Genomic DNA, 72,089 nt, shown 5'->3' with positions numbered 1-72,089 from the left:
TCACTGAACACATGCAAATATAAGCTTACGTATGATTTAAAGTTCTTCTCCATAAAGGGCAACTGGTTAAGGATGTCAATTGGCATCATTCGATCTTTCTGGACGGTGGTGGGATTTTTTCCCGAAATATGATCGTGCCCATGATGGTCGGGACTGAGCCCACCGTCGCTGAAGCTAGCTAGGGCTGCGAGATTCCGATGTCTGTCCCAGTTGTTTGTGCATCATCATCAAACAATGGACATTTGGAATACAACATTGGAGTACGGTCCAAACAAACATTGGAATTGGTACAATTGTTACGGAACTAATAGAACCAATGTTTTGTTCTGTTTTTTTTTTTTTTTGTTTATTTCGTCCAATACTGAACAAACCATCAAACATACCCTCAGGGAACAGTGAAGGACAGATGCAACGAGAAAAAAAATGGCGCATGGAGACTGCGTTAATCAAACAGCGCTTAAAGAGTACAGCCACATACAAATTGGCACTGCCAGCAAGAACTGTAGAGTCCCAAACGGGTCACACATGGCTCGGCTTAGGGTTGACCTAACTCTAACTCTAGATCAGATTTTCAATAAGTGTATCCGGTTTCAGTTCCAGATCCAACTCAGAATACATGGTAGAATCCCAGATCCAGATATGACCTCCTCTGGTACTAGATCCGCAGAAAGTGGGTCAAGTATATATATGGGATTTCATGTGAAATGGATAAAACATGTTGATTCCAACCCTCTTATGAACCTATGTATTTATCCAATTTTGATCCAGATCCGATTAAACCAACATAGTTCTTCTTAATGGGATCCATTTATAAAACTGACATTTAACTTTATGGACCATATATGCTTGAAATACCTTCGATCAAGTCAGATATCTGATCTAGATCAGATCAACTTGCAGGATTGTTGGGAACACTAATAGGTGTAGGATTTAGGATTTAGGCCGCTATCCAGAAGAACCGGAACCTTAAGGTTTTAATATGATTCTTCATTTGAACCAGATCTAAAACAGTTTGTCAGTTCTGAATAGTACATATACCTAAATCCAGATTGGTTCCCGAATAAATCTAGTACGGTGTATCTGGACCCAGCTGGTAAGAATCGGTTCAAATCCATATCCACTTGAAACCAGAACCGGTGTCATCTCAGGCATGACCCGACCCATTTTTTTACGGGTCTGCCCCGTATCGCGAGAACAGGTGCACTTTCCCTATTTGCCGACAGCTGCTGACTCAACTGTCCGAGACATGTCCACGCATCTGCGTTCGCCTGGCTGGCAGTAAGGGACAAAAAGGGCTTCGAACGAATCGCTATCTGCTGCGATCCCACATGACATCACTTTAGCTCAAAGTGATGTGTCCTGGTTCGCTTCGACTCGAAACCACTGGGACAGAATCGGTTTGGTTTTATCTCGGCCTATTGCATCTTGTTGGCTCAGTTCTTCTCAACCTTAGAGATCACACACTCAAGGGGAGCCCTCTCTGACTTAGCAAGGCCAGTCCAACTTAGGATGAGGCTGGACTAGGTTTATAAATGTCTTGACCGAGTCGAGCAAGTCTTTCGCAGTCGGCACCCCGAGTCTTTGATTACTACAATCTCACCATCAAAAGCTCGACGTAACTCCGGTATGTAGCGGAGACAAAAGCTTGACAAAGATTATCGATCTGATCCAACATTATTTGGGTAGGACTTTGAACATAGTAAGGTACGAGTCAAGTCGAATCGATCCGGAGTCGACGCATACCGAGTCAGCAAACGGTGCAATATATTTGTCTGGTTTCGAATTTTAATGCTCAAATATTCCATTTTCATTGCTTTCTAACAAGTTGGTGGTTGTTGAACAGTTGCATGGGAGACAGCTACAGTTGTAAACAGGATGGTTGAGACGAGATCGCCACATTTTTTAAACTATTTAGTTGTGTGCCCTAAAATTATATTCTCATTCTGTCCAAACATGGCATGTGATAATAAGATGCCTTGGGCTTTGGATGTCCAAAGCATAAATTTTTGCAACTTCCAAGCTTGAAAAAAAAGATTGGGAAAGGATTTTCCCAATTCCATTATTTTCAACCTTTTGTGTTGGAAATACAATATGACACATGAAAAACTAGCGGTGTGTATTTGTGGCACATAATCTTGTCTGCCAAATAATCAGAGGACACCGTATTGGATCTATTCTTGAAAATAGTTAAGCACACATTGGATCTATTTGACCATTATCATGACCTACTCGGTACCGGACATACTTTATCTATGGTGATTTGATGTTAAGATATGACTTTCGCGATGATGAGACAAACCGAAAAATAAAAAATCCAGATTTTGTGAGAATGTATACCCTTTTCGGAAATAGATAATAATATATGCCTAAACGCCGAGGCATTTGGCAAAGAATATGCCTAGAACTTTGGCAGAATTTGAGATAGCATACCAAAGTGTTCTCTCTTTTGAACTAAGTATATTTTATGTTATTTTTCCAAACCAAATGTACCATGATTCATGATTCAGAGGGTGTTGCCTGTGCACCACCGGAACATGCACTGTAGCTACAGTACATATTCCGGGGTCTCCATTGAACGCCGCATGGTGCTCAATGGGATGTACGGGACACTGCGTTACATGAGCCTGCAGGATGTATGGCTCTTCCGTACACCCCTACTGAGCGCTGGGGACCAAGGAACAAACACTGTAGCTACAATGCGTGTTCTTGAGAGAACATATAACCTGCCCGCAGAGAGAATCTAGGCTGGCCTTGCTGTAGCACACTTTGAGAGAGAGAGAGAGAGAATCAACATTATCACTCATGAAGATCAACAAAATATTGAACCCATGAACCTAACAAAATGTAAGGGGACTTAGAGTATGAGGTGTAAAAGCAGGGTGATGATAAGTCACCCTGCAGATTCAGAAAACAAAAAGTAACATATAACAAAAAACAGCCCAAAGAGGATGTTGAACGTCCGTTGCGTCAGAAAAAAAAGTTTAATATATTGTAAGAATGAAAAATATTTAAATACTCAGATGGTCAAATCCAGGGGCGTAGCTAGGATTCATGTGAGGGGGGGGGGGGGGGGGCAAACAGGGGTGTAGCAAAAAAAAAATTATTTGTGTGATAGTCGGGGGTTCGGGGGCAGCGCCCCCCGAAATTTTTTTTTTTGAGATAAAATAAAAATGGCTACAATTATTAATAAAAATCTATTTCATATGGACAAATCAAACTATTTGCTGCATTCAGGGATGGGCTAAAAAATGGATAAAAATCTATTTCATATGGAATCAGGGCAGGGCTAGGACTGGGCTTTTAAAAAAAAAAAAATTAACTGTTTGGGGAGGCAGGACTGGGCTACAGCCCAGTCCTGGCCCCCCTAGCTACGCCCCTGGTCAAATCGTCCATTACCCTCTCCTGTTTAGGGATGGCAGTAGACCGGGGCAGGGGCGGGAGACAAGTCCTGCCCTCCATCCCTGCCTTCATGTCTTCCATCCCCGGTCCAAACGGGGCGAGGTGGAGCGGGGCCCCCATTTCTCCTCGGTCCACTGTCATCCATAAGGAAGGATCCAGGGCGGGCAGGGATTGGCAACGAGAACGGGGTGGGGCGGAAAAAAACATAACTCCATCCCCGCATGAGTTTTGATTTTAACCTCCATTCCTGCCTCCATCCCTGTTTCATGTCCTCCATTCCCTATTCAAAACGAGACGAGGTAGGGCGGCCTCGTTTTCCCCCGGTCCACTTCCATCCCTACCCCTGTTCCCTCCATCGTCTACACTTGAAAGTGAAAAAAGAGCTACTTTTGCAACTACCACAAGTCCTTTATTCTTCTTTATTAATTCTGGAGTTCGTGGGAGAGCGGAACAAGTTAGCATCATGGATGATCATGTAGATCTAGACCATGTCGATCAGGCATGGACAGGAATTGTGACTCGATCGATAAGAGTTAATGATTTTTTGAAAAATAGAAGAGGAAGACAGATTGTTTTATTGTTTGTTCGATTAAAAATATCTTTTGGTATTTAATATATATTAAAAGAATAAAAATTATTAAGATTTTTATCAAAAACAATAATGTACATGTCCTTTTTTCGTGTCACTTACTAGACACAGCTGGTAAACCAACCGAACAGTGCATGTTCAAGCTCGGCTCTTTGACTCGGGACTCAGCTCGTGCTCATGTTTAGCGGAGCTGAGTTCGCTTGTCCTTGAATGAGACAATCCCAACTTGAGCTGGCTCCTGAAAAAAGATTTCATGTTATTTATACATGAAATATATATGTTTCTTAAAATAAAATATTTTATATATTACAGTTAATAGTTCTTATTTTATGGATATATTTTTCATGCATCCTTTTCGTTTTGAGCATTATTTTTTTATATTATACTTAAAATATATATTATACATAAATATATATATTTTAATTATACAACCTCTCCCAAGCTGAACACCATATGGTTCGGGTTTAATCTCATTTAAACTAAATGAGCTGCTCATGGCTTGGCTAGTCTGCAATAAGAACCGATCACAAACAAGTTTGTAACAAGCTGAGCTGAACTGAGTTACGAGCTGCTCGATTCGTTTACCGGCCAAAAAAAGTGTCCCTGTCACATAGGTTCTATGTGATGAATGACAAATGATGGGATCAAACACCATATATATTTATTGTGGATCATTTCAGACTTTCTGTGAACATGAGTAGCATTAGCAGGTTTGCGTTGGTCTTGCTATAACAACCACCGCCACTATCATTACTATCAATATAATTGCTATCACCACCACCATCAACATCATTGCCACCACCTCCATTCACATCACCATTACCACCATCCATCACTACTGTCTATGCAGTGTGCACCACCCAGTTGAACCAAACCTCATATTTAACTCGTACCCAGACACCTTATCTCACTTCTCTCAGCAATTTCACCTCCCATCCACTTTTCATATATAGAAGATTCCGTCTCTCAAAGCTTAGCCTAGCCTGCGCTATGGTGACTACTCTAGGCCACGCCCAAAATTACTCTTCCAACTAGTTATATCGGCAGAATCAGTGATGATGGTAGAGAAGTGGTGGTGGTGGTGGTGGTGGCGGTGGAATGAAAAAAAAACAAGTAGTTTTAAACGTCTAACTGAAATAGCTTATTTTCAGGCGAAAGAGTAAAAATTGTCTAAAAAATTTTACCAAGTCAAATTTTAGTTATATGCAGAATTTCGCAAATGTTCTGGTCATTTTGCAGCCATGCCAGTCATTTGATATTTAAATTATGTTAAGTGTTACAGATGATAGTAGGGATGGCAGTGGACCTGGTCTCCGCCCCATCTCACCCTGTTTGGACTGGGGATGGAGAACATGAAACGGGTATAGAGGTTAAAATCAAAACCTATGCCGGAATGAGGCAGGGATGAACTTATGCTTTTTCCCGCCCCACTCCCGACCCGTCTCCAATGTCCGCCTTGCCCCGCCCCGCTCCGTCCAGTGTCATTCCCGATTCTTCTTTAGGGATGGCAGTGGACCGATAGGGATGGGGCCCCACGCCGCCTCACCCTGTTTAGACCCGGAATGGTCCTAATGGAGGACATGAAACAAGGATAGAGGTTAAAATCAAAACTCATGCAGAGATAGAGGGCAGGATTTTGAGATGGGTCAGGGTGGAGACTTTGTCCCCCATGCTCGCCCCCGCCCGGGTTCGCTGCCATTCCTAGATGACAGGACTTAAGTTAATAAGACCTCAAGCTACCTATAGTAATTTTGGGCATCGAATCGCATCAATGCTAAGAAAGGTCTTATTTTTTTTTCATGAAAGGCAAGCTGGGGTTAGGCAGACCCCTTCCAGTTATACAACTACATTATTGGGTTTTGAACCTGCAACGTCCCAACACAAGGTGCAGTAGCTGCTCCTACCAGACAAGCGGAGCTCCGTTAGTAAAATTGGAATAAACAAAAGGACGGCACAAATTTCCATCACATGGATAGCATATTCTATTGAAGGCATTTTTACGCAGCGACCTTGCGTATGAAGCGTCGCTGATAGCCACCCATCTCAACATTTCTTGAGATGTGGGCGACGCATGATGCAGCGGTGCTGCATTTTATGTGAACGCTATTATACTTAGGGGTGGCAATCGTGTCGGGTTGGCATACCTCAACCCGAACCCGACCCGTTTATTAAACGGGTCCGCTGTGGCAGGCCCGTTTAATAAACGGGTAACCCGACACGACCCGCCAACCCATTTAATAAATGGGTTGGGTTGGGTAAACAGGTTCACGGGTCAGGTTGGTGGGTCGGGTTGGCGGGTCGACGGGTCGGGTTGGCGGGTTGACCGGCCTGCCTAACCCGTTTATTAAACGGGTCAGCCGGGTTGGTGGGTTGGCATACCCCCAACCCAAACCCGCCCCGTTTAATAAACGGGTTAGGCGGGTCGACCCGTTTATTAAACGGGTTGGCTTAAGCCCAACCCGAACCCGCCTAAGAGGCAGGTTGGCGGGTTGACCTGCCCGCCTAACCTGTTTATTAAACGGGTCATCCGGGTTGGCATACCCCTAACACGAACCCGACCCGTTTAATAAACGGGTTAGATGGGTCGACCCGTTTATTAAACTGGTTTGTTTTTGCCCAACCCGAACCCGCCTAAGAGGCGGGTTGGCGGGTCGTGTCAGGTTTTGCCACCCCTACCTCTCAGGTTCATGGCCACTGGGAATATTTGTCTGCCTCTTATTTCAATGAGCGCATCGTGAAACGGAGACCCTAGTTTTGGTTGGGTCCGAAAGTAGGGTTTGGTTTAATTTGGGGAGGCCTAAGTGGAGGATTCGTACGACCAATGGGTGGCTGCAGGTAATTTAAGGGCTGAGGTGGATGGATGTAGGTGTGGGCTTGGTTTGCTCCATGGGTTGGTATTGGGTTTGGGTGGCCAAGATAACAAGTTTGGTAAGGATTCGATTGGATTGCCCCCGAATCTAGAATATATTGATTCGTCAGACCGAGAATGGATTGGGTTAGATACTGGATCGGGGTTTGATGAGGATATGTATGGGTCTCATCTTGACCCACTCTGGATTGAAGCGGGAGCTCCATCTAGGTCCGAGTAAGTCCATTTTGGGTATAGATCTGAAAATTTGGACAAAATTCCAAGGATGGGGCACAATCTAAAGGTAGTATCCCCTGGACCAGACTCGTAGAACCCATAACCGGAGTGTTGTGGGTTGGAACTGGCTCGGATCTGTCCCCGTAACACCCGGATTCAGGTAATTTGGGTGAGAACTGACTTGATTACTGGTTCTTGGACTGAACTGGTTCAGTCGCTCGACGGGTTCCCTACCCAACCCAACCCACACCAGGAAAACGTGTTAGGGTTTCCTGGTGCAGGTGATGCCGAGTAGGGCCACTCGCCAGGCTCACTGGTGCAACTAGGGCTCCGACCAGGGACATGCCCTCCGGCTAGCCGTTTCCGGCGGAAACCCACCGGGTGGTGGTTGGCCACCGGCGGGGGCGTCCCTGGCCTATGTAGCCACAGCGATAGCGGGTGGTGAATGTCGTTCCCGGCTGCTGTCTGGAACGACGACCACCACTGGCCTGATTCAAAGGGAGTTCAACCCCCTGCCAGTCGGCGCCCTTCGGCAGAGAAGTGTCGGATGGGTGGGAGGGAAAACTTCCAAGCCTTGTGGAAAGGGTTGAATCGATGGGTGCGAGGAAATGAAAAGGGGGTGTGATCAGGGCCCTCCTTCGCCGATTTCTGGCATGAGGGGAGTTGAACCTGACTGCGGTGCGATAGTGCTGTGTACTAGAGTATCCTCCCTGTTGCGCGTCGACTGCAGACCGATGTATGTAGATGCCACACCCTCAATTTCTTTTGGGTATTCGTCCTCCATCGAATATTTCTCAAATCTCCGCTCAGCACCCGATATCCATTGATCCAACTCCTTGAATCACTGAGTTTGAACGTCTTCCTGTCTTTGCAGTCATTGAACAATTAATGAGAGATCGTCGCTCATCCAGGAAACCTTCTCTTTCAATGACGTCAAGCCTTCTTGTGGTCGCTCTTTGCTTTCAAGCTAGATTTCTTCCGTATGTTCTTCCCGACATTGGCATTTGGTGAATCGAATACGATGGTCCCTCAAATAGAATCAAAGGGCTCCGATACCAATTGATATAAATAGAGAGAGCTTGATTTACGAAAAATTCTAACCACTACGATTATATCTAAAAAAAAGTTGAGAAATACAAGAAATCACTAGAAAATGCGATTATATCCGTTACAATGATTTAAATACTGAAATAGCCATATTAAATAATATGGATCTCAAATGATCCAATGAGTGATATGGGCCCTAATATATATCGCTCGGCTCTTGCATCATAGACTCTGCTGGGTTAGCTTGGCTCAAACTCAGAGCTGGCTATTGAAACCGGATCAGTTTGGGAGCATCGACCAGAGGCTGTGAGCTCTCCGAGATCCCCATGGCTGCTCCCTGCTAGGCTTGCTCACTTTTATTCTAATCTCATCTCTATGATTAGAATACAAAGATAAAAGTAAATTTCCCTGTTTGGAAACTAGTAGCTGGGATGGGAAGTGGCATTTCAGTAAGTGGCAGCAGCTGCTGTCAATTGCATGCTTTAGTGTAAATACAATGCCACTTCCCATCCCAAATGCATTAACTCCCATCCCAGCTATCAGTTTTCAAACAGCACCAAGTGGTAGTTGACCAATTTTTGCGACATGCATTAACTCCTATCCCTGTTCCTAGATTCCAAACAGGCCCTAAAAGTCTTCACTGGGGAAGTTGGATTCAAGCCTTCCACGCCATTTTCTGATGATCTTGGCAATTGAAAACACTATCTAAATCAAGTTAGATACTTCCAACTCCAAGAGTAGTCATGTCAAATCACAAGGGCATTCATTTCATTTAAAGTGCAATATCATGTATGTACTGCAGCACAATGGCCTCCACATTTAATTATCTATCAGTTTTGTACTTGGTTGACTGTTGCATTTACTAAGATCACCAATCTTTATTAGGTTTGAGCATCAACCCAATTTATGACTTCCTTCCATGCATTAAAAAACAGATTTGGAATAAACAAAAGCGGGGTGGCTCAGATTTCATAATATGGAGAACATATTCTATTTCCCTCTTGTCTTCCTTTTCTACTTTTCTTGACTTCACTGCTTTGTTGCTTCCGAAATCAAACAGCGTAGAGCGTAAATGATTGACTTTGACAGTGTACTTGTTGCTGCTAGTGAGACTTTGTCTCTGCCTTGATTACCTTCCATTAGGGGTGGCAAACGGGTCGGGTTGGCGGGTCAGCATACCTCAACACGAACCCGACCCGTTTATTAGACGGGTGGGCTGTGGCAAACACGAACCCGACCCATTTATTAAACGGGTAACCCGACACGACCCGGTTAACCCATTTAATAAACGGGTTGGGTCGGGTAAACGGGTTGGTGGGTTGGCGGGCGGGTCGGGTAACCAGGTTGGTGGGGTCGGGTAAACGGGTTGACCCGCCCACCTAACCCGTTTATTAAACAAGTTAGCCGGGTTGGTATACCCCTAACACGAACCCGACCCGTTTAATAAACGGGTTAGGTGGGTCGACCCGTTTATGACACGAACCCGTTTTAAGCCAAACCCGAACCCGCCTAAGAGGTGGGTTGGCGGGTCGGGTCAGGTTTTTGCCACCCCTACCTTCCATCATCTTAGTATGTGTGCAAATTGTTGAGTTGATAACATAAAAAAAATTCTCTAAAAAAACTTCAGTGCAAATGTGCTGCATGTTACCAACATGGGGCGCCACGTGGTTGGTAGGAGCTGTCAGTGGACGTCTCTTTATGGTGGGACGTTGCAGGTTCAAACCCCAGTGGTACATTGAATAATAACTGGTGGGGGTCTTCCTAACCTCAGCTTGCCTTTCAAAAAAAAAATGTTCTGCATGTTGTGTATGTTTGCAGTTGCAGTAAATTTTCTTTTCAAACTTTGCTTGCATCTCATGTGACTCGAAATCACATGCCACTCCATATCATGTGATTTCACAGTGTGGACAATGTGATTTGGGATCTCATGAAGCCAGTAAAATGGCCCCAAATGTGATTTTGAATCTTACTGCATTATTTTCTCATGTTTGCTTTAAGAACTATTCGAAAAAAAAGTGTACCGTAACACCATTCCTTGTATTCCTGTTTGCTTCTTGGAATAAAAAACAGACAAATTAGAACTATAATTTTGTCCTGGCAGCATGTTCATCCTTCAAAATTTGACAAATGGGCATTCCTAACTATTATCTAAGAATTCTCTTTGCTCCTGTTTTTTCTTTTTTCTTTCTCTTTGGATACGAGTTGGTTTATTTATTTCATGTAAACCACCACGGGGTCGCCCACGTGGTCAGCCGGTTGGTTGTGAAGGCATTGAGATGAAGGCTTTGGATCAAACCCCGCTGGCACACAAGTGTATCTATAGCTTTTGAAGGTTGGTGGCGTGCGATCTGGGTCCATAAGAGATCCATCTGGATTCAATTTAGTTTAGGGTTATTTGAGTTTTTATTTAGATATAGATAGTTTTTGTCATGTAATAGATCCATCTCAGATCCAATTTAGAATTTGGGATTCATGTATTTTCTATAAATACTCATTATAGGGATTTTTTCAAGGTAGTTGATTAATTGAGATTTGTAGTATTTTTCTTTAATTTATGAATTATTTTATTGCTTAATTTCCATTCTTCATGTTTTTCTTCATTCCATAGTATAACTTGCATAGGAGTAGAAGTAAATTAGACTTTGTCTATAAATTCGGCGACAAGCATGGGCTCCACCGGGGTTTGCCTCATTGGGGACGAGTCCATTAAGTGGCCTGGTTCTCAACAAGGGTTCCTCATCATCAAAAAATAAAAATAAAGAACATACAAAAATCTTCTTCGATCAAGTGTTTGTTAGTTACTATCTCTCCTGGTTTTTTTCTTGGCCTATCCAACAAAATAAAAATCACTCTCTCCTCTACTAGCAGTTAGAAAATGTAAGCTTACGATGCAAAGGAGACCACCAACCTATAGCGGCACAATATAAGAAAGTGTCTCCAACGCATAGACGGTTGGGAGTTCACATTCCCATATTAGTTGATGGTAAAAGTGCAGACCTAAAGAACATTGGGTGGCCCAAGGTCCCAAGTGCAGCAAACCAAAAGAATCTTGTTTCCTCACGTAATTCCTCAACCGTTCTCATTTCCATGTGCATCTTTAGACATGAAGAATCCCATGTCACAAGCCTGGGAAATCAACACATTTCACGGACTATTATTTAATTCCAAGTCTACTTAAAATACATTAGGGCATGAAATACATGCACGCATGCATAAATGCAAATCAATCTCCAATCTATGCTCATTTGGGTCATCAATCGGGTCAGATTTGACCCGGATCAGACCTTACCCAGATCCATGTAGATAAGATTAGGCCTTTACCTGAGCTCGAAAGGTAAACGTCCTAGCACCATGTGCACCACATCCAGATCCAACTTCGACACCAGCTTGTATCATGAACCTTAAATTTATTCTTTTTTATCTGTTCTGTTTCTTAACATGCATGTGACAGTTGGGTCTGCAAGCAAACCTGTTTAAGGAATGGTCGGCAGCTCAGCCAGATCTCTGCACATGGTAGCAGCATCCACATGCAGCCATGATTTTTCCTTTTTCCTGTTAATCATTAGACAATATTTGATGAAGTTCACATAGTATTACAAACAATTGAAATAATGATAATATTGTGATATTGCAGAACTCTTGTACATTAAAGTAGCTTTGCTGTTTTAATGCACAAGAGTTCTTCCACAATATTATCATTCACGGATAGTCATGAACATCATGAAGAAAAGTATATCGTTTCTCATAACGGAGGAGGGCATAGAAATCAAAGAAAAGAAAGCAATAAAAAAGAAGCTCGCGAATTATTCAGGGATCTTTTTAAGGCAAGTGGGCCTCAGGATGGGTGGTTAGATAGCGGTGAAGGAGAAAAATTTTCTGAGATGGAGAATAACCTTTTGTTAAAAGAGGTGGAGAGGGAGGAGGTTCGAAAGGCTGTGTTTGAAATGGATTCGGACAGGGCACCGGTTCCCGACGGGTTTTCAGGTATGTTCTTTAAAAAAGTTTGGGATATTGTTGGCGAGGATTTCTGTTTAGCTATTATCAATTTTTTTAAATATAAAAGAGTTTTGAGGAGAATAAATGCTACAAATATAATTTTGATTCCGAAATCTGATAGTGCTAACAAAATGGCACAATTCAGGCCTATTAGTCTTTGTAATTTTGTGTATAAAGTTATTTTGAAGATTATATATAGTGAACAGGGTGAGAGGGATACTGAACAGGAAAATAAGTCGGAACCAACAAACTTTCTTAAAGGGGTGCTCCATCCAAGACAGATTCTTTTGGCTCATGAGATGGTGGATTCCATGACGGCTAGCAAGAAAAGAAGTGTGATGTTTAAAACAAACTTAGTGAAAGTGTATGATAGGATCGAATGGCACTTTTTGAAAACACCTTTAGATTCTTTGGTTTTGCAGAGGACTACAACAACAACAACAACTACTACTACTACACTTTCATCCCAAAACAATTGGGGTCGGCGATATGAACCAAAAAAGAAAATCATTCTGAGTCTTCCACATGAACCCTTCTCCTCCAATCATTTCTATCCAATGCCATGTCCTCGGTGAGGTTCAAAGCATTCATATCCTTTCCTATCATCTTCATCCATGTCTTCCTAGGCCTACCCCGACCTCTTTTAACTAATATATTTTCCCATTTCTCCATCTTTCTAATTGGAGCATCATTAGGTCTTCACCGAATATGTCCAAACCACCGTAAACGATTCTCTCTCATCTTATTTTCAATGGGTGCAACGCCTACCTTCTTACGTATCTCCTCGTTCCGAATCTTATCTTTTATTGTATTTCCACACATCCATCTAAGCATACGCATCTCAACTACACTCATTTTTTGAATATGATGTCTCTTGGCAGCCTAACATTCTGTACCATATAGTAAAGCGGGCCTAATAGTCACCCTATAAAACTTTTCCTTCAACCGCAATTGCATTCTACGATCGCACAACACTCCAGTTGCACTTTTCCATTTCATCCACCCAACCTTTATCCTATAATTTACATCTCCATCAATTTCTCCATACTTTTGAATGATAGATCCCAAATATTTGAAACAGTCATCCACCGGTATTTCTTGCTCACCAAGCTTCACTACATTCCCATCACTACTTCGTTGCTTACTAAACCGACATTCCATATATTTTGTCTTACTCTTACTCAACTTAAAACCTCTTGCTTCCAATGTCTGTCTCCATAATTCTAACTTAGCATTAACCCCGGCTTTAGACTCATCAATCAAAACATTATCATCAGCAAACAACATACACCACGACACATTTTCTTGAATTGATCTCGTAAGCTCATCCATCACTATAGCAAATAGGAAAGGGCTTAAAGTAGATCCTTGATGTAACCAAACTTTTATAGGAAAATTGGTTGTCACCCCTCCACAAGTGCGGACATTGGTTACTACTCCTTCATAAATATCTTTAATTATACTAATGTGCTTGAGAGAAACACCTTTCTTTATCATTGTCCACCAGAGAACGTCCCTAGGTACTCTATCGTATGCCTTCTCTAAATCAATAAAAACCATATGCAAATCTTTGTTCCTCTCTCTATTTCTCTCAATAAGTTGTCTAAGAAGATGTATTGCTTCCGTTAATTGATCTTTCAGGCATAAAACCAAATTGATTCTCCGATATCATGACAACCTTCCTCAACCTAGACTCAATCACCCTCTCTCAAAGTTTCATAATATGACTCATGAGTTTTATACCACGATAGTTTGTGCAATCTTGTATATCACTCTTATTCTTATATAGAGGCACCAAAGTACTCTTCCTCCACTTATTAGGCATCTTATTTGTCCGCCAAATCTTGTTAAAAAGATTTGTCAATCATTCTAAACCTTTCTCCCCCAAGCATTTTCAAGTTTCGATAGGTATACCATCTGGGCCAACTACCATCTGGGCCAACTGCCCTTCTGGATAGTTTTAATCATGCAATGCATCAAGACTGCTCTGTTCGAAGAACCTGGGGAGCTGTTTGAGAGTGGGCGAGGGATACCACAAGGGGACCCTATGTCGCCATATTTGTTCCTTCTGATCATGAAACAATTGACTCAAAGGTTGAAAAAAGAAGTAAATGATGGAAACATCATCCCCATTCAGGTGAAGAGTTTTAAATGAGATCACAACTTTATGCGGGTGATGCACTTTTTTTCTGCAGGATAAGAACTCATTATTGAAATTCCTTTCAGTGTTAGAGGAGTTTAGGAGGCACTCTAGGCTCTGAGTGAGTAAAGAAAAGTTGGCATTTGTCCCTTTCAATATTTTACAAGCACGAGCTGTGCCTTATTCATCAAACAAATAAGCTAATGGCAGTTGAAGAGCCTTCCAGCTCCATATATACCTAGGAGTTTCTCTTTTCACAGGGAAGCTAAAAAAAGGAATGTGCGCCCCTCTAGTAGATAAATTCAGAAAGAGACTGGAGGCCTGAAAAGGAAACTTGTTGGCAAGAGCAGCCAGGCTGACCTTGATTCGGTCTGTATTAGCTACATTCCCCAGTATTGGATGGGCTGCTTCAAGCTTCCAATGACAATAATTCATTTGATAGAGAAAATTGAGGGACTTCTTATGGTTTGATAACAGGCAGAGCAAACATGTGCATCTTCTCAACTGAGAGGCAGCAACAAAACCAGAATTGGAGGGCGGTCTAGGGCTTAAAAGAATGGGGAAAGTGAATTCAGCAGCCATAGCAAAACTTCCGTGGCGCCTCCTCCATAATTCTGGATATCCATGGGCTCAGCTAGTGCTATGCAAACACATAGCAAATGAATCAATGTGGGTTCCTAGGCCGGGAAAATTATCATCGTGTGGGTGGAAGGGAGTGAAATATGGTGTGAAATCCTTGAGTAAAGGATTAAATTGGGTAGTAAGGGATGGTTTAGCTACCGAGTGTTGGTTTTGACCCTTGGGCGAAATGATGAGTTGTGGAGCCTGATTCATTGTTTTTGCCCTTGCAGGAAGGGGGGTCCGGGGGCTCCCCCCTGGCAGGGGGTTATAGGGGGGCAGCCCCCCCCCCCCCCCGACCCGATTTGGTTAGGGTTAGGGTTGTCGCCATTGCCTTGTTTATATTCTCGTTTTTCTTTCCCCATCTTGTAACGGTTGGAAAAGAGTAATAAAATTTCTCTCTGGGCGACCGTGGTTTTTTACTTTCTCTCGGATTTGAGGAGAGGTTTTTCCACGTAAATCTGTGTTCTTCTTGTGTTTTGTTTAATAGTTTTTGTTCTTTGTTTTCTTTTTGGTTGTTTCTTGCTCGTGGTTTTCCTAACACAAAATTGGGTCCATTAATTCTTCACCTGGCCCAAGCACAACATAGGTGCTATATCCAACTCTGAGACACGTTAGGGTGAGGGATATGATAGATGTTGGCAGGGTTCCTATGATGAAGATCATTGACACACGAGTCCGGCTCCCATTGCTGATCCAGCAAGAGGTTGAAAAGTTAGAATGGGACCCGGGGGCTAAGGATCGGGTGTGTTGGACTAGAAAAAATGAGCTCTCAAAGCAATGTGTGGGAGTTAGTCAGGAAAAAGGGTGGCAGGATAAGTTTTACAAGCTAGTATGGGCGAGCTTTTGCCCCCTACATACATGCTTGACTGTTAAATTTGCAGTTGATGGTAAGTTGCTCGCACTTAATAGGTTAAAATCAATGGGATACCAGTTGGCGAGTAGATGTGTATTCTGCCAGCAGTCGGAAGAGAGAGATGCACACCTATTTTTCACTTGCAATTGGATAAGACAGATCTGGAACAGGATAACATCGATGTTTAGTAAGCACTGGCGACCGGCAAATTCGATAAGGAGTCTGCAGAGCTGGGCAAGTGTGAAATTCAGGAATAAGCAGGTCAGAAGATGCTGGCTAATCTCCTTTCATGTCACGGTGTGGGCGATATGGAAGGAACAGAATGCATTCATCTTTGAAAATAAAACCATCACTTGTTGAAGGCTAGGTGAGATTATTTTCAAGACAGTTCGAGAGCATGTAATGGTCGTTCTGAGGAATTCATCACTCAAGCTGGCAGTTAAATGGCGTTTCCTAAGTGATTGGGAACCACCACCACATGGATGGGTGAAACTCAATCTCTGAACGATGTATACTGATCTTTGGTGTGTGGGTTACACCCTCGGGTCAGGGTGAAGTTATTGTGACAGGGTAGGATAGAGTGGAGGGACAATTTCAGGAAGGAGAATGGTTAGTATGGACTCAAGTTTTGCAGAACCTACAACGAATAAGGAAAGTGATAATTGAATCTAACAGAGCGGACGTAGTTGCTCGCCTAATCAGAACATTGGAAGGAAGAGGTCGGTATTCCATTTTTTTGGAAAAGCTTGTAGATATTGTTTATTCATTTGATAGTATTAGACTCTCATACAAGAAGTGTAAAAAAAATGTGTAAAAAGCTAGCACAGTTAGCAAGAGGGGGAATGGTGACCGCCGCCCAGACTGGTGCCCATTTTTGTAAGTTAATTTTTTTCTTTCTGAATGAACTGGTAGGGGTCTGCCTAACACCAGCTTGCCTATAAAAAAAAAGTATCTTCGCTGCTAATGGTGACATCTGAATGAAGCAAGGTTAAAAAGCTTGAGCCCAAGCGCCTTAGACCAAGATAGTTTATCTTTCCTTTTCTTGTTAGAAGGCTAATTTTCATTATTTTGATATGGGTCTTTGTTGGCTTGTCAAAATTTCAATCTTTATTCTTTCCCTCATCAAGAACAAGATAGTAAAGTTGGAATTACTGTGTGCCAGCAATCTGATAGATGCCTGGCATCATCAGGAGGGGAGAGTGTAATTGACATAAACCACCCACATGCATGATCTACATGAGAAGATGACCACCATCCTGTTTGCAATGCAAATAGAATTGGATGCCCACCAGCATTTTGATGTTATGGAACTTGTACCAATTTGTAACTTTTATTACAACGAATCTTGTTCTTTCTACCATGCATGTTACATAGTTCAGAATCAGATGATTTCAGCAGCTTACTGTTTTTCATATTTTTGGTCTGCCTAGCATTCAACATTGATCTCAATTTAATGGTAGTTATACTTTTGGTGGGTCCCATAAAAATTTTGTTTCCAACACATCCTACACAGAACAAAGGTTCAGTATCAGTGGATGATATTAGCTCCTGTTTATGGTGTCCAGTGCCAGATATGCTAACACATGAAAAAGTGTGGCTCAAGAACTCTAAGAGAACTCCAAGCAAAATCCAGCATGGCCAAAAGTTCATTCCCTTCAAGACAAGGTCTGGGTTCCCATGTTTCAAAATGTTTCAGAACTAAAAGACAACATTATCCAGCCTGAGATTGTTGGCTTTTAATATCAATTCTCTGCGGAATGAATTGAGATCCTCTATTTGATTTTGCTAAAATCTTCAAAATTTCTTTCAAGTTACTATGCTCCAAAATAATTTGGTACCAATCAAGCACGGGCGTTATACTCTCATTCTGTTGGTTTCTGTAGGATGAATTCCTCTGGTAGATTTTACTAAATCAGTAATCCATGGGGGAAGGTAGTGACTTTTTCTATAATGAATCTATTAAAAGAAAACCGTTCTTTAAGTATTGTATGCAGGGAAAGGGTAATTTCAGAAGTTTCTCAACAAGCTGGGAACTAGAGAAAAGGGTATTCAGTATCAAATCCCTGCTTTTTGTCACTGTAGTAGCTTTAAAACCCCGGCACACCACAAGAGATATATTTTGAACCCAAGGAGAAGAAACAGTGAATGATAGTCCTGAGCCATCAGCGTCTGAATATTCTCCCAGCACTTGTTTGTATGATCTGCATACTTGATACACATGCCTTCCCATAGGTAACAGAGGATGAAACAGAGGTGACGTACACTTTGTTAGGCTGTCGGGGTCTGCGTGCAGATTCACCACCACTGTTCCATGATCAGGATGAAGCACGGTGCTCAGTGCTTTAAGAAATGGACCATCTGCATCCCACAGCTTCCGAGGGAAAATATCATCACCATCATAAGCATCAATGAAGACCAGGTCATAAAATGGCACAGACATTTCAGCTGCACTTTTTATCACAAAACTTTCAGCATCAGCTTCAAAGAGAAAGAGCCTTTCATGGAGACCACCCCATAAGACTTGATTGATTGAATCCACTTTTGTAAAGGATCCGGTGCTCGCATTCTTCGTTGAACATAATGGAAAACCCATTGCTTTGATGGAGGCCGTGATAACATCAGGATCTATCTCAACCACATGGATTATGGCACCTATGCAATAGAAACCCATGCTTGATAGTGAGCACGTGAACATAGTTCTAGTACACATACATACTATTTGCAGTAAAGTTTCCTATAAAAGACATGAGTGGAACATCTCCAGTTTGAGTCACTGATTAAATCATCAATGGACGTCAGAAATTTGATAAAATTAATGAACTTATTCAGACCAACTCAGCCATAGGCATTAAAATCCCCAGACTGAAACATGAGTTAGGCGACCCAAGTCACCCATAGACTTTGGTTTGATGCAGTCCAGTAATTAAGTGTTTCACAATTGATGAACTATAGTTATTGATATTATCATAACCACTTATAGCATGATCACAAACAAGTGCAAGACATACTTCTGAATAAGTGGATATATGAAACATAATCTCCAATATCTATTTGTTTCTAAAAAGCATCACAATTTAAGCCACTTCAAGCAATTGTAAATAGAAAAAGGAACCAACAAAGAGAACAGTAACAAAAAACATAGAGAGAACATCCACCATTTTATGCATCAGAAATGGTACATTAGTTGTAGACAAAAGGAGAATTTCTTTGTTATCATCATCAAGCCTTGACCACATTGGCTCGGCTTTATGAACATTGTTCTCTCATTCCTTCCACAATTGCAATACTTCAATTATCTGTAGCAGAAATTGTGTTTAATCCAGTAAAAAGATGAAAAAATACCAATAATGGTTGTGAGAGTAAGTAGGTGCAAGAAGTGATGAATGATGCAAGAGGTAAGAGTTTATAAGATGCCATAATGCATGAAATGCAAAGCATTTAGAAAGCATGTCTTGCATAGACCCACCTACTGAACTTTCGTAATTGGAAAGCCTAGTGTCATGAACGGATGGCATGGCTATATAGAGTAGACGCTTGGCCTCCATTGAGTCCATAGACTCACTCCTTTGGCAATCCATGAACCAACTGAAACAACAGACCCTGAAGAACCAAGAGATGTGATTCCATACCTTCCTGCCAGGCATTAACTCAACCAACTGACTTAAGACCGGAAGGCTTCTTTGGGCACCGGATCTTTCCTTGGTGAACCTTGATGGAATGAGTGACGAGAGCTATTCATCTAGAGCTTGCTGTGTATCAACACGACATGGATATTCCAAGCGGCGTCGATCCTGTTCGAAGATAGAAGAAGCTATTTGAACCTCTGCTATTTGTATAGTTGAAAAACCCGGAGATCCAACTCGGGAATCGCCCGAGTCGGATCGTATCACCATCCTACTGGGTCACCGATTCAACCAAATCCTGGTTTAATCAGGATCGGGTGTGAATCGGTCTGGAATCACCTGACTCGGTGACCGAGCAATTCAGTCCTGAATCGTTCGACTCAGGACTGAGACGATGTGATCCTATTCGGCACAAAGTCGTCGAGTCGGGTCGGTTTTTTGTATCAGCTCGTCCGCTGGTTCTTAACATTATCAAACCCCCTTTTTAAGGAGAAGGGCCTGGACCCCTCTATTCTCCTCAAACCCTAGCACCAGTAGCGGTGGCGACCACCATCTATCGGCAGCAACTGCCAGGTCTCTCTCTCTCTCTCTCTATCTTTCTCTCTCTCTCTGAAGCGAGGCCCTCTTTCGTAATCTCGTTTTTTCTTTTTGTCCACATTGTTGGGGGCTTCCCTGTATCACAGTGTGCATGATGCATACTATTGGGTCACTATTTTCTGTATCGTCTTTGTGTGTGTGTGTGTGTGCAGTGTGGGGCTGTGGACAACAAAATAAACCCCCACATTTAGAGGTTTTTTACCCTTTTTTTCATTAAGCATGCAGTGTGCACACTGCAAAGTGCACCTTCACCGCAACATAGTTTGTGGCTTGAGAATATGTAGTCTTGCACAATCAAGGATGTTTGCACAATTTTTTTTTTGTCTTTGTGTGCACATTGCATGCTATTATATTATGTGTGGCATTTTTTTTTTCTAATTCAAATTGACATGGTAGAATATGGGAGATGACCATGGAGTGCTCATTGACAAACAAAAGAAGAGAGTTATGTGTTCTTATTATGGAAAGGAGATGTCTAGTGGCATAAATAGATTAAAACAACACCTTGCGCATGTAAAATGAGAGGTTTTTCTATGTGCAAAAGTCCCAAAGGAAATTAAAGAAGCAATGTATGAAAATCTTTTGGGATACAAATCTGCAAAATTAGACATGAATAGAAGGATGCAAGAAATGGCTTCATTTGATTTGGATGATAGTGAAGATGACAATATAGATGCAATGAATGTCTCTAGATTGAAAAAAGGGAAACTTGTTGTAGAAACTCCAACTCCAAGAGCACCAAGACTTGATTCAAACACAAAAGAGAATACGCACAAGGGTTTAAAGATTGGAGGATCATTGGACAAGTTTGTAGTGAACAAAATGCCAAACTTTACCCCTCTCAAACAATTAAACCTGAAAATTGCAATGGATAAATAAGCAAGACAAAGAATGTGCACAGCAATTTCAAGTTTTTTTTATCATGTTGCAATCCCATTCAATTGTTTTGTTGTTTGCTGATGATATTGTTTTGATTGATGAGTCTAGAGCTGGGGTTAATGCTAAGTTAGAATTATGGAGACAGACATTGGAAGCTAGAGGTTTTAAGTTGAGTAAGAGTAAGACTGAATATATGGAATGTCGGTTTAGTAAGCAACGAAGTAGTGATGGGAGTGTAGTGAAGCTTGGTGAGCAAGAAATACCGGTGAATGATTATTTCAAATATTTGGGATCCATCATTCAAAAGTATGGAGAAATTGATGGAGATGTAAATCATAGGATAAAGGTTGGGTGGATGAAATGGAAAAGTACAACTGGAGTGTTGTGCGATCATAGAATGCCATTGCGGTTGAAGGGAAAGTTTTATAGGACGACTATTAGACCCGCTTTACTATATGGTACGGAATGTTGGGCTGCCAAGAGACATCATATTCAAAAAATGAGTGTAGTTGAGATGCGGATGCTTAGATGGATGTGTGGAAATACAATAAAAGATAAGATTCGGAACGAGGAGATACGTAAGAAGGTAGGTGTTGCACCCATTGAAAATAAGATGCGAAAGAATCGTTTACGGTGGTTTGGACATATTCGGCGAAGGCCTAATGATGCTCCAGTTAGAAGGTTGGAGAAATGGGAAAATATATTAGTTAAAAGAGGTCGGGGTAGGCCTAGGAAGACTTGGATGGAGATGATAGGAAAGGATATGAATGCTTTGAACCTCTCCGAGGACATGGCATTGGATAGGAATGATTGGAGGAAAATGATTCATGTGGAAGACCCAAAATGAATTTATTTTTTGGTTCATATCGCTGACCCCAATTGTTTTGGGATGAAGGCGTAGTTGTTGTTGTTTGTTGTTGTTGTTGCAATCCCATTCAATGCAGCCAGTTCTCCCTATTTTCATGAGATGTTAGGAGTTGTGGGTGAAGTCGGACCTAGTTTGAAACCTCCAAGCAGAAAGGAAATTGCAGAAAGGTTTTTGAATGATGAAATAAAAAAGATTGAAAGATATTTTAAAAGAGTTTAAAGAGTCATGGAGCTTAACTCGTTGCACAATCATGGCTGACGGTTAGAAGGATAATAGGAGCAGAACATTGATCAACTTGTTGATTTATTGCCCAAAAGGAGTATATTTTTTTAAATCCGTTGATGCATATGATATTGTTAAAGATGCAAACAATCTATTTAAGATGTTAGAGGAAGTGGTGCTTCATGTCGGAAACGAGAATGTTGTGCAGGGAATTATGTTTCATTGTTTCAACTTTCAAACCTTTTATGTTTGCATTTTTCAATTTTCAGTTTACTCTTTTCTGCTCCAATTCAATATATAACATAATAATTGTTATCTTTTAATCTTTTTTCTAAATTTTACTTCTATATGTTAATGGTTTCATTTTTCAACTTCTCCATTTCATATTTTTAGGTGGTCACTGATAATGCTGCAAATTTTGTAGCTGCTGGAAGAATGTTGGAAAAGGATTACAATTTATTTTGGATTCCTTGCACCGCCCATTGCTTGGATCTCATCGTTGAAGATATTGGAAAGATGAAAAGGGTGAAAAATTGCATAGAAAAGGCAATGAGAGTAACAAAATTTATATACAACCAAACGTTGTTGCTGCACATAATGAAGAATCATTTTACCAACAAAAGGGAGATTTTAAGACCTGTAGAAATAAGACTTGCAGCAAATTTTATTTTGCTTCAAAGCTTACTTGAACATAAAGCTGCCTTGAGAAAGATGTTTGTATATGATCAGTGGGTTAATTCTTGATTCTCAAAACTTGAAGGAAAGGCAGTTGAAGAGATCATCGTGAATACATGCTTTTGGAAGACAACAACTGGCCGAGTAAAAACTAAAGAACCTCTACTTCAAGTCTTGCGGTTGGTGGATAGTGATGATTAACCAAAAAATGGGGTATATATATGAGGCAATGGATAGGGCTAAAATGAAAATTAGAGATATTTATGGTGGAGATGAAAGGAGATATAAAGTTTATTGGGATTTGATTGACAAAAGATGGGGAGGACCAACTCCACCACCCTCTTCATGCTGAAGGATGTTTTTTAAATCCAGCATTTCAATATTCACCTGAATTCTAAAAGGTAAAAAACTAAAAATAACAATCTATCAAGTTACCAAACAAATGTTTTTATTTTTTATTAGCATTTCATTATTTCTATTAATATGCAGTTGATGATAGGATGACTTGATGTTTTTCTCAGCATCCTAAGATTCGACGTGGCTTGAAGCAATGCATCTTGAGCTTAGAGCTTGATAAAAAAAAGCAGTGGCTGCAACCCTTTAAGTACTTTTTGGGTTTTGTATATAACTTCAAAGTATATATTATATTGCAACATGAAGATATATTCAATTATTCATAAAACATGAATCTGAAAATTATTTATTGATTTAATAATTTCCTTTAGATAAAAGATTTTACATGTGCTAGCTCAAATTTTGGTCAACCTTTGGCAGTGAAGACAAAAACCAAGGACCACCAGGTGCATAGATATTGTGTTTGTAATTTTATATTGCTATTATTTTTTCAATTTCCACCAAGTATGTAAGATTGTAACTTGATGGTTATTCCATTGTTTCATAAAAGTATTAATTTATAGTTAATTATTCATTTTTCTCAGCAATATGATGGGAAGAACATGGGGGATGTACTCCGGAATTGCAAAACCCATCCTTAACCAAACTTGTTCATCCAGTGGATGTGAGCGCAATTGGAGCACATTTGACCAAGTGCATACAAAGAGGCGCAATAGATTGCAGAAAAATGATTGAATGATCTAGTTTATGTTCATTACAACTTGAGATTGCGGGAGAAGCAAGTCTTGAGTGTTGGAAACTCCAATCCTGTCACTGGACAATATTTTCTTGGACAATCCAATTGACTCTTGGATCAAACAAGATGAGGAAAATGGTGTGGCTGGTGAAGTGTGTTATTGGCTTATTTTATCAATTTAAGGATTTAACTCTACTATATTAATAATTTAATACATTACCCTTATGTTAGTTTATAATGAACATTTGATTTGAGTAGGACTATCTTTGAAAATTGAAACATTTCTTATGCTTTTCTTCTTTTACAAATGTAGGATGATGATTCTCAACAAAAGAACATGGACATGAAATTGGTAAGGTGCGAAGAAGAAAATAATGAAGATCAAGAAAATGAAGATGTTGGCTCATCAGCACAAGTGTATGCTACTAATGACAATGAGAATGAGGGCTTAGTTGAGATGATGGATTTGGTGTCTAGTGGAGTTGATGGAGAAGATGATTTGTACTCTTAAGTCCAGACATAGCGCCTTTTTTTTAGACTTTGAGTCTTTTGTTTGACAATTTGACATTTTGACTAGTTGACTTTGATTATTGATAGGATACAAAGGATAGGACCTAGGAGCTGGGACTTCGGAGTCTGTGATTGTGACAGGCTGATTTCATATGGTAGCCCATATGGGATTGTCAAACTTATCTAAATTCTGAACTTATAAAGTTGTGAAATGTGATTGTGAACTTTGATGATAAATTGTTACTTGTTTGTCCATTTTATAATTTTTATTAGTGCCAAAATATTACAAAATGATGCTTGCAAGTTTGCAACAGGTTGAAATTTGAAAATTGAAAATTTCAGGTATTCTTCTTTATTTCTTTATAGTTTATTTATTATTCTGCTATACATGCATTAATTGAATTTTACGATTTTCAATTTTTAATGCATAATGCTCTTAGAAATTATTAGAACTTACAAAGGTAGTTACTATTAGTTCACTTGTTCATTTTTTACTTGTTTTACAGTTATACTTCTACCTGTGCAACTTAATTATTCATTTCATTATTGCTCTTATGTGAAGCTATGGAGCTTATTTTACTTTTTATGCAGATATTTTGCAGTTTTTGTTTTTTGATGCTTTGATTTAGAGAATTTGCAGATTGGAGTTTGATTATTTGCATTTGCATTCTAGAAAACATAGTGTTATATTCAATATTTAAAGTATTATGTAAAAAAACACTTAAAAATTTTAGGTCCTAACCCGTCTAAGTTACCAAGCCGGCTCGCTGACCCACGAGTCAAGGGTCGGGCAATCCGAGTCTGAGTCACGAGTTTGCCAACTATGGCGATTTGAGTTATTTCAGTTGTTCGGTTCAAGAGTTAGGGACACAAAGATGTGAGAGATAAGCCATGCCGGCAGTTCAAAAAAGAAAGTTAGTCACGATGGCTCAACATGATGTGAGGGAAAGGAAGGAGAAAAGGGATGCTCAAACGGAACCAACCCCACGACCAACCTAGTCAGCCTGGCTCCTTTGCCTCGATGGGTAGACTGGCTTTAGCAAATCCAACGATGAACTGCATTGGATCAATGACCTGTTGTTTGCCTTCATGAGACCCAATCCCTTTGTTTGAACTATCGGACCTAGCAGTGACTAGCAATCATAGACATGGTGACCATTTTTGCCTATCTTCTTACTCGTGTCCCTTCCCATGTTTGTCCTATCCATCATACTCCTTCCCTTGCGGTGGATCGAAAGCAGCTTCGATGGGCCTATAGAGTGTTTATTCGCTAAAGCGAGAAAGTCTTTCATTTGCTAATGGAACTGGCAGAAGGGCCTATCCAATCATCCTTCCCTTGCCTCCACAGACCCCCATATGTATATATATATATATACACACACACACAGAAATTGGTAGCTGTGCAACCCTTAGGTGCGCAGCTACGGTTGAATGACGTTCGTCCATCATCACGCGTGGACGGCCAGCACGGGAAAATGCATTTTTGCGCATTTTCTGGCTTTAGCAGCGGTTCTAGAGCGCTGCTAAAGGTCCCAGTTCTGCTAGGACCTTTAGCGGCGGTCGAAACCGTCACTAACTTTCCCAGGGGACTTGCACGGCATTATAAAAAACTTTTTAGCAACGGTCCAGAACCGCGCTAAAGGCTTTTGCATGAAAAAATGATGCTTTTTAGCATTTTTTGCATGAAAAACACTGAGCATCAGCAACATTCCACACACAATTGCGCACCCATGAATTACTCTCTCTCTCTCTCTCTATATATATATATATATATATATATATATACACGGGTTAATCTAACATTAAACTAGTTGGGTTTAACATTAGATAGATTCAACCTTATAAAAATGACTAAAATATCCTTAAAAGAATGGTACTTTTGGAAATGCATGGCTACTTTTTGGGCATTACAAGTCTTTTGAACTTGAAGGGAATTGAAAAGTCATACACCTTTTCCAAGAAAACAACTTTATGAATCCATCAAATTTACTTTTGTGACCTCAAAAAGTAACCATACATTTTCAAAAGTGCCACTTTTTAAGGGTATTTAAGTCATTTTAATATGGTTGAATTCATTTGCTGTTAAACACAACTAGTTTAATGTTAGATTAACTCTATATATAGATAGAGAGAGAGAGAGAGAAAAAGTGATTGTCACAAGATTCATTTATTTACAATCTACCTTCCTCGTTGTTCATATTATACATATCTTAGATATAAACAAAGATATCTGCCTAAACAATATGTCTCTAGCACCAATTCACTCACAATTCTTCCATATGGACTATATGTTAAAGTTTTCGAAAAGATAGTCTAATAGATTGGCGTTTTCCAATGTTCCTAATTTAGGGACCCTTGATTACATGCCTTAAAATCCACCTGCATGCACACATAAGAAGCAACTGAAACATCCCTTGGCCAGAAAGCCGGGAATAATAATCATCCTAGTTGTCCTCATCCTTGGTGGCTAATAGGAACTATCATCATCAGCTAATCATAAGGATGACAATCAGTCAGCCACACTAAGTCAGTTTTTTAGCTAATTGTGACTAATCAGCTAAAATATTAAGTAATTTGTATTTATTCTTTGCATGCTAAAGTCATTTTCCGTATACTAACTGGACACCTTAAAATAAAAAGGTCATCATCACTCCTAGCATTGGTAAAAAAGAATGTTTACCCAATAAATTAGTTGATTAGAAAAAGATTAATTTATCATTATACTATACTTCATGTGTAATAGCACTATGGAAATGATTTAAAAGGGAAAACTTCAAAGAAATTTCTTAAGATCATCTCCCTGTTCTTAGGCACAAAGCTCTCAGTCATGAATAGTAATTTTATTGAAATTTTTTGCAGTAAATCATGATAAATCATGACTATTTATCAACAAAACCAACAAACAATTTTCAGGGGGAAATTGTGATAACCACCAAAGGTAGCCACAATAATAATCATGATATAACTGTTAAGATAAATGTATCCTTGGTATATGTATATATATACATCTTCCTACATATAGTATGTACATATATATTTATTTATATATAATATATATTTAGCTTAGTCAACCTAGGTTGACTAAGCCATTGGTCAGCCTAGGTTGACTATGTTCTAGTCGTTGGAGGAGGCTAGTCCAACGGCTAGAAGGGAATCTCCCTTCCCTTCTAACTCCTCTCCTTTTTGGCCTATATATGTAGGTGGGTGTGTGACTTTGTAAGTAAGAGAGTGCTGGGTAATTTTCTAGGTTTTGAGTGTTGTAGTGAGGCTTTTTTGTAATTTTTTATTTTTTTTGTATTATTTGAATTTCATATTTAATGAAATTGTTTATTTTTAAGTCTTGTGTTCTATGGATATTTTCATTATGAATGTGTGTTTAACTACATTGTATTCTTGGCTCATGAGACGCATTTTAGAGTGCATTGGGATCCATACCATTTCATGAGGCATTGAGGTCTTGAGAAAGATTTTTATTAATGGATATTATGGATTTAAGAATTTTGTATTCCGGTATGTATCTTTGGCTTTTCTATTTTCATATGTATGGTAAGTGTTTGTAAAAAGGGTATATGATAAAATTAAACATTTTTGAAATATGTGATATGTGTAGTGAAATATTATATTTTGCAAAATATGTGATTTCTTAAAATCTTGTGTGTTTCATGTTTTTGCAAAATACTAAAGTTCATGTTTGAATGTCTCTTAACGTATGTGTGGACTATCATTTGGATTTCTTTTTTGTGATAAGATCAAGCATAAAGATTAAAAAGATGTATTGTGTGATCATTTTTTAATATAGACGTGTTTTCTATGTTCTCATAAAGTCTTTTTCTTATCATGTGAATGTGTTATTTCATGTATGTTTGAGTGATATTGTTTTATTAAGTAAGACTATTTTCAAATGACTTGTGTTGAATTAAGGCATCTTTAGGTATACACCTCAAATAGTCTTTATTGAATAGCATAAGCATGACTTGTTATCATATACTCAAATTTGTTTTTTGTGCTTATCTTAGTGGTTTCTTTCTAGTGTATTGATATCTTATATCATGCATCTTAGAGATTATATTTTCATTGCATTATAAGAAAAATCTCTTGTTTAATGCGATCATATGTGGGTTCATAGTTATGTATGTTATTAAAATCTCTATGGCTTTTTTAGGACATTTTATCAATAATGCCAACATTTTTATGTTTATGCATAGCTCTTAGTTGGCTCTATGTATCTTGCCCACTATTGGTTTTGTATTTGTGAGACTGTGCAACTAGCGCTTTTGGAATCTCTATATGTTGCCTTTAAATGCCTCATATAGATTTAGATCTAAGGATTATATATATTATTTTTGTCTATTTAGTAAGATTTATTGGATTTGTTGTATGAGATGTGCCTTAGTGCACTTGTTTCTCGAGTAATAGACTTATGATCTTTTTAAAGATTTTCAAGCATCGTAATTTGTATGTTTATTTACTTAGTCAAATTTGTAAAAATTGTCAGACATCCTATGTTGCATTGCATGTGATTGCATCGATTGACATATTGACTGTGCATCTAATTGCACTAATTTTTATGATAAGGTTTTCATCTAACTTTATTGGATTTGATTTGAAACATGTTTTTTCAAATCAGTTATTTGCTATGTCACAGGGATTCGGCTAGGAGGGTGCCGCACCCGCGTCGACGCGACTCGACGCGGGTGCGGGTGCCGCACCGGGTGCGGGTGCCGCACCGGGTGCGGTCAACTCGATCCTGGGTGCGTTGACCGCACCCAGGATCATTAATGTCCATTTTTAAAAAAAAAATTGCCCAAATGGGCTTCGAATTTTTTTTAAAAAAACTTTATGCTAGTCTGTCAGCTGCTGACAGACTAGCATAAAGTAAGTTTTTCAGTTTTCACGCACAGCTGCTGACAGCAGCTGTCAGCACAGCTGCTGACAGCAGCTGTCAGCACAGCTGCAGCAGCTGCCTGTCAGCTGCTGACAGCAGCTGCCTGACAGCTGCAAAGTTTAAAAAAAAAACCCCGCCTATTCCCCAACCCCCTTTATATATATATATATATATATATATATATATATATATATTACTTATTACATTTTTGCCCCTGCCGCACCCCCGCACCCGGGTTTTTTGGAAGTGCCGAATCCCCGCACCCGCACCCGCGCCCGCACCCGCACCCATGTGACATAGGTTATTTGATATGAACCCACCTATTTGAAAATTGATTTCCATGAGTATTTATTGTCTGCTTATGGCATTGATTTTGTCTATCACAAAATTTTATATATGATGAATCATCTCTCTTGGCCTTATTGTTGGGTCAGGATTATCCGTTAAGGTGAGTTATGTGTGCACCTCATGCCATCCTATCAATCTAGATCCCCAAGGGTTATGAGTGACGTGTTGTCACTTGTCTTGGGTCATATTGATGGTTGATTGACCTCTAAACTCATTATTATTGGTATTTTGAATTAGCCATTGAGGTAAGTTATGTGTGCACCTCAAATAATCTAATCAATCTGCAATTATCAAAGTTTATGAGTCGCGTTGACACCTGTCTTGGATCTGATTGATAGTTGATTGGCCTCTGGATCCATATATGCTTTTGTTGATTAATAGATATTTGTTGAGGGGAGTTGTGTGCACCTCATTTTATGTCAGTTTAGATTGTCAACTTATAGTTTGGCTCTAATTGCCAGTTGTTTGGTCTTTGAATTTGAGTGTGTTGTATCACTCATTTGTTGTATGACCATTGTTATTATGAATGTTTGTAACTCTGGTTATCTGTGATGTCTATCCATTTTTTAAACCATGGTATTTCAAAAGATGATTAAATTTGATATTCTTATTGATAACATTAGTGTGTTTTCATTACAAACTTTCTTACCTTGAGTGTCTTCTTCTTGTTATGCCTCGTATCTAAGTGTCATTATATGTAGACAAGAGAAATTTGTTCACACCCTTGTGTGTGGTTTTAGCCCATTGGTGACATTGTGATTATACTCTTGTTCTAGTAGTTGATACACTTATGTTGAGTGTCATTATATATAGACAAGAGATGGTTATTTATACTTTGGTGTGTTTGTTTAGCCCATAAGTGGCATTGTGATTATACTCTTGTTTTAATAGTTGATACACTCATGTTGAGTGTCATTATATGTAGACAAGAGATGTTTATTCACACTTTTGCGTGTTTGTTTAGCTTATAAGTGGCATTGTGATAATACTCTTGTTCTAGTAGTTGATACACTCATTTTGAGTGTTATTATATATAGACAAAAAAAATTTTATTCACACTTTTGTATGTGCTTTTAACCCATACGTGACATTGAGATTATGCTCTTGTTGTAGTCACTGATACACTTGATTTTTGAAGATTGGAGGTCTAGTGAAGTTATTGCTTGTGACGATCAAACTAGTGTTTTAATTTTTGAAATTCATTCATTATGATGTATGAGATTTTTTAATCTCTTCATAATTTTTCCTACACTTATTTGCTCTTTTATGAGAAATGGTTCTTGAAATATTTTCATGCATTTTGCATTATGCTTTAGTTGCATAAGTTATTTCATAATTGATTGTCTTGCATAATTTGCATAAGTTTATGTTTTTTTAGCATATATTCAATAAATAATATATTTTTTACTTTTTTGTGGTGTCCTTCGTTGGCTCTTTGTATTGTATATTAGTGATGTACTTGTATTTTGCCTTCATGCCTTTGTATTGTCCACGCTTGGACTTGTATGTGCTTTTGCACTTTGTTTTAATTCTTCTGCATATTTAATTACATGCTTTTTTAGGCATTTCATTAGTGAAATCTCTTATGTATATGCCCATAGTGGCTATTATGTGCATATGATTGCTCTTGAAATTGTCCTCACCTTGTATTATTTTTTGGTAAAACTGGTGCTTGTGCACTCCTATTGTATTTGAGTGGGTCGTCATTAGAATCTGGGTTTGAATTTTCACTTGTTTCTAAGCATATGCTCTTGAAAGATTGTTTATTATTATCTCTTAAAATTGGTCCATGAGTGACTTTCTTTGTTGCATGACTAATATTGCTTCTAAAAAATGTAATTAATCTTTGTTAAATAATAAAAATCATTTTTTGTACCTTTCATTGTGTAAAAATGTGTTGAGATTTGAACTCTTTTGTGAATTATTTCTTCATAGTATAATGATTATTTGAAAAATTCATATTTCAAGTCTATTATGTATTAATATGATAAATATATGCGTGTACCAAAATGATGCAAGCTTTTCAGGAATGTTTGGAGTCATTAAATATTTATAAATCTATCTTTGGAAAATTTTTGTGTTCTCTTGAGAATTAAGAATTTTTTAAAGTCGAGTGTCTTATTGACTATCATGTTTTGCTTTAAATGATTTTGAAAAAATTAAATTGACTTACTTGTGTGCTCGGCCATCCTCTCGCCATAAGTTATATAAGTATAATTATTTCTTGCTAGACTACTCATGTTATATCTACTTTAAGGTTCTTTAAGCATTGATGCTATTGAAGATCCTCTCTGAGATTATGGAGCGTTCGATTGAACACCCTTTAAAGAAGCACCAAGTAAAAGAACTTGATGAAGTCCATGGGAAACATGTTATGTAATGGGTTTCTTCATTTGTAGTTTCAAACTTATAGTGAGTCACTGTAAGTTTGATGGTGGTGTTAAGATAAATGTATATATATACATATGTGTACATGAATATATTTATATATATTATATGTATTTATATATAATATATATTTAGCTTAGTCAACCTAGGTTCAATAAGCTATTGGTCAACCTAGGTTGACTATGTTCTAGTCGTTGGAGGCTAGTCCAATGGCCAGATTTCTAGTCGTTTGATTCTCATTCAATTCTTATATTTCTTTTTTTTTATTCCTGGTTTCCTGCTTCCTATATATTTTAAAATGCATTCCTTCTCGCTTCCGCTTTCCATATCGTTTCCGGCTTCCGCTTCCTAGTCTGACAACCTTGGTGTAGGCAGAATTAAGACCACATAAGACAAAGTTCATCACTTGAAACAGATTGCTCACCTTATTCTGAAATGCCACTCAACACAGACAAAGATCTGCCCTGATGGCTGCCAACTTTGCATTGCAGATAAAAGCAGTTATGAGATGCAATTTCATCATCTTCTTTTTACAGATAGCAATGTCAGGCAAATAGATCTCTGTCAAAGCTCAATAATTGTTTCAATAATGGTATGAAATCCGGGGATATTCTCATTGTATTTAATATTTCAGGGCAACTGAATGAATTATGTGGTGTATTTGATATAAAAATCATCAAAGTTTTAGCACTGAATGATAACTCATCATTCAGTCTAACTTGTAAACTTCCAAAAAGCTGTACTTTTTTATTTTCCTGGGTTGTCATTCTTAGGGCATGTTTGGAAGCAAGAAAAAATCTCATAGGAAAAGAAATTTTTGCCTATGATAAGTTTTGATATGATTTTCTAAATGAAAATTTGTCACTTGTTTGTGTAGTATGAGAAAAACGGAATAGAAAATGTGAGAAAAATGAGAGAGAGAGAGGGGGGGAGGGGGGGGGGTCGATCAGCCCCCTCACAGAGAGATAGAGGGGTGGTTGACCACACCCAAGAGAGAGAGAGAGAGAGAGAGATGGTGGTGGTGGGTAGGGGGAAGATGAAGATGGAGGAAGCTCTTCTTGTGACAGCCCATTGGATGAGATGTGTTGTGGGTGAATGGTTGCCCTAATAAAAAATAATTTTTTATAGAAAAAATTCCTCCACCCCGCACCCCCCCCCCCCATGTGGAGGAATTTTTCCTATAAAAAATACACTTTTTAGAAAAACTTTCCTTTCAAAATTTTTCTCTCGTTTGGAATGGTTGGAAAGTTATCATCTTTTCTTTCCTACTTGCATTTTTTCCAACCATTTTCTCGCTTCCAAACTTTCCCTTAGATTTAATTGGTTTCCTCATTTCCAGGAACAGAATGTTCCCTTGCACTTTAATTTTCCTATGCCAGGTTTCTTATCTCTTACCTAATCTTTCCTCTTTTTTAAACTATCTTCTTCATGATATTTTCATGGGAGACAAATGCCCTTCACCTTGTAAATTTTTGTGACAAATTTGAACAATAATACTGCCACTGCCTTAGAGAGATTGAAATGGTAGCACATCAAGAGATAAAATATGTAATTACCGATGGTGCTAAACTCGAAAAAGAAAATGCAAATGACCATGGATACTACAGATTTTCAATAATGTTCTAGTCACCTTGAAACTTGCTAGCCAAAAACAGTGGGATGCTGCCGCCACCATGACCAATGCATAAAATGTGCAGTGTTTTATCACCAAAGACGGCACTCTTGAAGTCGAAACAGGTAGAAGCAAAAGCTGACAGACCAGCTGACATCATACTCTTCACATCTATCAGAATGCGATTGTTTGGTAAAAACAGAGCATAAGACAAATACAAAGAAATGGTAGCTAGACTATAAATGTGCAGTATCGAGGCTTAAGAGCCTACCAAGAAGTTGTTAGAATAAGAATGCAATGTGAGCCCATGAGATAAACACAACAATTAAAAACAAGGAATACAAAATGCTGATACTAAAGCAAACATATGCCCAGAAAAAAATAATCCACACAGATAAATAATCTATATTTCAATTCAAAACATCACCTTTGACTGCACCTGCACAAACATCAGAAGATTCACATGGAAAGCAGAGGAAGGATGTGAGATGTTGCAGATATATTGGAATTTGAATCATGTTAAAATAGCTGACAGAGAAAATCACTGTCTCAATTGTGCATCAAAGCATACGATGAAGTTTAGCTTGTTGAAAAAGACAAAAAACACATGTAAGAGAATGTTTGAATTTGATACTCTAAAAGAAACACCAGGAAATGAGTTATTATCCATTTAATATCAGAGTTTCTGCTTCCTAGAAAACTTGCCTATCAAACAGAAACAAAATACAATAATTTCTTAATGTAGATTAATTCTAGAAAGAAAGAGAACCTTAAGAAAACAAGTTTTTAGGGTAGAAAATATAATATTCTTCTTTCTACTTTTGGTTTTTCAGGGTTTATGCCCCAAAATAAGATAAAAGGTGGAACGAAAAGAAAAAGAAAGAAATTATTGTAACCTTATGTCTCATTTCCACATATTTACAGGTGCAAGAAATATTTCAAGGGGAAAATACTTTTCGTCTCTTTTACATTTTGTTAAGGCTTTCAACTAACTCATGGATTTTTTTTTTCAATCCCACTATGATAGCCACGCTGGGGGATAGCTCACATGGAATTCAAACCTGAGACCCCCTACCAATCCAGTGACAGCATTCAGTATAGTTTGATAAAAAATAACTTTTTTTATCCATAAGTCATGTCATTTATCTGCAAACTAAAATGCAGAAATATGCATATTACAATTTTTTTCATCATGAGCAAGTTTTCATTCAGCAAATGCAATTGTTTAAAATTCCAAAAGGAATAAGAATACATCAATTTTTCATAGCAAAATTCTAAAAGAAATTCAAATGAAAAATGCAACAAAAGAATTCTTCAATGATAGAATGATCAAGATTAACCTGTTTCCTTTTCACAGGCAGTTGATTTGCAATAAGTACTTTTTCTTGCTTGAAACAACCAAGAAAAAAGTTGAATTATTGTTTATATTGAAATGAATTGAGACTGACAAGGGGTTGTTCAATGATGCTCGAGCATCTACTTTTTTTCGGTGCCTATATATTTTCTATTGGTATCTATTGATTGATCACAAGTTGAAGCATGGTTGGAGCACTTATGTGTCATGAACTTAAAACTAATATGAATCTTGTAACGTTCTCTGAATATATTTTTACCTAGATTGTGTGCAGGCAAAAACAAAATTCAAGTACCATGTGGAAACATCAAAAAATAAATTGAGTACGAACGCACACAAAGTTTAACAGAGCAGTTATAACAAACACACTAGCTTCACTGTAATGCCTAAATATAGATAGAGAACTCCTAAGAAACACCTAGAATTTGCATGACTAGATCATTGCAATGGACAAATTGATCCAAGTAATACAAAGGATGAAAAGAGTAGCAACAGAAAACCTCCAAGTACTTGGAAACAAGGACAGAGAACACCATCTGAGAGGACAAAGAAGGAAGTTACATGGTACAGCCAGACAATGTGGCTGCTGCATTAAGTATATAGATTCCGGGGCACATTTCCTGTAAGCAGCCATGACCTTAACTGTACTTTGGCGAGTTCTCTCATTAAATCGAAGCACACGCCACTGATAACCAAGTATCCCAAACATTCCATGGCTTTCATCACAGCCTGGATGTAGTCTTTCATACCTTTGCTGAAGCCAACTTTCAACAGCTGCCCAATGCACAGCAGCCTGCAACAAATTACACGGAGACACAAATCTTCAATTCAAGGTGGTTGGTTATGTAAAAATAGAACCTAACAAGGAAATTTTAAAAAGTACTTGTCCACATTCTTTACTAAAGAGTTCATACATGCCAGAAGTTGGCTGTCTTGCCGAATTGTTTTAAGCCAAAATTAGGCTAAAATGAACCCATAAGGACTACTGAATCGTGTTTTCAAGAGAGAGAGAGAGAGAGAGAGAGAGAGAGAGAGAGAGAGAGAGAGAGAGAGACGCAAAAAAAAAGGGGGGGAACACCCATCAAATGGAAGACCAATAGAGAGAGAGAGAAACCAACTGAATCCGCAAGAGAAGATGCAAAAAAAGACCACCCATCAAACGGAAGACTAAAAACGAGAACTAGAACGGCGTGGCGTAGTTGGAAAATTCGAAATGGGTTTTGGGAAGGAGAAAAAGAGGAGCACCCACCGGTCTGGAAGACGGGTAGGCGACGACGGTGACGGAGCCGTTGCCCTTGGCGGATTCGGAACGGAAGACAGTGAGGCCATCGTCCTTGCCGTCGGCTCCCCACCACTCCGAGGCGTAAAACCAGTCTCCTTCGTCCTCCACCAGACGGAGGGCCGACGTCAACAGGCGGCGGGTACATTGGAAAGGTGCCGGAAAACGCATGGATCCTCCTCCTCCAAACGTTAAACCCACGCAAAACCCTTTTGCTTGTCCAGATGACCGAAATGCTCATGATTTTTATTTTTTTATCATTTATTAAAATAATCACACTTTGGAATCCTTGATTATTTAAATAATCAAGTTCTGATGTTCACAGGTCACAACCCTGAAAAAAAAAACCTTCACCGATCGCATATTGGCATCCAATTGGTAAAACCCTTTAAGACCTCCCAATCCACAGGAGAGCACACCTAGCTTTGACCAAGGGATGCTACTCGTGAGTTTTGAACTTCTGACATTTCGCCAAATCTACAGAGGAGCACACCTAGTTTTGACCTTGTGGCAAGGGATGCTACTCGTGAGTTTTGAACTTATAACATTTCGCCAACTTGGTGACATTTGTAAGATTTCGTTTTGCCCATAAATGAAAACCCTCGTCGAGAACTGGGTTACCTACCTTTCCTGTGAGGTAAAACTTGTCGAGGACACGACCACCCAACCTTCTGTGCCCAATGATAAAGCAAGCAACAGCCCATGCACCAGCCGGTTCAAGTTTGCTCTCTTTGTCGACCAAAAAAAAAAAAGATAAAAGCAAGCAATAGCTGCTGGTAGAAGGTCAAACATGCTTGTTGGATACTTGTGAAATCTCCTCCTACTCTCCTCTCCTCCCACGAACACATGCATGGAAAAACTTGGAATTGGCATCCCCCCGCTACTAACCAGATAATGACTTTTCTTACTCCAGAGTAGTTCTTCCTGACATACAGCAATGTCCAGATTAGGGATGCATACCTAACCGAGCCGGCTCGGGCTCACTCGCTTTGTAAATGAGCCGAGCTTGAAACGGTGTATGAAGCTTGGACGGCCTGTCGAGCTCGATAGTTTACAACAACAACAACAACTACGCCTTCATCCCAAAACAATTGGGGTCAGCGATATGAACCAAAAAAGAAATTCATTTTGGGTCTTCCACATGAATCCTTTTCCTCCAATCATTTCTATCCAATGCCATGTCCTCGGTGAGGCTCAAAGCATTCATATCCTTTCCTATCATCTCCATCCAAGTCTTCCTAGGCCTACCCGACCTCTTTTAACTAATATATTTTCCCATTTCTCCAACCTTCTAACTGGAGCATCATTAGGCCTTCGCCGAATATGTCCAAACCACCGTAAACCTTTTAACTGGAGCTCGATAGTTTGTTGCAAATAAATTCATAAGTTTGTTGTTACTGTAATGGGTAGGGTGCTATACTTTTTTTTAGAACATGTTGGGTTCCATCCTGTTTTCTGATCTTTTTTCACTGATCTAAAGATTTTTTTAGTATGTATACATTTTTTCCAGTTACACTAGTCTAGGACATTTTCTAACTTAATGATACGTCATTTGGTTAACGATAAAGAGGTCGGGGGATCAAATCCCACCTCTGCAAAAATATTTTACAGAATACCATTGAAGCTCGGCTCAACTCGAGCTCAAAACCTAGCCGAATCTGGATAATGCCTTCTGCCGAGCTTAGACAGACATATTTTGAACTGAACCGAGTTCGAACAGCCCAGGCTCTGCTGCGTGTGCATCCCTAGTCCAGATCACTGCACAACTTTTGGGCCTGCACATTCAACTCCTCATCTAGATGCACATCACCTGGGTGCATGTCTTCTAGCTCTTGCCTGATCTGTTTTACTTTAAAGAAAAGATTTTGGATATGGTTCTTGTTCCATAATTTTAAATTACGACATACCTCAGGATCATAAACCTAACCGCGCTGTCTGTCTGTCTGTTGTACTTACTGTGACTGCGTAAAACTTAGTGTGCTTACACAATCACTTATAAAAGCATTAAATGAGAGCATCGCTTGACTAGGATGAGGTGGGCAAGTTTTTCTCCTTAGCCTTTCGCATGGTATTAAAATCCGCTATCAGCAACCCAGGTATTCGGATGGCCAACATCTCCGATTGAAGTTGGATAAGAGACCTTCTTAGTATCGCTAAGCTCGGGTGCAAGTACACCCGGTCGCCATGAATTTGGTCTTAGACTGCAACTCTCCTAACCTGACAGTAATTAATTGGCTAAAGAACCAAAAACTCCTTTTAAGTTTTGCAGAAAAAAACATTATATCACTCTTTTTAGTTGGCAAGAACCATAATCAGTATAACAAAATCGATGTGGGTGCAAGGAGCTTGGAAGGGTGTGGCAAATGATTGAAAGATTTAGGAAGCAAGTAAAATGCAACAACAAAATTAAGTGTAGGAACAGGAAGTGATATATAAAGAAAATAAAAAAACTTATTATTTTTATTTTAATACATGTTTAAGCTTTCTACCCAAAAGTATTTAACATTTGTATGGTTATAAAAATGAAAAAATAATATATAAGATGAAATTCTTTTAACATAAAATATATTTCCAATATCTAAAAATCCTTTCATAGTATAGTTTCAAAAGCGCCAAAGGAGTGTGTGGTTTCATTCTTAGTAATTGTGGGGTTGTTTGGATGACATGGGTGCAAACCTGATTTTTGGCAAGCTAGTTTTTTCCCAAAACCCAGGTTTTTAGCAAACATGGTTTGCCAAAGCCAGCCTTAAAAGTTTGTTTGGGTGACATAAACCTGGTTTTCATGTTTTTGGTCACCCAAAATAAAAAGAAAAAAAGAAAGAAATTACAAAATTCATGGCTGGCCCAGCCATTTTTTAAAATTCATTTCCAATGAAAAAATTAAAGGAAAAAAATGGTTGGCCAACAAATGGTCAGCCAGCCATTTTTCTAACAAAAACAAAAAAAAAATGGTCTGCCATTTTCCGGCCACTGGATGATGCCATCATGTACGGTGGGTAGTTGGGAAATGGCCGGATGATTGGTATTTTAAAAAAAACATGCATTTCTGACCGGTGACCAGCCAGAAAGTGGCTAGATTCACAAGGTATATATATATATATATATATATATATATATATATATATATATATATATATATATATATATATATATATATATATATAGAGAGAGAGAGAGAGAGAGAGAGAGAGAGAGAGAGAGAGTTGAGGGTACGGGGAGGGGCTCTTGATGTTGCAAATGTTATTGTGTTCAACTCTCTTAGTTTTTTTTTTTGTGAGATACCTATTTAGCCTACTATTTTCACTGAGAACTCAAGATTCCAAGGCTTATAGGATTTGGGTTGAAGTATTCAACTTCTACAACGGTTTGTAAAAGGTTTCTCTTGCTACCCGAAACAATAGGTTTGATTTTTCTGTTTTATTCAGGCAAATATATTGTTCATCAAAAGTTGTGTATTGGCTTGATCTTGTGCCAGGTTAAGCAAGATTGGTTTAGTAAAATCTTAAGCATGTTGCTTAAGGATTGGATATAGGTCTAGGTTAGAGCAAACCTAAATATATCGCGTGTTAAGTGTGGTTTATTTTCATTTGCAATATTTTTTTATTTTGCGATTATCCTTGAAGAATACTTGTAGAGGGGTGACAACCAATTTTTCTATAACGGTTGGGTTACATCAAGGATCTGCTTTAAGCCCTTTCTTATTTGTTATAGTGATGGATGAGCTTACGAGATCAATTCAAGAAAATGTGTCATGGTGTATGTTGTTTGCTGATGATATTGTTTTGATTGATGAGTCTAGAGCTAGGGTTAATGCTAAGTTAGAATTATGGAGACAGACATTGGAAGTAAGAGGTTTTAAGTTGAGTAAGAGTAAGACAGAATATATGGAATGCGGGTTTAGTAAGCAACGAAGTAGTGATGGGAGTGTAATGAAGCTTGGTGAGCAAGAAATACTGGTGGATGACTGTTTCAAATATTTGGGATCTATCATTCAAAAGTATGGAGAAATTGATGGAGATGTAAATCATAGGATCAATGTTGGGTGGATGAAATGGAAAAGTGCAACTGGAGTATTGTGCGATCGTAGAATGTCATTGCGGTTGAAGAAAAAGTTTTATAGGACAACTATTAGGCCCGCTTTACTATATGGTACGGAATGTTGGGTTGCCAAGAGACATCATATTAAAAAAATGAGTGTAGCTGAGATGCGTATGCTTAGATGAATGTGTGAAAATACAATAAAAGATAAGTTTTGAAACGAGGAGACACTGCACCCATTGAAAATAAGATGAGAGAGAATCGTTTACGATGGTTTGGACATATTCAACGAAGGCCTAATGATGCTCCAGTTAGAAGGATGGAGAAATGAGAAAATATATTAGTTAAAAGAGGTTGGGGTAGGCCTAGGAAGACTTTGATGGAGATGATAGGAAAGGATATGAATGCTTTGAACCTCACCGAGGACATGGCATTGGATAGAAATGATTGGAGGAGAAGGATTCATGTGAAAGACCCAGAATGATTTTCTTTTTTGGTTCATATCACCGACCCTAATTGTTTTGGGATGAAGGCATAGTTGTTGTTGTATCCTTGAAGAACACTATTCACCCCACCGTAGTGTTGGTTGCCTATCAATCCACAGATTTTCACTTAGGTTTGCTATGAAATTTTACGCACCATACCCGGCTCTATATACTAATAAGATCCTTCAGGCTTAACCCGGATTCTATAAGATTTGTCATGGGTCGAGTTTGGGTCAAACTTGACCCATTGACACCCTTTAGACCAACCCAACTCAATTGAAGTTGAAAGAATTTTTTTGGGGGTGGGGGTGAATTTTCAAAAACACACCTAAAGTTTAGGCATTAATGAAAAAACACACCTAAGATTTAAATTTTTTTAAAAAACCACCTAAATTTTTGCACCTTTAATAAAAAAACAAACTTCCATTCATTTAACCTAGGTTATCACTGACCCAAGATGAGTTGAGTTAGTTTACTAGTTATCCCTTTGAAGACTCTTTTCTTCTTTTTTAGATACACTTTATGTTGAGGTTTAAATGATAATTTTACATCACATTGAACAAGAAACCTGAACGTATTTAACTCCGGGGATTTTTTAATTAACCATGATATTTTTTAGGTGCATTATTAAAATATTTCAAACCTTAGATGCGTTTTTTATTAATGCCCAAAATTTAAATGCCTTTTTAAAAATTTCCCTTTTTTTCCTTTCCATTATGCCAAGCAAAACTCTTTTCGTCACTTCACATTGGTAGCATTGGTAGCTTTTTTATTGGTAAAACCCTCGAGGTTCTTCGTGGCCACAAATGGTACACCCCATAATCTACTATGGGCAAAGGATGTTCATGAGGGGTTTCGATCTCGTGACTTGTGAACTGGCTTGATTACACCAGCTGAGCTCAACAAAGTTTCAAAAGGCATGTTCTGCATGGCTCAATTTATAATAAAATCAAAGAGAGATCACTACATTACAAACTACTACAATTTATATAAATGAAACTGATCTATATTAAAACCGTAAACAAAAGTAAGAAAATAGGAAACAAATAATCTATAAACTATAATAGCCATCCAACCAATCTTGCTATTGCTTTTGGACGAAAAGCCCAAAACGATACATTGTTTTAAATATGGATGTTATATTAAAAAAAAAAGGATTCAATCGGATCCTATGATCAATGTCGCCTCTCATTAAGTCTTAACCAAGTTGACTAAATAGGTCTTGATTCAGACCAACTGATCTCATGGCAATAGTGGGCTAAATTACCATTAGGGTTTTGACCAGAATCCTTCCTAATTTTGTGTTCCTCTCTCCCACTCAGGGGGCGTTTGCATGTAACAGAATGGGGTGCAATGGCACACCCCTCCCCCCCTCGTGAGAACCGTTTATGCAGAAAACCCACATCCAGTGTGTAAAATGGCATGCCCATTGAGAGTTTCCAACAAAAACGGGAGATTCTACTGTTTGTTTTGTCACGGTGGCCCCGCAGAAATGCACCCCGGTTGATGCGTTTTTGCAGAAACATCTCACTTTCTGTGACACACAGGCACCCATCGTCTACTTTTTGAAAAATACTGTGATAAAATCATGATATTTAAAAAAAATATATTATAAATAAAAAAAACACAATATTTTTAAAATATCACCTGTTTTGAAATACTTTTTGTCTAGCTATTTATATTTATATAGATATAAATATTTATTTATTTTTATATAAACCAATATTCTTTTGAGATTCTCCCAAGAAAAACACTCTTCTTCAAAAATATCATGAGATTTTCACTGACCTACCTTTTGTTTTTTTGCTAGGCCAATAAATCCTTGAGGCCCCCTACCCAATAAGGAGTAAACTCAACTTCAACCTGTCAACAACACCCTCGCGGGTTTATTGACGTCCCATCAACTTGGTGAAGTTCACAAGTTTGTCAAATGAGGGGTGCCCTTTGTGGGCACCTCAAGGGCATTTTCTTCTGAACAAGATTCGTGACCATCTTTTCAACCCGATTTTCTTACCCATGCCGGGTAGGGGATGAGGATTGCAATTTTTGGCTGTTTTATACCCGATTTTTGGCTAGCTATGTATTTAGCTGTTCCATATCCGAACCGTTTGCATAATTCCCAGTCGGTAGGCAGGTAGCGGTGGACATCTACAAACGAAAGGTCCTCTCAAAATCCGCCTCTGTTTCCTATTTCCGAAACTACCCGTTAGTGTGTGGGGCCCGATTGAAATTCAAAAAAAAAAAATCAAGAAAAACCGCTGGTTTTCAAGTTGACTACCTGCCATTATTTCCTGGTGGTTTCCTTGCTTTGACGTTACCATAGATGCCTTTGGTCAGCTTTGCTCTCTCTTGTATAATACCAACCGCATGGAGAGGAAAAGAATAAAAGAAAAAGACCAACGGAGATAAATTTGGAGATTTTTCTCTTCTCCCAACTTCTAGCGAGTAATTCTTTGTTTCTTCTCTTTTGAGATTGGATTGGGCAAGTTTTGATCTCTTTCTTTCACAAAAAGACTATTTTCTGATGTTGGTATTCTGCTTTGGTTGATGATTGCAGTGTATCCAAGGGTGAGGGTGAGGGTGGAAGATGACTCTGTTGCAAAAGTGGAGGCAGAAAACCAGTTGCCGTTGGAGAAATTCAAATCGCTTTCTGTGGAGAATTCTGACCGTTGCTCACACGGTATTGTATTTTCTTAGTGTTTTTGTTATGTTTTTATTTCTGAAAATTTCTCTTTCTTGTTTTCTTTTTTTTCCTTCTTCCTTCGCCTTTGGGGTTGATTTTTATGATTTTCTTTTCGGTTCATGAATGATGGGGAAGAAGGATTTTGTGTTTTTTTCTTCTTGGTGATTGATGATTAATCGATGTTTGAGTGTACAACCTTTTGGGGCTCAACTGCGTAATCCCAAATTTTATAAAGATAAAATATAGTTTGTGGGAATTGTCATCCAATTGAGCACTTCTTGATTGAAGAAGAGCAAACCATGCTGCTTTTAAGATTTTTAATCCTTTGGTTTCAGGGGGTTCTTTTTCTTTTTCTTTTCTTCTTTTTAGTTTCTGAGCGGTCATCATCGCAATTTATCTCTAAAAACTCTGTATTTTACATATTGACATGCATTTGCTTCCCTTTCTCCTTTTCTTTCCATGAAAACTTGAAATTTGAAATAGCCGATTTTGCACATCCGTCTTGTGCCTTTCTATGAATTACTGAAATCACCGAATGTTAGAAACGGAAAATCTGAAAGCTAAATATTCCAGAAGTTACAAATAAATCATTCCTCAATCTTGTTCCTGGCATCTGAACATTTCAGAATCTGATGAAAAAGAAGATACAAGTTCCTTAAATAATATGATTAAAAAGGGACTTGCCAAATTGTGAGACAGATAACCTGCTTATGTTGGTTTTTTGTGGCATTTTCAATGTGATTTCTTATATATTTTAGTTGTCCCCATTACGATACAGTGATGGAAATTTCCAACAGAGAAATCATCAATTCTGTAGTACTACACAACTGTCTTTTTTCCCGATCTACTGCTTAAAAATTCAGGAAATTCTGAGAATAACTGTTTAAAGGGGTGGTCTGTGGGTGTGCGTACTAGTTCTCCCTAGATGGTGCACACTTATCTTTGATGGAATGAACGATATGTATGAGATTATGAATCTTCTAAGCTTTAGTGGAATGTAAGAAAGATTGTCCGTAGTGATGGCTGACCAAGAAAGCGGAAACCAAAAAGACTTGGATGCATCAAAAACCTCAGGTTCACCAGGGTAAATGCCTTTTAAAGGGACAAATGTCAGAAAGTATGGATATGTTTAGCAGAGAATCAGTCTATACTGCCTGTCGTGGCGGTATCGTCTTGAGGCTATCAACATGAGTTTGTCTGGGAGGCAAAATTATTCACCTGGTTGTCAAGGAAGGCTTCACATTTTTTCCAATATTGGGGTGCAAACCACTGATTGCATCATTCATTCAAGGCTTAATATTTTTCCAAAGTATTGCATGAATTAGTTTCTGTTTCTTCCAAAGAATCTAGATAAGACTCTCTTCCATTTCCTTTGGATGTCCCCTTAAATTAACAGGGCTCCATGTCAGCGCTGACAGAGATGGTGAACTTTTAAGCTTGTGATAATTTTAAAAGATTGCTGTAATTATATTTTTATCCAGTTTATCATGTTTCTAATAGCCACAAGCTATTATTGCTCTGCAGGAAATGAGTATGGAAGCGATCATCCAGAATCTAATGTTGCGGTGCCAAAATCATATCCAACACTTAGAGTCTGTTCTACACTCTCTCCTATTCCCATAACCAAAGGTTTCAGTTTCATCACTTGATTAATTATTACTTTCATTCATGAGAAAAGATTCTGCATCTTTAACTTTATGATGATTTTTAGATATAGTGAATCAGAACCAAGAAAAGAATGTGGAGAACAGGCCAAAGCAAAAGGAAGAAAATAGTGAGGAAAGCAGACCTCCCATAAGAGCTAGTTTGGTGCCACGACCTCGTGCTGTGTTGTCCAGTCCGGGTATATGCTATTTCTAACCATACTTTCTATTGAATTTTCATTAGATGCCTGATATTTTAATGGAATGTAGTTTCCCAGGAACTAATTATTTTATCACACAGTTTCTCATCTTAATAATCCTTTGTTTTCTCCATCCTCACACCAATAATACAATAATGTTAATTCTTATTAGATGATTTATTAAGATCTGCATAAATTTGTAAAAGATTACATGTCAATTCACTGTATTGACAGATCTGTTTGTTAATAAAGCATGTTTCTTTTAACAGTTGAGGGGAAGCACACGTCATACATACAAACATACATGCACACATACATATTTGATTTTTTCATCTTTTACCAGACATTTTACAAATGTTCACCACAGTATGGAGAAGGGTAATCACGTGTAGGCATTTGATGGTTGGTGTGCACATTGGCAACATCTTATCTTAAGATTTATCGGTTTGACAACTTGGTGCATTTTTTCAATCAAAATAGTAATTTGCAGACAATTTTATGGTTTTGCTAGTGACAGTAAGGCTTCATAATTATATTGGCATTTTGATTCTTCTTCATTATCTTTCAGTTTCAATGAAAATGAGAAACTTGAAACTGAACGCAATTGAATTTGACATTAATGCTGTAACTTTTAACGAGTGTCCTCATGATGAAGTAAATATCCCATAATATTTGAACTTTAAAACTTTGAAGATCTCTTTCAACCCTCAGTTAGCCTCTTGCATTGAGAACAATATGGTTATGAAGCTAGCATATCTTTTAGTTTTTTCGTCTTCATTATTTTCATGATTAAGCATTCTGTGTGCAGAAGTGATGCTTAAACAAACAAACAAACAACAACTACGCCTTCATCCCAAAACAATTGGGGTCAGCGATATGAACCAAAAAAGAAATTCATTTTGGGTCTTCCACATGAATCCTTTTCCTCCAATCATTTCTATCCAACGCCATGTCCTCGGTGAGGTTCAAAGCATTCATATCCTTTCCTATCATCTCCATCCAAGTCTTCCTAGGCCTACCCCGACCTCTTTTAACTAATATATTTTCCCATTTCTCCAACCTTCTAACTGGAGCATCATTAGGCCTTCGCCGAATATGTCCAAACCACCGTAAACGATTCTCTCGCATCTTATTTTCAATGGGTGCAACACCTACCTTCTTACGTATCTCTTCGTTCTGAATCTTATCTTTTATTGTATTTCCACACATCCATCTAAGCATCCGCATCTCAGCTACACTCATTTTTTGAATATGATGTCTCTTGGCAGCCCAACATTCCGTACCATAAAGTAAAGCGGGTCTAATAGTCGTCCTATAAAACTTTCCCTTCAACCGCAATGGCATTCTACGATCGCACAGCACTCCAGTAGCACTTTTCCATTTCATCCACCCAACCTTTATCCTATGATTTACATCTCCATCAATTTCTCCATACTTTTGAATGATGGATCCCAAATATTTGAAATAATCATTCACCGGTATATCTTGCTCACCAAGCTTCACTACACTCCCATCACTACTTCGTTGCTTACTAAACCGACATTCCATATATTCAGTCTTACTCTTACTCAACTTAAAACCTCTAGCTTCCAATGTCTGTCTCCATAATTCTAACTTAGCATTAACCCCAGCTCTAGACTCATCAATCAAAACAATATCATCAGCAAACAACATACACCACGGTACATTTTCTTGAATTGATCTCGTAAGCTCATCCATCACTATCGCAAATAGGAAAGGGCTTAAAGCAGATCCTTGATGTAACCCAACCGTTATCGGAAAATTGGTTGTCACCCCTCCACAAGTGCGGACATTGGTTACTACTCCTTCATACATATCTTTAATTATACTAATGTACTTGAGAGAAACACCTTTCTTCATCATTGTCCACCAGAGAACGTCCCTAGGTACTCTATCGTATGCCTTCTCTAAATCAATAAAAACCATATGCAAATCTTTGTTCCTCTCTCTATATCTTTCAATAAGTTGTCTAAGAAGATGTATAGCTTCCATAGTTGATCTTCCAGTCATAAAACCAAATTGATTCTCCGATATCATGACAACCTTCCTCAACCTAGACTCAATCACCCTCTCCCAAAGTTTCATAGTATGACTCATGAGTTTTATACCACGATAGTTTGTGCAATCTTGTATATCACCCTTATTCTTATATAAAGGCACCAAAGTACTCTTCCTCCACTCATTAGGCATCTTATTTGTTCGCCAAATCAAGTTAAAAAGATTTGTCAACCATTCTAAACCTTTCTCTCCCAAGCATTTCCAAGCCTCGATAGGTATACCATCTGGGCCAACTGCCCTTCTTGATTTCATTTTCTTCAAAGCCTCTGCAATTTCTTTCTTTTGAATCTTGCGCATGAAGTCACGATTTATCTCATGAAAAGGAATGGAGAAGTCTCCAAGATCTTGAGCATGACTATCATTAAATAGCTTATCAAAATAATCTTTCCATCTCTCCTTAATCTCCTCATCTTTGACTAAAACCCTTTGCGTTTCATCTTTGATACATCTAACCATACCCAAATCCTTCGATTTCCTATCTCTCATCTTTGCAAGCCTATAAATATCCTTCTCGCCTTCTTTGGTATCCAACTTGTCATAAACCTCCTTATATACCTTAGCCCTCGCGTTTCGAACAACTTTTTTAGCTTCCTTCTTTGCTATCATATACTTCTCCAAATTCTCATTATCACGACTCTTACTTAGATTTCTATAACACTCTCTTTTAACCTTAATAGCTAATTTGACATCCTCGTTTCACCATGATGTATCCTTACCTAGTGGTGCACCGCCTTTAGACTCACCCAATACCTCCTTAGCTACTTTTCTCATACCACCCGCTATCTTATTCCACATTGATTCTGAATCCTCCTCGAGACACCAATCAACTTCCTTAACTACCTGCTCTACAAACATTCTTTGTTTAGCTCCTTTCAGTGCCCACCACTTAATTCTAGGATCTATCCTATGTCTATCCCTTTTGCGGCATTGTCTAATTCTAAGATCTAAAATTAAGACTCTATGTTGTGTAGCTACACTTTCTCCTGGTATAACCTTACAATCGATGCAACAACCCCTATCTCTCTTTCTAAGTAGAAAAAAATCTATCTGACTCGTATTAACCCCACTTTTAAATGTTACTAGGTGAGACTCCCTCTTCCTAAACCAAGTGTTTGCTAAGATCATATCATAGGACAAACAAAAATCTAAAATCCTTTCTCCACTTTCATTTCTTTCTCCTATACCATAGCCTCCATGGATATTCTCAAATCCATCCCTACTAATGCCTACATGTCCATTAAGGTCACCGCCGATGAAAAGCTTTTCTCCATAAGATGTCTCTTGTACTACTCCATCTAAATCTTCCCAAAATTGATGCTTAATGGAATCATCTAAACCTACTTGAGGTGCATAAACACTAATAATATTAATAATATCCGTACCTAATACTAATTTAATAAGTAAAATTCTATCACCCTTCCTACGGACCTCAACTACATTATTTATAAACTGACGACTCATAACAATCCCTACTCCATTCCTATTCCTATTTATTCCTGTATACCAAATCTTATATCCACAAGGTTCTATCACTTTAGCTTTCTCACCTACCCATTTGGTCTCTTGAAGACATAAAATATCAATCTTTCTCCTACACATAACATCTACTAACTCTACCAACTTACCAGTTAAAGACCCTATGTTCCAAGTGGCTAACCTAATTTTATGGTCTTGGACTAACTTCTTTACCCCCACCCGTCCAACAAAGCGAGGGAACCCTTGCCTATTTGACACCACACCCGGGCGCCGGTGTGACGCGTCGCTTCTGGGCGACGACCTAGCAACCCTTGCACATTTATCACTGCCTCCGGGCCTAGAGAGTACAGCGCGTCGCTCAGTAGGGAACGCCCCAACGAAATTCTCATATTGGTTCATTTTCATAGGATATGACAAAGTTTTTATGCTGGCTGTCACAGGCCTACCGCAACCCTCCTCCTTTATCCGGGCTTGGGACCGGCAGAAGTGATGCTTAAACTGCACAAAAACCAACTTGAGCCAAGCATGACCTATTCAAGATTCAATCTCATCACCTCTTAAAAGCATGTGTCAGCACACCAACACTTTTTATTTGCTTAAACTGCTGCTTATAAAGTTGTATATATCATATATTATTCATGCTGAAGCGTATTGAGCTCTTCACGGTACTAAGCTCAGGCTTAAACTTGGCTCATGTGGTGAAGTAAGCTAGGGTTAAACTGAAGCTCAGCTTGTTCATCTAATGACCAAGCCTGAGCCTCACATGAGAGGTCAGCCCCATCATCTTTATGTTTCATGTCTTCCCAATCAAACTTGAAGATTAAATGGAGGCTGTAACTTGTTTCTAAAAGTGTTAAACCACCATGAGACTTCATCGTTTCCTTTCATTGTACAATCTAAGAATATTTCAATTCAAACCAGCCTCCCTTGACATTTAAGCAATTTATGGAGAATGAGGATTTACTGCTTTAATCCCATATTGAATTGGATTATCATATGCCTGTTACAAAATTTCTCCAATCCTTAATATGGCTTTGGATGTAGGGATGGCAGTGGACCGGGACGGGGGCGGGGGACAAGGTCTCCAGCCCCGCCCCATTTCAAAATCTGAACCTTCATCCCCGCCTCCATCCCCGCACGGGGATGGATTTTAACCTCCACCCCCGCCTCCATCCCCGTTTCATGTTCTCCATCCCCGGTCCAAACGGGGGTGAGGCGGGGCGGGGCTACGCGGGGCGGGGCGGGGATTGGGATGGGGACGGGGTGGGGAAAGCGTAAGTCCATCCCCGCCTCCATCCTCGCACGGGGATAGATTTTAACCTTCATCCCCGCCTCCATCCCCGTTTCATGCCCTTCATCCCCGGTCCAAACGGGGCGAGGCGGGGCGGAGCCCCGTTGTCCCCCGGTCCACTGCCATCCCTATTTGGATGTCTATGTGTAGGCTTGTGTATGTTTGTGTTCATGTGTATTAGCATAGATGTGTGTGTGCGTGTTTGTATGTCTTCATGCTTCTGATATAATTATTCATTAATAATGCATGCAGATGTCCCTGTGTGAAGTATGCTATTTTTGAAACAAAAAGTATGATCTTATGGTATCAAATCATGAATTTTGTTTATGTATGACAAACAACTGGGAGCTTATTCATAGATCAACTTCTTTTCTCATTCCTTCGTGTGCAACCAAACATAACTGTTAGAAAGGGCCATGATTGTTACAAGTAAATCATGATAAAATTTAGGATACAGAAGTCTTGTGGCTCTAGCAGTACTTTTGCCCTTGGGGTTTTCAACCAAGTGCTCATGTTGTTTGCCTTCATTTCTGAAAGGATATATCCAAGTTTTGCTGGGACTTTCGTCTGCTGATATATTTAACTCCTAACTGTTTCAGGAGATTGAAACAGCAACTAAATTTACTGTAACTGATCCTATATATGCAAGATAATCAAAACTTGGTTGGTGATTCATTGAAAAATACGAAGTCAATCTAGCAAGTTCAATGCTTTCCATTTTGCTTCAAGATTGGCTTTTATGCACTCAAAATCCTTGACTAAAACTTGGTTTGGTGTTTCAGTTAACGATGAGCAGATAGGAAGCAAGAACCAGTTGTCTCAAGCGAAGAGACCAGCCTTAAGGAAGCATTTGCATGGTCAAAATGCCAATCTTCAAGGACAAATTAAACCTAAAAGTGCTCAATTCCAAAGCCCGGTTAGCACAGTAAGAACCGCACGAGCTTCTCCTGCATTGACTTGTCCCACGAAGAAGGTTGTATCCGAGTCAAAAGCTACAAACCAAGGAATGTTTATCAGAAAAGCCAAGAACATTATATAGCAGATTTTCTGCTAATTGTTTCTCGTGTGTATTTTGCTAGTTGACTTGTTTTCCCTTGTGTGAATTTTTCCATCATCAACGCCTTCATCTCGCTATACACTACAATTTAGGCTCTGTTTGGGAGCTGGTAGCTGAGATGGGAGTTTGCATTTGGTAAAATGATAATCAAATTGCCTTAGGGGTGGATGTTTGGAAACTGGTTGCTGAGATGGGAGTTGATGCATTTAGGAGAGGAAGCGAGTACTTTCACTAAAGAATGGATTTGGTAACTACCACCTCAAAGCGTTGGTGGCTACTACCATATTTCCAAATGCATAAAACTTCCAACTACCAGTTTCCAAAGAGAACCTTGTGTACATCAGAGTACTTTCAATATTATGTATATCAGCTCGGCTTGTGCGGCATTACCTTGCTCAGTGATACTATTGAAGAGAATCTCTCTCCCTCTCTCTGTGAAATATTAATGAACAAAAAATTGCTTGTGTACATGCTAGCATGATTGGAAACAATGTTTGCAGGTGAGTTTTCACGCTCTCATTCCCACAAATGGCACCTACTGTTGAATTTTCCTAACGGGGAAATGCATGCATTAACATTTAACCACATATAATACCTCAAAAAAAAAAACTTTTAACCACGCATAGTGCTGTTGATCTATCAATAAATGGCTAACGTTGATGGAAGACCATGTCAAAGAAAAGTTTGCCTGATGAAGCGCAAAATGAGAGGAATAATTCAACAATTACTATAACCATTAGGCTTCCTACCTTTTATGTAGTGCAACCATTCCAAGATGATAATGGCAAGAAAACTCACTGACCTCCCCAAGCTGTCACATGATACGGCTGCAGATAGGGGACACTCATTTTTATGAAGTTTCCAACACGACTTGCATATAAGGGGATAAACTTTTATCTAAAGTGTATCAAAAAAATTCTCCAGCAATCAAACGTAGCCCGAAGGAAAGAGTCACAAGTATGATTGATATCATTTCCTCGCCAACTAATCCCATTGTTCATTAGCAACGCATTCTGGTGCTTGGTTACCACAATTTGGTTATACTTTTGGTTCAATCAGATTCACTTCCTCATACACTTCAGAAAGTGAATCTCATTTGCTTTTTTTGCAAAAGCAACCAAGGGTAAAAAGTACCCTCATGAAGTGAATCTCATTTGTGTGAGAACAAGAAACTCACGAGACCTCATGAGATTTAGAAAGTGAATCTCATTTGCAGAGCACCCCACAAGCAACCAAATGTACCTAGTCTTCTGTAAAGTAACCTGATTCTCTAAGCACACCTTAGATTTCATGCAGTTTGCTGCCCAGATGATCAAGTTAAGTTGTCCAATCTTACAAGCATTGAACGGCCAAGTTTTATTAAAATGTCTTTCAGCAGTTCTATCCACACTACAAACCAGTGTGCCGAACGATCGAACATCCATCCTCATGTAAGGTTAGTGGCCGACAGTACCAAAAACTATAAACAGGCAAAATTAAACAAAACTGCAATATGAACTCAGAATGACAAATCACATCAATCCTGTAAAGCTAATAAATCTCTTATAAATGACAAAACACATCAATCCTGTAAAGCTAATAAATCTCTTATAAATCACAATTCAGAAGCATGGGTTAGTACATGTAGAAAGCCCCTTGCTACATTTCACTGCATAATGTTCCTAAAGAATGTATTTACCATGCAACTAGGGATGGCAGTGGACCGGGGAAAATGGAGCCCCGCCCCCAGCCTCGCCCCATTTGGATAGGGGATGAAGGTCATGAAACGGGGATGGAGGCGGGGATGAAGGTTAAAATCCATCCCCGTGCAGGGATGGACTTACGCTTTCCCCCACCCTGCCCTGCCCCCGTCCTGATCCCCGCCTTGCCCCGCCCCGACCCACCCCACCCCACCCCCAATCCTCTAAGGGATGACAATAGACTGAAGGGAAACGGGGGCCCGCCCCCGACTCGCCCCCGTTTGGACCAGGGATGGAGGACATGAAATGGGGATGGAGGCGGGGGTGGAGGTTAAAATACATGCCCGTGCGGGGATGGAGGTTCGGATTTTGAGACGGGGCAGACCTTGCCCCCCGCCCCGGTCCACTGCCATCCCCCTTACATGCAACCCAACCCCATGCATTGCACATGATAATACAGAAGGTGATTCATACTCCAGCCAGAGCACTCTATGCAAAGCAATGAGGGCCTCAACCAAACTGCACCCTCCAGGCCCCAGTTAATAAACCTTCCAATTTCCAACATCAAACTTATTTTCATTTTCTGGGTGCAATGTCCATTAGAGCATAACACATCAGCATTGATAGAAAGTAACAAGACTTCGGAGAATAAGTTAAAAAGTGTTAGTCTTTCAAGGCAAGGAAGCTGCTAATGATAAATAAAAAGAGAGTTCTGATTGGGAGAATGTAGCTTCTAATCAAGTTACTGCCCAGTGTGTTTAATTTTCAAGGAGTAGGCACTCGGTATATGTTCCACATCATCTAGATGGGAAAACTATTACCTACAAAAGGCAGTTTTCATCTACTTTTCAAAAGAAGACTTCTGTCCAAGTTCCAAACAAATATAAAGGGAGAAAAGACGACCAAACAGAAGGAAGACCAAAAAGGCTTATTATCCATGCACCAGAACAGGATAAATTTTCAGCTAAGGATCTTTCAGGAGTCAATGTTCTTTCAACCTCACACTTCTGACTTATGTAACAAAAAATCACCAATATTTAGATTTAACATGATTTTATTGCAGTAAATTTTGGAACTGATAAAAATCACAATAAGTTCAAAATATCATGTTTTTATCACCATATCTATGTTCTTGCATGCATTATCTTATTTTTGGATATGAATTTTACCCATTCAGTTTTACATGACAAGAATTTCCTGGTATTTTCCCCAAAAATATTGAAAAAAAAAACTGAGTTTTTCCCTTGCCAAAAAAACCTGAAAACATTATTTATGGCACTGAATCTAACCAACATTTTTAGGCATCGTAATAACCAACTACAAGCTGGAGGACCTTTTTTCAAAAACAATTCCACAACTGACTATGATTGCTCTAACAAAAAAAGACCAGAAATCACTAGTTTAGCAAAATTCACTCATTGTTCAAGCATGCAAGATAATATCATCAACACATGTAGCAACATCCTCAAACATCAACAGGCACACAAGCATGGATAACAAAAGCAGCAACCTCCCTTCACCCAAACTCAACAACAGAAACAACACAATTTGCACTGGTTTTGAGCATGATATTTATCTTCCCAGTTATAACCTCTCTAAAGACTTCTGTGCCAAAGATTTGAGAGAAAAGCATATGAACTACTCAAGGTAGTTATTTAGGTCTGCATGATATATAGATACAAGACCAGTTATTTCCAATAAAGCTCAGAATGTATATAGGTAGAATATGATCAAGTCACTAACATTTCAATGTGTTTCACCACCCAAAAATTGAAAATCTCTCCAACAATGTCCTAGCACATTAACCCCCTCCTAAACTATAAGATGTTGCAAGATAGGTACCGCCCATCTTCTCACACTAAAAACAAATCACAACCAAACGCATAACAATATGATATGCCACCAGTGCAAGCTCCTTGTCAAATCAATATTTGCAGCTTGCCTCCAATAAAGCTAAAGATTCTATTCAAACAATACCTAGGTCCCAATTGCTACCTATCTATTGTCGACCAAGAGTGATCATGACAAATAAAATTAATTAGCCAGAACCTCCATAATCATGATCAAATGATTGCTGAAACATCCGAGCACGTAATAAGCAAAGCAATACCCACCACCACTGCAGCTGATAAACTCAAGACAGCAAATCAGAATGTAACAGCAAGTATAGTTTATTCCAACAGCAGCCAATCAATAATAGTGCAACACCCAGGATGGGTACATCAGAAAATAGATAGATAAATAAAATAATGCCGATTAAACTCCATGCATTTTGGAGTCCTTCTCCTCTTTAATGCTCTACAGCCAGTTGATTGCTTCTATACGTTCAAATCTGTAGCTTGAACGATTAGCAAATCAAGAGCACCGCTTATGATTTCAGCTTGTGCGCAGAAAACGGGATTAGGATTGTATTTTATCAAAGCCTTAAAACAGAAGCATATGTAGCAACTAACACTAAACAAACAACTTTGAGAATTACATCACTTGATACCAGAAATAAGATGCCTCAATGGAACGTGAACATCTCAAAATTAACACAATACAAAATTTTGATAATTTTAATATCATCAACAACTCTGATAAACAATCCATCTTCAAAACGGTTTGGTCCATAACTAGGAAAAAAACGACTGAAAGGAAAATTCCAAACGAGAATAACATCGCGACTTTCAGCTACTTCTTGAGAATCGATACCCTCTAAGACGACGCTGCATCCGCCCTCTTCCGCGGCACCGCTTGGGTTCCTAAAAACCACCAAATCAAAACACAGAACCGGTTCAGAAGAAGGGCATTTCGCGTATCAAACAAACAACGATATAAAAAGAGATGCAACTAAGTTTACCTTCTCTGAAATTGCTCTTGAATCGACGGGGCATGTGGCGGAGGTAGCGCATACGGCCCGACCCCGTCGTCTTCCTCCTGATCGCCTTCACGCTCCAGTTATCTGCCCAATCAAACACGTTTCAGTCCATTAAAAAAAAACCTCCATCATCAATGCCGCAAATCGAAATTCGCATCAAAGAAGAGAGAAATAAGAACAAGGCGATCTCAATTCTCAACTAATATATCAAATCGTCAAAGAAGCAAAGGCGTATCAGAAAGAATGATCAAGGAAAATGAAGAAATGAGAAGAAGAAGAAGAACTCACACTTGCGAATCCGGGCAGACGGATAGCCGCAGGAGCCGCAGCGGCTCTTCTGGAGATGGAAACTCCGGCGACCGCATCTCACGCAGAGGGTGTGGGTCTTGTTCCTCCTCTTCCCGAAGCTCCCCGTTCCCTTACCCTGCAAAATTCCCGATCAAGAAGACATCAAAAACAAGAAGAGAGAGAGAGAGAGAGAGAGAGAGAGAGAGAGAGAGAGAGAGAGAGAGATTACCATAGCTCCTTGTGCTCTCACTGGTCTCGCTCTCTTCTCAGCCGCCTCTTTGCGTGAGAGAGCTAAAGAGAGAGAAAAGGAGGGAAAGAATATATAATGATTTCCCAGAAACCCTAATCCCTAAAGAGAGGCGTCTTGATATTCGGGTCGGATCTGCTCCTGACCTGTGAGTCCGGACTCCAGTCCGATTTTGGCATTCTGGTACCGGGTCCTGGTTCGGGTCTAACCGAACCTGGATTGAGCAGAACCAGATCCAGGTGCAGACACAGAGCAAAAACCAAGACCATAAAATCTTTTTAACTACTTGTTCAGGGAACACTGTTCAGTTTGTCCTGGACAGGATTTTTTTTTTTTTTGAAGTTGTCCTGCCCCCACCATTCTATGTGGGGGTGTCTCTGTACAAAAAAAAAAAGTGTCTTTCAGGTCCTGTGAACGTGCATTTGCAGTATCCTGCGTGATGCATGGGAGTGTGCATTCAAACACGCCCTTAGTATGCCGCTGCACCTGATCTGCCCTCCATAAGTTGTACCTCATAGATAGAGACCAGTTAGGCCCCTCATAGATGGAAGGAAATTAAAAATAAAAATTGTCTTATATCTTATTTTCATTAGTTCTGAACCCAAGTCAGACACAAAACAATCATTTTTTTTCGACCTTAAGCCATCCTAAAACCAAATTTCCTACCTAAACCCAACCTCAAACTCTATAAACCGAACCCAATATTACTCAAGAATCCAAATCCCTAATTAATCCATGATCCTAATTTGAATCTTGACCCAAACCCATTGGATTAAAACCTTGTCCAAGAACCCAAAACAAGTACATGCCCCAGGACCCAAATATCCACAAAAAAATTGTAAAGCAATGGCCAGATCATTAGATCTCTGCTGAGTATGTTGATGAATTGCGTATTTCAGAGTTCACAGGTGACTACAATCCAAATGTGTTCCTTGATTGGATTCAAGCAATAGAGCAATCCTCCGAGGATCCAACATGTATCGAAATGAAGTAATTGATGTGGGTCAGGTTCACGGATCAATTATCCTTCATTTTTTTGCCCAAAAGATTCTCAAGCCCGGTTAGATAATACCTTGTTAGAACCTACCCCAAATGAGCCTTCATTTAAATTCATTCAAGACCCATTTGAAGTCCCATATCTAATTAAAGGTGATTTGGATTCAGAATCTCTTGATGAATCCAAACCTATTTTTGTAGATCCGCTTGAACCCTAAACCCAATCCAGAGTGACCTTTTTGTAAACCTTACCCATACTTAAATATATTCAGGATCCAAAGCTTAATAACCAAATCCAAGATTATCCTATATCCATATTTTATAACCCAAACCCATTTAAGACATTGGACTTAATCAAACCAGATCAATATGGGCTTTCACAAATAGCTATAGATGAGGTTTCTTCGTAGTGGATCTAAATTTTGTCTCAGACATCTGCTTCAGATCCGTTTGACTCATTTCACTATAAAGGAATCTCATATGATTTTTGTTGGTTCAGAAAGAATGTTCTTAATTATCTTCAATATTCATATTGGGGTATATCCAGCTTGGTTCATTCAGATTATAGAGTAGCACCGAGATCGGGTTCTATATTGTGGACTCATAGCCCATAAGTTGAAACAAAATTGAAAAAAGCTCAACCAGGATCTAGACTTGAGAGCAAGTCTTCTTCAACCCAAGGAGAATGATACTGGAGCATAACAAAAGACCCAAGTCCATGAAGAGACCAATTTAATATATTTTCATTTTGGATTTCTATTTTGGTTCTTGTGTCTAGATCACTATATCATATCCACCTTTTTAGGATAGATCTTATCTTTTTAAAAGGCAATCTTAGGAGGAAGTTTGTTTGAATTAAATTAGAAAATCTCCTTCTTTAAAAGGAGAATATATCTCATTGTTAAGGCAAAGTTGAAGATGAGAAAGTTTCAGTTATGTCTGTTCTTTAATTTTTAGTTATCTTTATATTTATCTTTTATTTTTCTAGATAATTCTTAGATAGATTTTTCTCATAAATCAGGCTTTTGGTTTACATCACATATAATTTTATTCTTGCCTTCAAGTTTGATTCATTGCATGTTGAGATGGGGTGGTTTATACACTCTAGTGTTTGATCACGGCCTAGATACAACTAAGATAAAGTCATCATTCTTGGGATTTTATCCATTTAATCTATTTTCATCTATACTCAACTCTTATAATGTTTCAAATAGAGGGATCACATCCTTTATTAAAAAGAGCGAACTTTGTGGTATCAAACTCAGGTTTAAGCTCAATTACAAATTGATAAAAATGTTCTGCATTAATTCATTTTTTATGGAGTTTAATATCTAATGGATAATGTCATTTAGGTTGAGAGCAAATTCATCTCAAAGAAGTGAGAGAGAATTATAATACTCCCTAATGTTTATGTAGTCTTGCTTCATAGATCTCACTTTAGCTTGAAGAAATATCTTTAATAAAATACATATTGCAAAGATACTCATATGCTTCATTGGCATATTTAAACTTTGCAAGGCTAGAGTACTTTTTTATGTCGACGATATTTATTAGTCATGACATAATCTTACAATGACTCATTCTTCGTACTTTTATTTTTTCTCATTTATGACCATGTTCATTTCTTTTTCTTAAAGAGCTACTTCTTTCTCATTATTACTCTTGGTGAGAACTAGTTGGAGTTCTCTTTCTTCTTTCAACCTGTCCCCACATTTCTTTCCCTCATATGGATACACACATCACATAATTGGTGTTATTTAAAAAAGAATCATAATTTTCCTTTTTATGTTCTCTCTTTGTAAAATCATCCAATGACAACCATGAAGCATCTTCGATTATGAGCATGGTCAGCGCGCACAATCTGCCCCCTAAGGGGGCATCAAAACCTTAAGCCCCTACACTCTAGTGGACTTTGATGGCTAGATGAAGTGAATTTAGACATAGTTCCAAGACCCCAACATAACATAAGACGAGTTGAGTTAAAGAGATAGTCAAGTAATTTGAACAAGACCTTAACCAATCCTTTTGTTTCTTAAATTTTGCTTTAATAAAATACAATCTTGCTCTGATTAGTAGGATTTATAAAAAAGTTTGAAGATTGTAAATGGAATATGGTTTGATTAACAAGTGTTTATTTTTTTTTCTATTAAGAATGGATATTGGTGGTTCATGTGAGCCGCAACAAATATTTTAAGAGATTAAAGTACCAATCACTAATATTCATGAGGATATCTTTTGGCATTCAAAAGAGGGTTAAATGATGGCAAGGACTTTCACTTTCTCATAGCATTCCATTTTTATTCTTTTCTCATTTATGATCTTAGTGTAGAATATTATGAATAGTTGCCTCAGTTGAATGAATCTTGCCAATTTATTATGAATCTTCTGCTACAAGTCCATCTAATCTTGACCAATGGATATCTTTTTTTAATCAGCTAGACATCATTTGGACATCATTTTTTTTGGTACCAATACCCAGATCTAGTGCAAGAATGCATGTCCTTGCCAACTTGTCTAGACTTGCTATAACTTCTAGCTTTTGGACCAATTGAAATAACAGCTTGTAAAGAATCGAGTTGAGAGACTATCATTTCTACTTCTACTTACCAACCCTCCAAACTTAAGAATGCTTGATGACAATGTTGAGTAGAAACTAAGTCGACATTCATGCACATGATTGTAACATCTTGATGTAAATAGGAGGGGCCCGATTGGCAAAGAAATCTAATCCATTACGAAATATCTAGGGAAAACAGGAAATAAATTTGAAAATAACAAAAAATAAAGAGAAATTATGAAAATTGCTAGAAATTGACTAGAAATAGGAAATAATTGAAATAAAATGAAAAAAAAACATTTTCTGGAATTCAATTCAACTCTAGTCTCCTAAACCCCTAGATTTTCCCTCTATTTATAGATGAAAATTTTCAAATCTTGATAAACCCAACTTAACCTATCTAAGGGAGTTTCCTAAATCTATTTAACTTTGTATTGAATATGGATCATCATTTGGACCCAATATCCAAATACAAACTAGACAAAATCCAAATATAAAAATGGATCCTAATGGACCTTTGTGAACCTGATTCTTTTTCTTCGATCAAGCATCACATCTACAAATGGAAAATAAACAATGAACCATTCAAAGAATTTAAAAGTAAAGCTGAAGTATAATTGACTTTAAGATTGTATGAAGGACCACAAAATTCCGTAGACAATCAATGAATATTTATGACAAATTAAGATGTTTATTGGAAGTAGATGAGTAGGAACTTTCAAGTTCATATTAAATTTTTGCACCATCATTAGACAAATCTATTTTGATATGCTGAAATTGATTAATATTGCCTCTCGATAGGGATGATATGGCCAATAAATGTGTGGCTCTTGGGTCATATAAGAGGTTTTGTTATTCTGTTGGCACTGTGGGACTCTGTATCATCAATCATTTACTTGTAGCATCTATTCGAAATGGACATGATGTAAACCCTAACAGTGAGTTCATATCTTTTTTCTCTGTAATTATTGTTTTAAACAACTGGTTTGCGGGTAATGGAAAGAAACTAAAATATTTTTGCAATTTTAATATGGATTTCAGATAGTAGTACATAAGACTGCAAAGCTGAGGGAGGGTGGGAAGAATGAATATATGAAGGCTTGTAACATGAGGAAATTGTACATCAAGAAGGAGACTCATCCACCATCAACATCATGTTCGATTAGAGGATCTCCTAGCTGGTACTTCTGATTATTTGCTACTGTCATTTGGCCCTGATATTTAGGGAAAAATCATTGTGCCCGTACAAACTAAGATCAAATGTCTGCTTGTGTAAATTGTGTTAAAAGATGACAGCAACAGGAATTGCTAATTAATAATATGGTAACCAAATGTTACCCAATGTACAAGGCTAAAGAGAATAAGTTAGTCACAACTACAAACTAAGAAAACATTAAATGTGTTTTCCTACTTACATGATAACTAATAGCTACTTTTGAGGAGGTGGTTAAAACAAAAGCTATATTAGAAGGATCGACCAACACAATCTGAAGGGCCAATCAGGATAACTTTGATAACTCCAAGATTTATCCTGGAGGATTATCATTTGGAGTTGTTAATTCATTTGATGAGTTGGTGTTTATCTTATCACGTCTCTGCAAGCTTGACGGGGTTGTTTATTGTGACGAAGGTTGACAAAGTGTGCAAATGGAAGTGGTTTGGTTAGGCCGTCTGAGAGTTGGTTATGAGAAGAGATGAACTGAACTTGAAGATCACCCTTGCGAACGTGGTCATGAACAAAGTGGAAGTCAATTGCAACATGATTGGTCCGAGCATGAAAAACAGGATCAACAGCAAGGTAGAGAGCCCTGATATTGTCACACCATAACACAGGTGGTGCACGAGGAGGAAATCCAAGTTCACAGAGGAGAGAGTGTAACCAAAGGAGATTGGAAGTAGTGCACGCCAAGGATTTATATTCAGCGTCTGTACTCGAGCGAGCCATTATTTTTTGCTTGCCGGGATGACCAAGAAATAACATTCGCATCAAGAAAAACTACAAAGCCAGCAACAAACTTTTGATCATCAGGACAAGCAGCCCAGTCAGCATTCGAGTAAGTATTGAGCTGAAGAGAAGATGATAATTGAAGTAACAGGCCATGATGCAAAGTTTCCTTGAAGTAGCATAATTTTTTTTTTACTACGGACCAGTAAGCATCAGTTGGTTAATGCATATACTGACATACCTTATTGACAACAAATGCTATATTGAGATGAGTAAGTGAGAGATATTGTAGGCCACGAACAATATTGTGATATAATGTGGGATCCTGGAACAAAGGCAATCCAGCTTTGGATAACTTGAAGTAGGAACTCATAGGGGTAAAAACAAGTTTGGATCATCCATGCTGGCTCTCTAAAGTAGATTAAGAGTGTATAATCGTTGAGAGAGAGTCACGCTAGCAAAGGAATATAATACCTCAATTCCAAGAAAGTAACTAAGCCCCCCAAGATCTTTGATGAAAAATGTCACACCAAGACAGGAAATCAGGCGAGCGATCTCCATTGCGGAGTTGCCAGTGATTATGATGTTGTCCACATAAACTAATATATGGATGATGAGACCACCTTGTTGAAAAATAAACAGAAAAGTGTCTGATTGAAAAATAACAAAGCCATGAGAGACCAAATATGAGCTGAGACGCTGGTACTAGGCTCGTGGAGCTTGCTTGAGACCATATATAGTGCAGTCAAGCTTGCAAACATGATGAGAGAAGTGTGAATGCATAAAACCAAGCGGTTGGATCATGTAAACATCTTCATCTAAAAAGCCTTTGAGAATGACATTGCTTAAATCCAGTTGATAAATATATCACTTGAAAGAAACAACAAGGTACAAAATAACTCGAATTGTGGTGGGTTTAACAACAGGACTATATGTCTAAAAAAAAACAACCCCTTCATCCTGGTGAAAGTCTTTGGCCACAAGGCAAGCCTTGTAATGGGTAATATAACCGTCTGCATGCCTTTTAATGCGGTATACCCACTTAGAGCCAACAACATTCAATTGAGGATGTGGTGGAATGAGATGCCAGGTATGATTATGTAAAAGGGCAGTGTATTCATCCTCCATGGTAAAATGCCAATGTTGATGCTTGATGACTTTCTTGTAGGTAGTAGGCTCAGTCTTTAGAAATCAGACATTGAAAGCAGTGTAGCCAATGGGGTACAAAGATGCGGAGAAGGATTTGGGTTTAAGCGAACCCATCATGAAGTGGGTCATCATTTGATGAATATGATCAGGTAGACGGTTGATAGTCGGTGCAAATGCAGAAGGGGAAAGCTCAGAAAGAGGCATCGATGAGCCAGGAAAGATAGGCACGAGTGTAGGGGATCGAGTGGGTAGGCATAGTTGGAGTAGGTGTGGGAGACTCTGGGGATGAGCGTAGAACAGACTGGTAAAGTACAAGGTCGATAGCAGATGATGAGGGGATGGAATCAGAGGAGGACAAAGGATTGACTAAGACCATCATGAGAGAAATGCCCCACTATGTGAGATCAGGCTCAGATATGGGAGACGAAAGGCATGGTGCAATAAAGAGGAACTCATCAAAGTACACATGTCGAGTGAGATAGGTGTGAGAGGTTTAAAGATGAAAGCAAATATAGCCTTTATGATGGGGGTAACCTAGAAAAATACAACATTTGGTTTTCGGTTGGAACTTAGTGGAGTTGTATGGGTAACTAGGAAATAACATATACACCTGAATACTCGAAGGTGATGATAGTTAGGTGACTAATTTAGGATAAGTTCATAGGGAGATTTACATTTAAGAACTCGGGTGAGTAGGCAGTTGATAATATAGACCATTGTTCGAAAAGCATCAACCCATAATTCATAGGATAAAGAGGCATTGCTTAATAAACTGAGACCAGTTTCTACAATATGCCTATGGTTTTGCTCAACCAACATATTTTGCTTAGGCGTGTGAGGGCATGAGAACTGATGAAATATATCATTGCTTTTAAGATAGGTCTCGAACTCACAACTTGTAAATTCACCACTATTGTCTGATTGAAAAGATTTAATGATGAACCCAACTTGGTTTTTCACAATAGATTTGAAACCTTTGAAACAATCAAACACTTGAGATATTGTTTTCAAAGAAAAGAGTGCAAAAAATGATTAAAATCATCCACAATTAATTAGAAACAAAAACCTTCATGAGAGATAACAGGAGCTACTGCCCCGCCAGGAAATGAGCAGTTTGATCACCTAGCAAAACCATTGTGACATCTAACACTATGAAGTATGAAATATTGGTCCTACATTGGCCTCTTTGGTTAGAACTTAGAAAGCAACTCATTTATATCCTGTCTTTATAATCATCACATGCTCAATTACTTTTATCCCCACAAGAGTGCTAGAAGTAACTAGAACTATGTGGAATATTCTAAGACAATGTATATTTAACCAAATACTAGGCGAGTGGGAGATAAAAAATCATGCTCAAGGTAAGCTTTGGCTGTCTCTTTATTCAATATGAGAGATTCTATGCAATCTTTAGGTGCAACTGCTCAAGATTATCTCCAACCAGAGTTAAGAAAAACAAGGCTGCATGCCACACATTGAATGGCTTCCCTAAGTCAAGAAGTCTAGTTGATCAAGAACATATAGCAATTTTCAAAAGGAAACAAAATAGCAAAGCTACTTGAACTATATGAAAGTCGTTCAGATTACATAACTCAGTTCATAGACCAATTTGGGCCTTGAATGAATTAAAAATTTTCAATCCAATTCAGAAACCGAACAGTGACCATCAAGTCTTCACAAAAAAATGGGGAGCTGAAGGATGAAATAATATGTTGTGATGATATCAAAATCATCCTTCAGGACAAACATGAAAAGGTTTATGATGTCAGTATGAACAATGATTGTTTTACTCTGGCTAATCTTGTTAAGCTCCCCACTACTAGATCAAGAAAGAGTAAATCAACGAGAAAAGAGTCATGTCACATTGTCACCTACAAGATATAGTACACTAAATAAGCCAAATGGACAGTGATAATTGATAATCCCCATCTGTACACCTCGTCTGTAAGACAAAGTAGCAGTTAGGATCACGGTGAACGAAAAGAAACCATACACTAGTGGTGCTATCATCATTTCTATAAATTAGATAACTACTAGAACAAAAGTCTTAATTTAATCAAATTAAAGGTGCAAAGCAAAGTTGTACAAGAAACACAATCAGAACAGGATCGCAACACATACATAAATATAATCACTAACTATAGATGAAATCCCAAACAATATAAAGCTCCAAATTGTACAAGAAACACAATGAGAAGAGGATCACAACACATACATAAATACTATCACTACCTACAGATGAAATCCAAAAATATAAAGCTACAAGTTGTACAGGAAAAGGATGGCAGCACGTACATAAATACTATTACTGCCTACATATGAAATCCCTCAAAATATCAACAGAAACAATTTAGAGTGACATAACCCATCAAGTTAAAATAAACATTGATATGAGGAAAACGTTCAAACTGAACAAAAAAGGATAGGCAATGCTCTGAACTACCCAGCTGGTGGCAATGTGATGCAGGTACGTATAGATGAATGAATCAAACACTAAGCTGCAAGGAAACAAGTTGGATACCCATAACCACTTGAAGAAAATCAGAGAAATAAGATGTAACTACAGTGACATTGTATAGGTATGTTTGCGAAATAGACAAAAACATTATGGAACAGAGAAGAGGGCGGTCCGAATATGCATACGTTCTGGAACAACCCCGAGCATCCCCGGAATGCTTGCAGCTTGAACAGGCTTGGGCTTGACCGCCTGCGCATTGCACACGTTCACAACGACCAATTTCATAAACGAAGCGACATCCGATTAGAACAGATCAGTATAACAAGAGAAAAATCAAGCATTGACTTGTTAGTCTTCACGGAAACAATGTCCTCCATAGTGAGAGGCTCTCCAGTAACCGAACACTTTCCATACTCCTGCATAAAGAACCAAGACATAAACAAAAAGAAAGAAAGAAAGAAAGAAAGAAAGAAAAAGATAAAAAACTGAGACTTGTTCTCCTTCTCTACAACCTCAAAGAAAGAAAAATCTGGGAAAAAGATACCGAAATATGTAGTTCGATCAATCGTTTCTCGAACAGGAGACCGGATTTCTTCGAAATCACGGGCTCCTCCGGCGTGATACCGGAAACTGCACGAAGAATGCAAAATAGGAACGATTTAAGCAAAAGGAATTGTTTGTTCTCACGAAAGAAAAACAAAAGAGGAAGATATATAATAATTGAAATCCGAAACGGAAGAAGCTCAGAAGAGATGAAACGCTACAAAGAAGCGTCTCAGTAGAGAGAGAGAGGACGCCTACTTGCACAGAACATTGTAGCTTAGCCTCTAGGGTTTCACTTCCTTCCCTGTGTAGAGAGAGAGTGAGTGAGTGATTCTCTCTCTCTCTCTCTCTCTCTCTCGTCAAAATATCGAGGGAAGCCCAGACCTGGCGGGTCGCTGGCTAGGGCTGAGAAGACAAGCCAAGCTGCTCGTGGCTCGGCTTGAATGCTAGATGTTCAGCTCGGCTTGGCCCACTAAAGGTCGTTAAACAGTAATAAATATATTTTTGATACATGTGTACAGTCGATTGTACATAGTTAGAATCTTACGACACATGTTCTTTGACTGGGTCTAACCTTGTAGATGTGTAGAAATTGACCCTTGTGTCACATTTTTTTTATTGGAAAGAGCATGTTTTTGAGTCAAGATAAAATTAGGGGTGTCAACGGGCCTGGTTTACTTGGACCCGACCCTAACCAAACCCTATAGGGTCAGGGTATGGTGATAAATAAGAAGACCTGATTAAGACCCAGGTTCGAACCCGAAGGTCCGAGTAATACATGAACTCGAGTATAGTTTGTGAATTTTTATACCAGACCAGGACCCAACCTGAGTTTCATTAAGACCTGCAAATTTTCAATGTAAAAATGATAAAAAATATGATTTTACCAGGTATGGTTCATGTAGTTTTTGTCGGTCCGAATATTGTTTTTCTTATAGCAGACTCGATTAGACTTGGGTTTAGACCTGATACCATACCCAAAAATCTGATCCAAGTATGGTTCCACCTGGGTCCAAACCAGACTTGGATGACACTTATAGTGTTTTGAATCATGCTATTTTCTTGCTTAAATTGTGGAACATTTTAGATGACACAAACCCCAGTTTAAAATTGGGTTGTTGATGTAAACTAGATTTTTGACCAATAAAAAAAAACTAGGTTTTGGTGTGTTTGGCTGACATCAAAACCTAGTTTGAAAATTGGGTTTTTGCCAAAAATCGAGCTAAGTGAAAAAGCCCTCAGTTTATCAGGGAAGGGTTTTTTCCACCCACCAATGACCCCCTCACCATCTCACTGCCGTTTGGTCATTTTCTAGGAAATGGCCTCGTTATAAGGCACAGTAGACCATTTTCTAGCCAGTGGGTGGCTAGGAAATGGTCGGCTGATGGCCTCTATTTTTTTTCCTGGGTGTGGCCATTTTTCGACCAGCCATCGATTGCGAAATTGCTGACCATATTTTTATTCTTAGTTTTTTTTATAGGTATTTAACTGGCTGGCCATTTTCCCGCCAACCACAGGCTGGGAAATGACCGCCATTGTTTTTTTCTTTATTTTTTTATGTTTTTTGGCCAGGTTTTTTGTCACCCAAACACAGTGTTGTGAGAGGCGTACGCCTCAGTACCTGAAGCATACGCCTCAGAGACTAGGCGCACACTCAAGGTACTGAGGCGTTGCTGTGATGTGCAAATTGCTTCTCATCAACCTCCGACCAGTTGTGACCACCGACCACCGGAGTTGCTGTGCTGCTCAGTCTTCTCCGACCACCGGACAACCGGCATATCCCTCACTTCCGTACCAGCTGGGCGAGTGGTCCTTCTCCTACTGCCTCCCCTCCCACCGCTTCACTTCCATACCAGTTGTGAGAGGCGTACGCCTCAGTACCTGAGGTGTACGCCTTAGAGGCGAAGCGCAGGCTCAACGCCTCGCTTTGCCTCATCGCATTTAACAACCTTGCCCAAACATGTTAGAAACCTAATTTTTGGCAAAACCAAGTTTGCCAAAAAACCAGGTTTTGCCCCTGTCATCCAAATGCCTCCTACTCATTCCAAGGGCTTCAAAGATCAAGTGACCCACATTGCATTGATATTTGCTATGAAAAGCAAAAGGTTTTTGCGTCCAATGACTTGAAACAATTCAATCCAAACACGTTTCTTGCTAGATGAACCACACCAAGTGGATCTACTAAATCACATTAATCAAATAGAGCTCACTACCTTATGACTTTCGAGTAAATTACTTTGGAAAATATTGGCTACATTCTAGAGTACGGTATTCTTTAACTGATTCCCATAGGTGTGAGTTTTATTTGACTAATTTGACCCCACAAATCGGTTCAGCATGGTCCATTTACTAGAAAATGCACATTGGATTGGGTGATTTCTATGTAAAAATATGGTTCTTAAAAATGAATTTTGTACGTAGTATGCACTGTTTAAATACATTAGAAAATTAACATCTAAAACATGCTTTTGACTAAACAAACCATATATTTGTAGGGCTTGATCCACAAGAAAATCAAGAAAATGTAAATGAATGGGTGGTTTCTAGTAGAGAGTATAGTACACTCGAGGGTTGCCAATATTTTCCCAATAGATTCGCAATTGTGTGTCCTATGGATACAGACATGAACATATAGAAATTAGCGACACTAGCACGTGATTTTTTTTTAAAGCAGCAAAACGAGGTCACATACTTTTTTGGATATTTAGTACATAAAACATATACCGTTGATAATTGATTCGATATATAAAGTCATATTTTTTTTTTAAAAGGCAAGCTGGGGTTAGCTAGGCAGACTCCCACCAGTTATTATTCAACGTATCACTGGGGTTTTGAACCTGCAATGTCCCACCACAAGGAGACGTGCACTAACAGCTCCTTCCAAACAAGCTGAGCCCCCCCCTTTGGTGCGTCCGTTCGTTACTAATGATTGTACACATTATCTACCGAATCATATTTATTTCAAGTGCTTCACTGATCATATCCTGTAAATATGATTTTTGTAGTTTATTTAACATATAAATGCATCGATCATATTGTTGTATCTTTAATATTTAGATAGATTTGATAATATTATTGTAAATCAACAACTGGCATTGCAATAAATTTTAAAAATTGAGCATTCGACCTATAGCATGTTAAAAAAAAAAAAAGATAAATAAAAAGAAAGGGTCTTATTTTTTTTTGTTAGGCAGACCTCTACCAGATATCTTTTAAGCCTCATGCGACAGAGGGATTCGAACCTGGACCTTCAGCTTGGCCCATGGGATTCCACCTTGGTGGTAAGAAAGGGTCTAATTTAGTGACACTTGCAACAATGACTTTATACTGGATATATGGCATATTATTAGCACACGTGCACACGTGCACATACACAACAGGCTACACTGCACTTCAAATAGTGCATATAATACCAATGGGGGCTCCGCTTGTTTGGCAGGAGAAGTTAGTACATGTCACCATGGGTTGGGAGGCTGCAAGTTCGAACCCCAAATGGTATTGGGACATCCAAAGCACAAAAGAAAAGCCAGATACAAATAATCCTCTTCCTAATGAATCATGTTTTGACAAGGTTTTAAACCCGATGAAGCCCGTATACCCCCCCAAAAACAACCAAACACTATTTCAATTTCATTCATAGATCCATGCGTAAAGCTAAATCAAATTAAACAATTGAGATTATCCAATAAGCAAATCAAGATAAATGCAAACCGGATCAATCATGCTCGGACTTGGATCAATGCAATGTTGAGTTGTACAAAACAACTTGAACTAATTAATGAGATGAATATGGCGCACCCACTAGCTGGGTGAGAACTTCATATCGACTTAAGGGGCCTTATAAGAAAACCATCGATTCATAAGTTTTGAAAAGGGGCCGTTAGTCTACAAGCTTCCATAGCATAGTGGTAGTGCGTTCGCTTCGTAAGCGAAAGGTCGCGAGTTCGATCCTCGCTGGGAGCTTTTCGAAGCACTGATTGTCATTTCTTTTTTATATCATGATATGACCTAATTTTATTGGTCAAGAGCCTCCATAAATTAGTTCAAACGTTTTAACTTTACCCTTCCTAGAGAGCAATAACCAGTAAAAATGGAATGCTTCAATCAGCTTGATTTGATGTTCTGTAGCATGAATGGAAAATGAAACAAAATTTTTTATTTATTTATAACCCAAAAAAACTGCACCCGGCACGAAGACCTGGTCGCACTGGCTCAGTATGCCATGCCTGCGGTCGTGGCCGACAGTATAAAACTTTGAGGCTAGGACCCCTGCCCCCATGGCCTATGCTATGCATGGCTTGCATGGATGGAAAATGAAATAACTGAAAGGAGTACTCGTAAATTATATATGGGGCTTGCTGGATCAAATCTGAATGAACTCTTTATTTTGATTATGATCATACTGGACTGGAGAATTCTATTGTTTTGCTTCATACAAGCAGTCTTTAAAAAAAAAAATGGGATAAACTGGGAAATTACTGTGGTGTTCACGACGCCAATTCTCTTCTCAATCCCTGTTTTTTGTTAACACCCTTCACTCGGGTGGGCAACGGGCCAAGCCGACCCAGCCTGCCATGGGCTAGGTTAGGGCCAAGGTTTTAGGCCCGGGCCTGTTAGGTATTGGGCAGCAACCCGGCCTGTTATATACGTGGGCTTTACTAGGCTGGCTCGGGTTATTTATTAAATTTTTAAAAATATAAAATTTTAAAAAATTAGCTATTGCATAGTAACTTGGTAATTATTACTATTTACCTAATTAGTTACATAATTTTATAAAAAACTATAAAGATAATGATTTGGGTTATTGGGAACTTATTAATTATTACTATTTACAAATGGATTTGGGTCAGGCCGAGCCGAGCCTAACTGGGCTTGTTAAGTACTGGGTCAAAACCCAGCCCGTTATATAAGTGGGCCCTACTAAGCCGGCTCAATGGGCCTGAGTTATTTATTAAAATAAAATTTTAAAAAATTAACTATTGCATAGTAACTTCGTAATTATTACCATTTACATAATTTTATGAAAGCTAGAAGTTAAGATAATTAATTGGGTGGATGGGATCTTGGAAACTTATTAATTATTACTATTTACAAATGGATTTGGGCCGGGCCGGGTCAAATTGTCCCCGACCTGCTTCACATTGGCCCGTTGGGTCAATGGGCCGGGCCATGAGCTGCTCTTCAAACCCGAGCCTGTTAAGAACCAGGTCAAAACCTGGCCCATTAGTAAACAGGCTGGGCCATCTCTGAGCCAGGCTGCAATTAAAGCCCCGACAGGTTATGTTCTAAACGGGCTCGGGCTGGGCCTGGCTGGGCTGATGCCCATTCCTCATGTGATTGGCACCTAGACTGGCACTTAAGCATTCTTATATCCCTGCTCCCTGTATCTGTGCCCATAACTAAAAGCCTGATTCCATTAGTCCGACTGGAACATTGTAAGCTATGCTTCCCCGATCATGACTTGTCACTTGATCGAATTACCCAGTGGTCATGCCCATGAGGACTCAACTCATCTGGTAGGAGCGACCATCACCAAAGTGAAGGGACGTCACAAGTTCAAAACTGGGAGGCCGAATCTAGGTGTACTTTCTAATAGGGCAAAGGAGACTTGGGATTTTTACACCAAAAAATGCTAGCAACCGAATGAGGTGTTTTCTGATTATCTAAGGGCCTGTTTGGGATCAGTAACTGGCATGGGCGTTTATGGAGTTTATGCATTTGAGGAAGTGGCAGCTGCTTTGCCGGTAGCTGCCAAATCCATCCTTTAGTGTAAATACAAACGAAAAAGGACCTCACTTCCCATCCCAAATGCATAAACGCCTGTCCTAGCACCGAGATTCCAAACGGAACCACCATGGGCGTTTGACCAAGATTTTTCCTCGGGAACACCAAATGCATAAACGCCCATCCCAACTCCGAGATTCCAAACATGGCCTAAAAGAAAGAAAATGCAGCCTAGTGGCCATTTTCTTGGGGCAAGCCCATTTAAAAGAATCAGTTTCTATCCTAATTTTAAGCAAGGCTGTTTTTTTACAACAAAAGATGTCAACATAATAAATCAAGTTTGATCCAAGTAATACACTATCAAATAAACTTGATAATCGGTCGGGCCTTATAAAATCAAATGGTAAAAAAGGTCTATATCAAATACATTTATCAAGATTGAAAGTAAAAATAATTGGAATCATAAACATATTGAATCCGAACCCAAATCAAAATGGGTTGGGTTTGGATTTGATACTTTGACTTGATTAAAAATATATATATTGAAGACCCCACTGATAGGTACCCGAACTTGTTAATCTATGAGTCCACAATTTCCAATTGCAACTAGGCCCAGCTCGAATCTGAATTA

The 72,089-nt window shown here is 38.8% G+C and overlaps 3 protein-coding genes and 1 non-coding gene across 4 annotated transcripts; 2 read left to right on the top strand and 2 right to left on the bottom strand.

The window, feature by feature from the left end:
- Nucleotides 1-17,675: 17,675 nt before the first annotated feature.
- LOC149813700 (S-adenosyl-L-methionine-dependent methyltransferases superfamily protein) lies at nt 17,676-36,231 on the bottom strand. Its single transcript, XM_089991184.1, has 4 exons — nt 36,031-36,231; nt 35,343-35,574; nt 33,446-33,598; nt 17,676-18,382 (listed from the first exon to the last, which is right to left on the bottom strand). The coding sequence occupies exons 1-4, from the start codon at nt 36,229-36,231 to the stop codon at nt 17,676-17,678; spliced, it is 1,293 nt and encodes a 430-aa protein (XP_089847310.1).
- A 6,698-nt stretch (nt 36,232-42,929) lies between these two features.
- Nucleotides 42,930-51,106, top strand: LOC149813699 (uncharacterized). Its single transcript, XM_089991880.1, has 5 exons — nt 42,930-43,028; nt 43,141-43,263; nt 44,791-44,895; nt 44,978-45,109; nt 50,738-51,106. Coding segments are annotated over exons 1-5 (618 nt in total). The 5' UTR covers nt 42,930-43,027; the 3' UTR covers nt 50,995-51,106.
- Nucleotides 51,107-55,175: 4,069 nt separating this feature from the next.
- Nucleotides 55,176-56,130, bottom strand: LOC149813698 (large ribosomal subunit protein eL37z-like). Its single transcript, XM_089991748.1, has 4 exons — nt 56,069-56,130; nt 55,840-55,975; nt 55,534-55,635; nt 55,176-55,435 (listed from the first exon to the last, which is right to left on the bottom strand). The coding sequence occupies exons 1-4, from the start codon at nt 56,069-56,071 to the stop codon at nt 55,389-55,391; spliced, it is 288 nt and encodes a 95-aa protein (XP_089847874.1). The 5' UTR covers nt 56,072-56,130; the 3' UTR covers nt 55,176-55,388.
- A 13,495-nt stretch (nt 56,131-69,625) lies between these two features.
- TRNAT-CGU (transfer RNA threonine (anticodon CGU)) lies at nt 69,626-69,697 on the top strand. Its single transcript has one exon. It is a non-coding gene; the product is annotated as a tRNA-Thr (tRNA).
- The last annotated feature ends 2,392 nt before the right edge of the window (nt 69,698-72,089 follow it).

The sequence above is a fragment of the Nuphar pumila genome, chromosome 16, assembly GCF_984573655.1.
Source record: "Nuphar pumila chromosome 16, dmNupPumi1.hap1.1, whole genome shotgun sequence".
NCBI classification, from domain to species: Eukaryota; Viridiplantae; Streptophyta; class Magnoliopsida; order Nymphaeales; family Nymphaeaceae; genus Nuphar; species Nuphar pumila.
Note: the sequence above shows the minus strand (reverse complement) of the source record. Positions and strands in the feature narration are given on the sequence as shown.

Bases quoted from the DNA above. Each gene is read 5' to 3' on its own strand.
- LOC149813700 (XM_089991184.1), bottom strand. From the start codon at position 36,231: ATGCGTTTTCCGGCACCTTTCCAATGTACCCGCCGCCTGTTGACGTCG. The intron at 35,575-36,030 runs GTGGGTGCTCCT...AATTTGTTGCAG, and splicing joins CCTACCCGTCTTCCAGACCG to GCTGCTGTGCATTGGGCAGC. The intron at 18,383-33,445 runs GTGACTAGAACA...TCTATTGCATAG, and splicing joins TTTGGCTAGCAAGTTTCAAG to GTGCCATAATCCATGTGGTT.
- LOC149813699 (XM_089991880.1), top strand. The intron at 43,264-44,790 runs GTATTGTATTTT...ATTGCTCTGCAG, and splicing joins TTCTGACCGTTGCTCACACG to GAAATGAGTATGGAAGCGAT. The intron at 45,110-50,737 runs GTATATGCTATT...TTGGTGTTTCAG, and splicing joins TGCTGTGTTGTCCAGTCCGG to TTAACGATGAGCAGATAGGA.
- LOC149813698 (XM_089991748.1), bottom strand. The intron at 55,636-55,839 runs GTGAGTTCTTCT...TTGATTGGGCAG, and splicing joins GTCTGCCCGGATTCGCAAGT to ATAACTGGAGCGTGAAGGCG. The intron at 55,436-55,533 runs GTAAACTTAGTT...GGTGGTTTTTAG, and splicing joins CAAGAGCAATTTCAGAGAAG to GAACCCAAGCGGTGCCGCGG.